Here is a 60948-nt window from a genome sequence, read left to right as displayed (position 1 = left end):
CCCTACAACGGCTCTTTTTTCCCCCCGTCTCACCTCCTTGCTGCTAACTTTGCCCACTGGAACGAGCTGTTGCTGAGCCAATCAGAGGAGGTTTTGTTTGCCGAACTCCGATATGTCCTTCAGCACTTTGGCCCCATTCATCTCACCAAACAATCCCCCTAAGAATTTAACTGGTGGGCAAACACACAGCACATGGGTAATGACGGGGGCACCTTGGCTGTCTGTGTGAATATTTACCCTGTCATCAAAGGAGGGGCATGCATATAAATCTATGCCTGCGCTCCTAAGTTCAGGTTCAGGCTCTGGGAGTGCAGGAGGCGAAGAGAGAAAGACAGCGAGTGAATAGTCCTCAGATCTAACGGCCTACACGATAGAACCTTAAACCTATGGAATAGTGTAGAAAATTAGCTTGCTTTGTAACTCTGCAGGCACGCAGAGGTTGTTTAAAATGTCAGATCCATGAATAAATACATTTGAAAATAAAATGGCACCCGCCCACGTGTCAGGGTTATTTGACAAGAGATTTGTCAAAATGCTGTAGTGCATCCAAAACACCCTGGACTTTTTTTCTCCCCTCAGATCTAAAGGTTTAGTGCCCTCTTCCAGCGATGAAATTGAAACAAAGTTTGGTTTTGAGTTTTGTGGGGGGGGGGGAGAAAAAGAAAAAAAAAGAAAGAGAAAAAAGTTGTGACCTTTTCCACAATATTCTATTTTGTTGTTTAACACCTGATAAACCATCCCTATTCCATTGTTCAACACCTGATAAACTCAATTCGTAAGGGCCAGGAAACAATTCTGCTAAAGAGAGAAGCAAGAAAATAGCTGCAATCAGCCACTAGATTGCAATGTTTTGTCTGCGATTTGGAAGAGTGGAGAGATTCTATCAGGCTAGTTCTTGTGGCTGATATGCTACTGGTAATACGTTCAGCCCAGGTAAACTTACAATGGGATGAATAGACACTCTCAAACTTTTATATATAGCACTCAGGAGCTAGCATGGTCTATTGGAGACAAACAAACCATGCCTCTTCGTTTTTCCCTATGTGAAAAAAAAATCCCATCTCTGCCAATGTTTTTCTTTTCTTTTTTTTCTAACTCAAGCTTGAACAGACTGTAGCTTTATCATTAGGCTACTTTGTGTTAGAGAGACATAAAAACTGTACTACGTAAATTCAGCTAATCAATGAGACATTATTAACAGGGAAATATACATTTCTGAAAGACAAAGAAAGAAATCAAAGTTCAAGGAGGGTGGATTTATATTCATATTTATCACTCTCTCCAGGGACGACCTCAAAAAATGTAAATATATGAGGAGGGCACAGGGAATATTTAATGCATAAAAACAAAATGGCTGCCATTTATCACCATACATGCAAGCTGCACCAAGAGGAGAGAAATGGTACAGATCCTCTCTGCGCACTGAACACCAGAGACCGTTTCTCCCTCAAGATCCGCTGCTGCTGTTGCTGCCTCTTGCTTTGCTCTCCACAGGAACAGTAGCAGTGGTGTGTGTGTGTGTGTGTGTGTGAGTGTTGGGGTGGAGGGGGTCTTTCTCTACCATCATCTCTCAAAACTAGCGTGTGCACACCCCTCTCAGATCAACAAAGCCCTAGTCGCACATTACTGTACACGTCGATTCTACTGCAAAAACAGACTCCTGAAAACCTGTCAGAGACCCTGAAGATACGAGCAGGCTAACATTAAAAAAGGATGACCTTATTATACGTAGGAATGTGGGTTATATTTTTTTTCTGGCATGTAGACAGAGAAAAAGGTGATAATGGCAGGATGATATGTTTTATTTATTCATTTTGCTGATGTCTATTTATTATTCAATAGCTCAGTGTGTTAGCTTCAAATGACATCCTAGGACTACAAGAGGCAAAATGTAAATGCACATCTACTTAGAGAGGAAAGGTGTGAGGAAGAAGGAATTTGTGTGTTAATATTGCAAGTTCATGCTGGGATATAAATAAACATATGGCATATTTACTGAATATAACTAACAAACGAAGACTGAGGAAGTGTAAATGAATTATAATGGGCTTATTCTACAAGATAGTAAAAGTGTGTGAGCAATCTACAGTAAAATGATCCTGTTTTCTTATCTGAGTGATAGACACACCTGCAATCAAATCACGTTTCATTGAAGAAATAATCATTTTTAACACTGTAATTCAGTCTCATGATGTTATTTACACTGTGACCTGTGAAATCAAGACATATCATTTCAACTTTTTTTTGTTTTCTACTTTAATTCTACTAAAATTATATGACCATCCTCGCTACTTGTCAATTGCAGTATTATTGAATCATCATGCCATGGTTTGTGTTCATACACAGTGGTCAGTTTTTTTGTTTTTTTACTCCACTCTTGTACTGCTGAAATCAACCTCTTGCCCATCAATTACAATTAGTTATTAATAAAATCACTGGCCAGGAATTATGGTCGATATTATTCTGAAACTCCTACAGACCTGCTTAGGTGTGCAATCAGTCACACATCTTTCTTTCTTTATCTCTCTCTCTCTCTCTCTCTCACTCACACACACCCACACTCACACCCACACACACAAAGCCCTTTGTACTGTCTTCCACACCAGCACTCCTCCAGGGGCCAATACTGTGCCCAAAGCCCTTTAGAGGGGCAGCAAGCCGTAAAATGACCCCATGCTGTCCCCGCTCGCCTCAGCCCCGCCTGGTTACGCCCGTTTCCCAGGGACCCGCTGAGGGTCCAATGCCCCTAGGCCTCCCTCTCACGCCACACTACCTCCCAGGGCCAAACGTTAACAGGGGCTCCTCACCGCGGACAATGGGAGCTGGGAAACGTGGGAAAGAAATGTCACAAGGCTCTCTGACAACCAAGGTTCGACCCCCTGACCTCCAGGGCTGGTCCCACTGGGCCTCTTTATGTAAACACAGGGTGTCCAAACAAAAGCAAACCCTGTGTTAATCAGATTCATAACCCGTGTGAGGAGATGTAAAGAAGCTAAGGTGTGGAAGACTTAGTTTGGGGCCGGCCACTGCTTTTTCACTGAGCTGGAGAAAATATTTAGAGTATGCAGTTTATTTTCCTCCATTTCTATATATTTTTACATTATTTTCTAAACATTGCGGGTAATGGTTCTGTTTTATTATTTAAATTAATCTTGTTAATCAGTAATATAGACTTAAAATAATCTTTCACAGAGTCATTAATAGGCTGAGGACAATGGCTGGACAAGTGTCTGCTGTTTGAGCTCCCCACTGCCTTGTAAACAGTCCTGGTCATTTAACCCCTGACCTTGCAGCAGTGTCTATTCTCAATCCGTCCACTGCCTCTCTCCATATGGGAGATGCAGGTCAAATGAGGATATGGTCAGCAACGCCACACCCTCCGAGGGGTCGGGGGTGGGGGAGGGAGAGGGGGAGGTCGGTGCCCCACTGGGTGGACACAAGCAAAGTGGTTACCGAGCAATAGCAGGGGAGCAATTCGTTGTGAAGTGGGGGGTTAACAAGGGAATGATTAGCACCAAACAATGCTGGAGCTAACCCCAGACTCCGTGGCTGTATGGCTGGTTTCGTTCACTGTGGTCAGTGTGTGATTGGTGGCAGTCATTCCTACTGATTCCTATTATTTTATCACTTTTTTAAATGTTCAATATTGGACCAATGTTATTGAATATTATGTACTAGTGTACTTGTAGGATACTAGAATTTAATTTTCAGATTGGCCTTAAAAAAGGTGATAGATGATGTCCTGCTCCCCTGCTCCTTGAAAACAAGGGTGTGTTATTTAAGTAAGTTGTTAAATAAAAAAATTATGTAAAAGAAAAAAAATCTTACAAGTGGTTCCTTTCGATGAGTATCATTATCACTTGAGCTCCCTGTAAACTAGGCCTTGTGTTACTTCTTTTTTACGGGTCAGATAATTATAGTGATGGGCAGTGAGGCAGCTGGTCATCCTATTTACAGACAATGGGCCTAACCTGTTTGCTCAAGGTCCTATTGATGACCTCATTGGCACAAGAGCACATGTGTAGGTCAGACCACAGTGGTCACTAGAGGTCAGAGGTCGTGAACCAAACACCACAACCTCATTCCCAGGAGACTCTTGCTGATGGACTCCTGTGCTAGTTAGTGGACATCATTAAGGAGGCTGGATGACTAAAGGATTAATGACCCTACATGATGAGCTGCTAACCTTGCAAACACAGTTATGACCAAAAAGGAAAATAAGTAGCTAAAAAAAAAAAAAAAAAACAGCCAGTAGTGCCGGCAAATTATCAGGGGGTTCAAGCCACAAATGTATGGCAGTTGCATGTGTTAACAACAATTTGCAACAATAGTGTCACACCACTTGTACACGTCCGATGTTGATGACAACAGAAACAACCACTGACCTTGATATACTGTGATGTTGCAGGAGAGGCAAATACATTGAGTTTTAACAGGGAGAAAGAATAAGACCACATTGTAGTCATCAAATTCCCAGTCCAACACCTGCCAACATAAAGGGCCATGATAGAAAGCATTTTAGTTTAAAAAGGGTGGGTGGATGGGGGGGGGCAAAAATATGCACAGCGAGTCATTAACAATGCAGAACTGAGAGTGGGAAACGATAATTAACTCTCTAGATGGGGTCTTTGGAGGGACAGTCTTTGAGGATTGCATTTTCCAGTGTTGAGCTCAAGGTTAACTACTCTGCATGGAAATAAGGGGCCAGAGGTGCGGCATTTCCTGACCATGAGCTACATCCAGGATTAGCATGTTAATATGTGTTTTGTATCCATATGAGCATTTGCATGGTAGTTTTCATCTGAATTAGCACCGGCTCGGTCAGGTTCTATTATTCATCCAAAAGCATCATAACTGCAGCCTCTTGCATAACAGCTTACTCGCTGCCCTTCTCAACCTTATTCCAGCCTCCTTGCAATCCTCTGCCTCCTCCTCTTCATCATCACCATCATCAGCACCACCATGACCACATGCAAACCTCGAACCTGCATGATTGTCCTATTTATATGAGTATAGATGAGATGCTGCATTGTCCCATGTCTCCTTGTAACCCCCATGATCATAACTCTGTCTGCATGGCCTGTGATCATTTATGAGCACTTTACATGAAGATCACTCTCACAAACAACGCCCTTCAGCCAGTAATGAAAGCCAAGCATCAAAAGCTGAAGATCAATGTCAGGTTGAGAGATTTGTGACAAGGCTTGCTTGTATGTAGATGACCCCAAAGGTAAGGAGGATCTCCAAGTGATCTGGGTAGGGAGCGATGTGAGATACTGTAAACTGTAATCCATTATGCTGGGTGACATTTTTCTCTATCAAATCATCAAATAAGAGTACATGAAAAACTTTCTGAGCTGATTCCAGGTTCAAACATCAATACCAAAAAGATGAAATAAAAATAAAGAGATAGCATCATTTATGACCTTAAAACCCAGTTTAATTCAAGGTGCTTTATGCTTTTTTAAGAAAACTGAGCAAACACCACAGATGACCATGAGATGCATAAAGGTCAATAAAATAAAATAATTTCGTCAACTGCTTCAGGAAACTGTATTTACTGTATATGTTAATATATGCTCCAAATTAAAATGAATGTAAACATGCTTTGAACCATATCTTGCTTAAAAATGAATAACATTTCAAAGACTTTTACATTGAGCACGTTGTACTATTATTCATCCGTTTAATTATAATATTATTCAGAGCGAAGATTCAAAACTACCACCCAGAGGAAAATGTTTGTCCAGATTAACATGATTGATAAATGTCTTTGAAGCCAAAGGCAAACAGAAACAAACTGAATCCCCAGACTGGGACACTCAACCAGTGGCTGAGGTCAAGGGTTAAATGATTGAGGTCAGAGAGTGTTGAACCTCTGTCGAGGGACCTCTCAGATCAATGAATGGATGTTGAACATGTGTAGTTGTAGCAGGCCATTGATTAGAGAATGGACAAGTGTCAGAGCACTTGATTGGTCTCTGGTCGGTGCATCCAAGAATAATGCCGCTATCCTATTATGTTAATAAAATAACTATAGGATATTGTTGGAGCTATTTATTTATTGTTATTTAGAATGTTTTGTTAGCGTTTAATTTAGTTAGTATTTAGATTTGATTATTCTCAATTGATTTATTTGACTTCATTATGATTAGGTTTTGCTAGTATTCTGTTAGTTTATTATTTGTTTTGTTTAGTTGGTGTTTTTTATTAGGCCTATTAGGCCTATTAGTTATTAGTTAGTATTAGGGCACTGGTAAGTGACCAGAATGCACCTGGATGGGCTGATGTTTTTTTTTACCAGAGCGGGAGAGGCACTGATGATGGATTTCTTTTCTTCTATGTTGCTTGCTCGTTTTTAATAAACGTCCTTTTTGTTTGAACTGAACATGGAATGTTGATGTTAAGTTTCTGTTGCCTGAGTACACCCTGAGTATTATACCCTGAGTATTATACCCATGCTGCAGCAGGGGTCTTTAGATTTTTTTTATGATTTGAAGAGTTTGATTTGGACCTTCTTTTTTGTTGTTTCGACAAATGGCCACTAATAAAACAAAACAACCAAATGCCATTGACAAGTCACTGTCCGCAAGTGAAAAGCTGTTTTGAACAAGACATGTTTCTGACATGACAACATTGTTCATGACATCATATGAGCCCTTCATAGATACATGTTATGATGTGACAATGCTGTAGATAAGATTTGGTTGGGTTCAGGGTTTTGGTTTTTGCTGGGTAAAAATAAGTTCTGAGACAAGGTTGAGGAAAAAATGTGATTTGCTTCAAAGCTACTTTGTAGGGGACCTTTGTTGTCATGGTTACAATAATTACCAACTGGTTGAGAGTCAGGTATGGTTTAGGTCTGTTTAAAAAAGGAAAAATGTTGAAGAGGGAAACAAATTGTGTTAAAATCCAATTTTTTTCCCCATTCATTCCAACCTCTTGCCCATGAGGACATTTTTGCTCTATATGTGGAGGCTTCATCACTTGAATGTTAACTTACTACTGTATATCATTTTGGGTTGAAACAACAGTAGGTTTTTCTTATGATGACAGTGAGGAAAGGACACAACAGAAAAGGACTTGACATTTAATATAGGGACACCAGTTCCACTTCTTCTGCCTCCTTCAGACTTTGACTGCTGGTGCTGACCTGACACTGCGACCAGACTTGGCCCCGGCTGTGCCCAGGCAGGTACCAGCTCAGATCAGCACCCCACTCTTTGGCTTTGGCTAGAAATTAAAATATGTCTCCCCCTTTGCCTACTTTCATCTACAGCCAACTGTCCAGCCAAGCATACCGTATGCCTCCTCACCCCTGCCTCCTCTTATCCTCATCCTCCTCCTGCCTCTGCTTTCTCTCTCACGCAGGAGACCAAAAGTGACATGCAGGGACAAACCTGAGACCTTAAAAAGAAGAAGAAGAAGACGACGAAGAAGAAAACGGGAGGGGACATTGAAGGGTGGGGATAGTGAGGAAGAAAGGGGGCGAGGAGAAAAAGAGAAACGCACATTGTACTTTTCAAATGGATGGGAAATGATTCGCTGGGATTTGCTGACAATTATACGGTGGGGTTTAATCAATTCGGACCATTCACAGCGTGGAGAGGGCTGATCCTCCAGTACAAAGGAACAGACCGTGGGAGGGCGGTACCTGAGAAAGCGCCGGCCTGGTGTAAGTAACATGAGGCAACACTCCCCTCCCCACACATTGCCCCGCAGCATATGGCCCCTCTCTGAACTTATTAGCTGGCGGATTAAGGCCAATCGCAGAGACCCAAGGGCCTGTGGCTGCCACCATCGCACCCTCCCTCGCTCCCCTTCACCACTAAGAATGAGGCTGATTGACAAGGGACATTGTGTTGGGCACCTAGATCGCCACACCCCTCACTTACCCTGTCATGTGGTGCAGTTTGATGAGGTTATTTGGTAGAGAGAACAGCCATGACCATTAACCTTACAGCTACAGAGCTCACTGTACATACGCTTAAAAAATTACTACCTCGTGTTGCATTGGAACAGCTCCTGTCAAACACGTCTACATCATAATATTTCATAAGATAATTTTACCTTTTTTTCCCCTTGACCACTATGGTAATTCCACCTGCAAATTAGCAAACTGCTCTGCTATCGAGTGGATTAAAAGCACCTGAATGTGAACACACAGATTAGCCCTGTAGATATGAAGTCTAATTAGCATCTCATTGCAACTCGACATGCGAGCTCAACATGAGTGCAGACACGCTGAGAGAAAAGGCTGCATTGGCCAGGGGTTGATTATAGGTCCATTATGCACACAGTACTTAGTGATGGGCTGAGAGTAGGAATTAAGAGCTTGATGGCTATTGCGAGGGGACCTGGGCTGAAGTACAGGGGAGTTTGCAGTCAACAGGGTCTCAGGTCTACAGGAGGCCAAGACTCGGGGAGGCTATACAGTAGTCTCTGGCCTTCCTGAGTATTCATGGAGAGAGATTTGACAAGAGAGGAGCCCCCTATTTAAGCCCTCATTTGATCTGGCAAGCGGCAGGTGATCCTCTGTCTCTTTTTGTGTCAGACCACAGGGGTTTGCCGACCCCTCATGACCTGTCTTACCTGGCGCCCTTCAGGACACCTCATTTAGAGGGGAAGAGTATCCACCCATTGCGGATCTCCACCTGGACACAGGGCTGCAGGGTCAGCACCATACTGAGACAGCAGGGATGCTCAAGGCCTGCTCTGCTAATCCCCTCACATACTAGGAGATGTTGGAGGACCCAAAGGTCAGAGATGGAGCAGAGAAGCCATCTTCCTGGTTCTTTTAGACAGGATTAGAGACCCAGCAGGGGTGGGTCTTCAGGAGCGAGGCCTCACGCTTGGAAATCCACACTTGGAAGATGGCCCGGCTTTGGCCCACCTTACCTCTTGAGACCACACGTGGCCCATGACCTCAGAGAGATAGCGCCAAGCCACAACTTATGCTGACAAGCACAGCGACAGCTAGTCAGAGTTGACAAAATCCAGTATTGCCTAATGTGGGAAACCTCCTCTCTGTTTCATGGTTCTCTTCAAGTGAGTGTTTGTTTGTTTGCTTTTCGAGGAGGAGTTCTCATTAGACGAGAACCGAACAGTTGATCTTTAATGAGAGGGGAAATCCTCTTCCCCTTCCCCCTGCTGGATGGCTCTCTATACCTTATCTTTCACCCTCACCCCCCCTCTACTGCTTGCTTTCATGTGTGTCTCGTCATTCGAGGGCGAGTGACTGCTCCTCAGACTTGTGTCTTTCAGAACCAATGATTAATGCTCTTTGAGGGTGGGGGTGCATGAGGGTGGGGAGGGATATGTGCACGGCGCCTCACTGTCTTTACATAGCAAAAGACCCTGCTTTTTTTCTACACAAACAATGACACCTACAGAGAACGTGATGGTAAGGGAAACATGCAGGCAGCTGGTGCTTCATGGGGCATTCAAATAGTCACTTCTTCTCGGATCTGCAGACAAACCCACCTTGGTCCAATCAACACTTCTGCACTTTGGATCTCACCATTCCTGACACTCTCTCACCTCTGAGAACACCCTAGAAGCCCGGCCTCTCTCTCCACCAGCTTTTCTCACAAAAGAAATTAGCCACAATATGGGCGAGTGAGAAACAAGTATTCCTAACGCATCAAGTGCAAAACAAATATATGGTAAATGAAGTGAACACAGATGGGAGCAAAGACAGTAACTATTTCACAGAACACGCACTTACACGTAACTGCAATTGAATTACATTTAATTTATTTCCTTCACTCTTTCTCTCATTGAATGATAATAAAAATCAGAGGACATGTCAGAATGAGCTTATCAACCATCACCACACTAAATGCCTGTAATGCTCAGCAGCATTTAGCATAAGCTATTAGATAACCATAGTGATAAAACCTAGAATGGCATCAATGCAAGGGCAACTGTTAACATTTCAGATTAGCTGCATGCTGAACTTCGGGGTTCATTTGGTTGCATTTGCTTCCATTATCGACTGAATAAGCAGATCTGGCTGGCAGAGATCCATTTCTCTCCACACACTGTAGCACTCTATCTCTGTCTGAGCCCACTCAAATCACGTTAGCCAGTCAAATCAGGTTAGCTCCTCTTTAGCGTCAAACGTACTTTTAATTCAAAGCATCACTTCATCGACACCAGACGTGTTGGCATGCCAGAGACCCGAGTTGTCAGTGCCTCTGCACTGATCCACATCCACTGGGGTCAGACAGATCAGGATACTGAGCCAGTCTGGTGGAGTGTGTGTGAGGAGGGGGGGGGGGGTTGGACCATATATTTTAGGGTTGGATGAGATGAGTTACTGACAATCTGGCAGTCCTTCACTCTGACATGTGTGTTTGATGGTACACGCAGCCCGTCACAGGCCTCCGTGACCCAGCACTGTCACTGAGGGTTGAGTGCGTGACAACGTGCTGCTGTTTGTGCAGCAGAGGACCACAGTTTGTTGAGGGTGGGTTGGTGTGGGCTAGGACATGTGTGGAGGTTGGAGCTTGGGACAGACGTTGTACAGAAACTGCCAGTCTCTGCAGTTACTGTGGGGCACAGAAATACACTCACTGAAGTGTTTTCCCACTACCATGACGCCAAATTGATTTGCAAATTTCTCCAGAAAACATAAATCTGAAGAATGTAGGCTACACATTAAAGGCCATGTCTCAATATTTTTCTTTCTGCATGCAACAGATGTTTCTCAAAAAGATCATTTAAAAAAAATAGAAAAAGAAAGCATATTCTTGGACAATACAGATGAGGCCCATCAAAAGTGACAGTGCGTTTCCATATGTCAGTCATCATGTGCACTTTCTGATGCCTCTAGCCATTCGTTTCTCACTGATCGCAATTTCACATGAAAAGCAGACTTATAGGCAGAGAGTAACACTGTGCATAACCTATAATAAATCAGTAGGGTGAATGTAGAACACCTGCACTACTGAAATACAGTGTTTCATATTACTCCCAGGGTTTGGTGTTGACATTGTTAGAGTCCATCTGCAAACCATCCCTCTTTGCTGTCCATCCATTTTTATAAGCAAAAAAAAAAAAAAAGGTTCCAGGGAGCAAAGAGATGTATAAGGTGCAAATGAAAGAGAGACAGAGTCTCTGTTAGAAGCTGAATGTTTGAATCTTTACATGAGCCTGAGGCCACACTTGCCACATGTAAGACTAAATAAACCTCTTTTTAAACAGTGATCCCACTATATTGCCACTAAGAAAGACCTCTCATTATGCCAGCTTTGCTTTTTTACACTGAGCCAAACAAAGCCCTGCCCCTAAGACTCCTTGACCAGATATGAAATTAAAAAAAATAAAATCACAGGGCTTAGGCTGAGCTGCAGAGGTTTTACATTGCAAGAATAAAAGCAAAACTCCTTTAGCATCTCAGACCATGTGCTTTTTTAAATTTACCATACTGAAGATATTTGTTACCACATGATTTCTAAATAATCTCACATGACTTTATTGTCTTAGACATTTTACTAGCATTTCCTCCACAATTTCTCTGCTTCTGCAGTGGCATTTTGTTGCACTCCACACACATGGAACAATTACGCTCTTGAAAATAACCAAGACTTGCGGGTTGTTCTGACTCACATGCATGCCAGGAGGTGGAGTCAGGTAGTCTGATTGTCTGAGGCTAATAACAGTAGAGTGGGAGGAAGAGGTGCACAGAGGAGATGTTAAAAAGGCTATAAGGCTTACAGTGGGTGTTGGAGGATGTCTGGGTCTAAACGTGCCTTTTTGCATGAGGGCGCAGTGTAAGTGTAGGCACAGTGTGGTAGCTAACCCTATCCTGATAAATGTGTGGGATGTGAGGACAGTTGCGGAGCCCCAAAGCCAATCTATTCAGGGCCCTCACCATAGCCTGAGGGCCTCCTCAGTGCCTTCCTCTACCTGTCTGTCTCTATTTTCCACTCTCCTGCTACTCAAACACTCCTGGATTGTTTGAATAAAATTGTTTCCCTTATAGTTTTGAGTGGGTGAACTTCTTCTACGGGAAATTCCACATCTTAACTGATAGAAAAAAAAAAACTAAATTATTCTGAATGTTGACAATGACTTGAAATTTTAATAGATAATTAAAGTGTTGGATTATATATTATGTTGCTGTTTACTAAAGCAAAAAATAGGATTCTTCTTAAAACCTTGTCAATAATTACCAAGAAATTATTTATAATATTTCTCCAAGTCATTATTAGCATTATTTTTGTTGACACGTCCATCATTAAAAGTGTCTCATATTCAGCCAAATGCACAATGCCCTCATCTATTGGAACTGTGAATTAGCTGCTTCGTTACAGCACAGTACAGTAAAGGGAAGTGTCACGACAATCACTCCGCGGCAACACAGTAATAACTGTGCTGTGCATCAACAAATAGACATTACAAAGTGTGTGAAATATAGATGACACAAACACTTTGTAAATGTAATTTTTGCATTTGAACTGATAAGTGGTGTAATATACAGAGCTGGAATCAAATAAAGATTTGGCGTGAGGAAGAAGAGAGTGATGCAGGATGAGTGCGTGATGGAGCCAAGCAGCAGTCAGAATAAGGTGGTTTTGATCAGGAGTTTCTCTGGGATAATTGTCAGGATCTGCTGTTTGGAAGATGACTGACAAAAGGAAAAATATGACAGTGGAATTTGTTGAGGAAACATGAAAATGTGTCAAACATCCGTCAAACAAAGAAATGCAATATTTATGGATTCTTGAAGAACCTCTCTTTCTCTCTCTCTCTCTCTTTCCCTCTCCCTACACACACACATGCAGACACACACATTCACGCATATTGTTAAAGTCTTCTCAGCGTCTTCTCCACAAATCATTTCCCATGTTGTCATGCGTCTCCCTAACGTTCTCTCATAAAGGGATTAACATGCAAAAAAGGCTGTTTACATAACAATGACAAGAGTGTTTAAAAATCCACACTTCAAAACATGATTATGATAAGCATGTGCAGGTCTTAACAGAGCTCCAGCACACGGGAGAGGATTTTTTTTTATTCTTCTACTACTTGTAAATGGTTTTGATGATTGAAGGACTACAGGTACAGTACAACACACTGACCGCTTCACATAATGTTCAGGGTTTAAAAACAGAAAATTGAAGGAAAACTGCAGCAATGCACTTCATAAGGTGCTTTTTAATTTTTTTCTATTTGGACCTTGATTTTTTTTTTCTTTTCAGTATATTGAGAGTGTACAAAAGATCCTGACAAAAGGGATGGTAAAAACAAGAAAATGAAATACAATTTACACTTAAGCACTGTATCAATTCAAAAGGTGACTTTGATATTTATTATTAAATGTATATTAAAATCATGCATTTGTGCTTATTTTATGTTTGACCAAAGACGTTTTATGATGCCTGCTTAGTAAACTGTTGACATAAAACACCAGTACTGCCACACATGATAAACAGACAAGACTGTAAGCCTGATAGCTTATAGTATTACAGAAAGAAAGAAAGAAAGAAAGAAAGAAAGAAAGAAAGAAAGAAAGAAAGAAAGAAAGAAAGAAAGAAAGAAAGAAAGAAAGTTGTTTGTTTTTTTCAAGAGAGCCTGTTGATTAATTAGAGCTGAAGTCTGGAGAACTCCGGGTATCCCTCACCTCTCTTTCTGACACACACACACACACACACACACACACACACACACACACACACACACACACACACACACACACACACACACCTACTAAGAAAACAAAACCCCACTAATCATTTGAAGCCTGTGCTTTGTAGGTGGGGCCCAGTCATTATCAGGCCTCAGCAGTGTGGGTTTTTGTTGGTTTTAGCTTTGCATCCTCAATCAATCGCTAACAGGAAGAGCTTTAATCAGGGTTTTAATGCAGCTGTACAAGAGGTGGGCCGGCCCTTTGTCTGGGTCTGAAAGGCTGATCGGAGGGGAGTCCTCTCGCGTTTCTTTACATTCACCTGCTGGGCCCTATTGGGTCTCTTTCTGAAAGAAAAGGACAAGGGAAATGAATAAAGAACACAGGCAAAGTGTGGGTCCGCTCAACCAGCCTATGGGTTAATCAAGGAGCTACTTGTCATCTCCACAGAGTCTCACAGTTCTGGTGGTTAAGCTGTCCCCTTCTCTTTCCCATGCCAATTCAGACACACTGAGGAGCTGGGCCGGGACGAACAACAGTGCGACATAACACAACCATGAGCTAATGATATGCTACTTTGAAATGAATGTATGAAGCAGGAGGGGAGGGTGCTGGGAAAGGAGAAAGACAGAGAGGAGAAACTTTATGAATCGCTGGGAAACACAATTTTGAGATTTGGAGTATGGGAAAAAGAATGAAATGAAATCTACAACAGATTCAAAAATATTGTACTGTGGGATAATGTGTTTTTCAGAAAGTTATTTTGTTAAAAAGAAACACTGTTACATACACACACCCACAATAGGCCTATTCAAACTGCACACACACACACACACACACATAGGAAGATATATATGTATACGCAATCTACGCATGTTTTTCTTTTTTGTTATATGGAATTTTTTAGACACTTTACTATTTCACACTCCAGCTATGCACATAAACACATTTGTGGAAAAACACTTCAAACTTCTCCCTCAGAGATTTAACACATGCGCAACTTGCAAAGGTGATGTAAGTTCAGATCTCACCAGGACCCCAAATGGTCGAAAAAAAGAAACAAAAAGCAGTTTTATCAATAATTTGTTATTTGCAGAGGTGCAGTGGGGCAACATCTGCTCAGTTTCAAAACCTGGTAAATGATGCTCTTACCCCATCTAGTGAAGAGAGAGAGGAATTCACACAAGTGACTGAATCTGTGTGTGTGTGTGCGTGCGTGCGTGTGTGCGTGCGTGTGTACAGTATGTTTATGTGCATGCACATAGCATGTGGTTGTGGGTGTTTAAAAGAACCTGTAAAAGACTTTAAAAGAGGAAACAAAGGCATTAATATAATTCAAAATGTGATGCAAGCGTTGGAAACTATTTAGAGGTGAAAGCAACCATTTCTTTAAAAAAAAAAGACAAAAGGTACTTCACTGCTAATATATTTGCTTCCCTTAAATATTCTTCATACAAAGAGAGTATTATTAAAGAGATATCATGGCAAACTCTATTGCAGATTACAAAAACACACGTGGAAAAAAAATGGTATTGGTGTTGTTTTTTGCTGCTGCTGTTGGTGGTGATTTCAGCAATATTCAATGATTAATCACATTTTGGAACAGCAATAAATGCTATTTGATAGAAATCAAATTTGTATTTCAAAAATATGGTAAATACAGTTCCAATTATGAAGACAACATCAGGGAAAAAAAATATAACGAAAAAAATCTTAACTGTACATGCACCTTATAATAATAATCATCATCAATTACATTTGTTTATATATTTGTATGTGTTCTATAGCCATTGACGTGTTGAAATCAGCTGTAACTGAGCAAAGGTCCCAATCAACATTTTGTATCAACATGCTTCTATGTTTTCTGTAAAAGAAAAAAGAAGAAGTTCAACCTAACGTTTATGACATTTCCAGGATAAAAAAGTGTGCAATTTGTGGAGCACAGAGAGTGCTTTGGAATTATGCATGTACTTTAAACGTCAGATTTGTCAGAGACAATGTAGACTGGTGACTAATGGCTGATCCACCTGACAGGGCTTTTTGTCGGAGTCCACAGGAAGTCCACAGGAAGCCTTCAGTGCTCTCCAGCAGAGACTGATGCACTTATAAGAATGCTCTCTAACAAAAGGGATGGCGGCAATTAGGAAAACAAAAGAGGGGAGGATGCCAGTGATTATAGCAGGAGCACTTCAACAGCCAACACCCAGCTTTCACACTGTCAATTAGAGAAGCCACGAAGAGCATCAGAAAACACCCCTTCTGCTGGTTAATATTTGAGAAATTTGTTTTGGTAAAAGGTCTTTCATTACAGTTAGAGAAAATATGAAGAAAAATATTATTCATTTAAAATAGGTGTGTTTGTATGTGATTATTGTACCAAGCTGAATGTTATGTTTATATATAAAAACAAAACATGGGGGGAAAAAAGTATTTTGACATTTTTTACTTTGTCTGTTATTATATCTGTCTGTCATTATCTTTGATTTTATTTCATGGAATAGACGAGGCATGCAAACTGTGAACCTGTCTGAGTAGAAAATTGCAAATGAACATCGTGTTAAATTCATAATGACTGTGTTTAGACTCGCTTAAGCATGCTCAATTAACAAAATCCAAAATGAGAAAAATTCACTGTATGCACGTGTTTAATTCTATTCACTGTAATTTTTACAAGCTTCGTTTTTAAAGCCTGTTTTGGCTGATTTGTAGCATTTAAGTGTTGATTTTGACAAGCACTCATCGCAGAAGGTCAGCAATTCACCTGTAAGTCGGGAAATTACCCTGCCTAATTTTTGCTGTCCTTCAGGTGCAGCCTGACAGCCTTCTTTGCATTTTAATGCAGGCAACCCGATTATTAAATCTTAGAGGGCTTTTTTTTTGTTTGAAATAAATGGTTTGGGTTGCTGGGCAACCTGACATGATCAAACATGGTTCCCCCCTCCCCCATTCTGACGCTCATAATTCCTCATTTATATTCAGGCATCTAGTTCTTAATTAGATTAAGATGCATAACACCCCACTGTGAGCAAATTCAGACTGATGTACAAATCTCTCTCTCTCTCACACACACACACACACACACACACACACACACACACATGATATCCAGCTTTGCTTTAATGCACATACCCATTTAAAATTGTGGTTGATTTTGGCAGGTGTCTCATTTCTAAATGAATTAATATGTATGTAAAATAATTGCAATAAATAACTACAAAATTTTTGAAGAAGCATCTAATTTAAAGGTCGGCTTAATTTAAAACATAATATTTTGTATAGTCCACTGTGACACTGAAGTCAATTTTAATATCATAATTTTACTTGCAAACAGAACTTTACCCTATAACTCAGACTGCAATTATACAAATATCCTAGAAATAAATGTAGCATTTATTTTGAAAGGGAAAAAATAATTTACCACAAAATTGCACAACACAATATTCAGCCCAAATGGTGGGGCACATTCATGTTCATATATACAAACACATCCAAGTTCTTTGGAAGAAAAAAAGAGTGTTCAAGTGCCAACAGTCGGGGCATACATTACTCTACATGCAGCCATCCCATGCTATTTAGAAAGGTAAAGGCAAAGCACGTTGATATAAAGGGTCATTTGGAGGACTTGTTGGAGCTTTGTACTGTGAAGGATGGGGTTTTCACCAGAATGGCTGCACTTTAACACAATTCAATCCATCCCTCCCTACATTTCATTCATAGCTCAGACACTCAGAATGATGGAGCACACTGTGCATTTTTTCGCTTTCCAAGTGATTCAAATCTTGGCAACTATTTACAAATGAGCATGAATTACTTTGTTTTCTAAATAAAACACTTACAAAAAATCAGAAGTGTTTTTGCTCTGTTGGCATTTAACTTCAAGGTAAAGTTAAAATGGGTCATCAAATTTCCTGCAATTCTCACTGGTCTGACTGTGGAGGAAGAAGCTGTATGCATATAGCAAACCAAGGACAGTTGGATTTGCCATAAAGAGCATGCCATTTTTGCTCTCCCTAGAGCTATGGCTTTGATTGAATCCTGAAATGAGTTGAAATGTCACAAATCCCTACCAATATGCTAGAAATGAAAATTGGCCTTGGGGTTTTAAGGTTCCCATTAAGGGTGTGCTTAACACATTCTGTTAAGTGTGGCTGGAGTGCATCAAAAAATACAACATAATTACGTGTCTCTATGCACTCAAGCAAAATGTCCTTAAAATTCCTCAATGCTGAAGTGCAAGAGAGCACAGGATCAGGCCTTGACATGACTGAAGCGAGAGAACAGCCAAGAGGTAGCGGGGTCCAAATTAAACCTGGCAATATTTGAGCAAAACGGGAGCAATTATCATGTCAGACTCAGTCCTGTATTCGCCTGCACAATGTTTGTGATATGAACCTAAAGCAGAATTTTCTCAATAAAAAACAAATCTGAAATCACATTCAGATTGGAGCAACAAAGCAGTCTGCAAAACTGGCTTTCATCAGCAAATTCATTCGTATATCATAGTATATTTGGCTACTTGTATGTCGAATTATAGTATATGACACCTTCTGCAGTGTGTTGTTTTATTATAAATAATAAACTCTGCCTCGACGTCGACATCTCCTTTCAGACTGGTAATGCCTGCCTCGCTCTGAATGCGCTGATTTGATACAACGGTCCTCCCTCCTCTCCATCCCTCATCTCTCAGGTAGCTGTATTTTCAGGAAACAGGAAAATGATTCTGCTTGCTGCTTACTATTCACGTCACGTAAAGTGGGTCTGTGTTCCTCATTTAGTTCTGTACTGTACAGCTGGGGAGCTGTCCGGCACGCGGCGGCAGTATGCAAATGAGCCCGGATTTGAATGGAGATGGAGGTAGACACAAAGCTCAATTAGGGACAGAGAGAAAAAAAGAGAGAGAGAGGGAGGGAGAGAGAGAAGAGAGAGAAGCAGTGGGGTTGCGTTGAGTGTCTGGAGGGGCGGGGGGAGGGGAACGAATTACCCTGGGCTGCTTAATGCCAACCTGAGGAAACCAATGTACAGACACATTGAAACACAAAGCCACACACAGATGTGGATGCACTTAAATAGCCAGACAGATTTCTGAGTTCTCTGGGCAGGCAGCTGATCTCTGGGGGGGCTCAGACAGCTCAGTCCTTCAGTGCATTATGGTCACACGCCAGTCAGAGTGAGAACACACCACAACATCCAGATCAAAGACGTCATCAAAACAAAAAGGGCATAATGCGCACTTCCTCTTTAGTTTCAAGTCGAAACACAGACTCTCCAGTGGAGCAAAAAATAAAACATAAAATGAGGTGGGGGTATGGGGCGGCCATTTTGTTCTTGGGTGTTAGTCGATGCCCAGCAGCAGCACATATCACCTGACCCAGCGCCTGCATGAGTGTCCTTGGAGGAGTCTTTGACATCAGCACTGCCACCCCTGGTTGCCACAGCAACCACAGCAGTAGTGAGGGGGGGGACGGGCATAAGAGGGGATGGGGCATTTGTGCAGGATGAAGGGCAAAATAATTAATATGCACATACAGGGAGTTTGAATGAGGATTTAATTGTATTTGTTGGTGTGTGAAGCTGAAATGGATTGAACGCTGCAGCAAAAACGAGGAATATCAGAGAGGGGGGAAAAGAGATTAAGCGAGCTCATTGGTCAGAGACATCATTTGCATGGTTGTCAAGGTTATTTCCAAATTCCTTTCTTTCATACAAGAAAGTAACTTCATAGATGAGACGGTGGGGAGGTGGGCCACGGGGTGGGGATTATCCTCCTCCAGCTTCTCCTTCTCCTCCTCTGCATTATCATCATCATGAATAGTTTACAAAGCTGTGTACAGCCAAGGTGATGCTTCACACAGCATAAATCTGTCGGTCAACGGTGGAATTTTAGCTGACTTTGTGCGCAGGGACTGCAGTCGCTTCACTGTGCCGGGAAAGGTTTTAATATTATGCAGCTGAAATACAACAGACAGGAGTGAAAACCAACTCAAGGAGGATGAGACTAACTTGATCAGGGAGGCTCAAAGACTCAAAGACCATTCAGCTGTTCTGGTGATGCCACGAATTCACCTCGGTCTGATTTCCCATAAAACACCTCCTGTCAGATTATATAGGCACAATCTTTACTCACAGTGACACACATGCCTGACCCAACAATTTGTCCCTCTCTTCCAAAACTCTGTCAGTCACACACACACACACACACACACACACACACACACACACACACACACACACACACACACACACACACACAAAAGCTAATATACAGAAAAAGAGAGTTTTACTTGCTGCCAGTGTCAGCAATCACTTCATCTGCACAGCCAAAAAATACCAATAGAGTATTCATATCCATGTAAACAGAAATATATTCCTATATATTTTTTGCTGAATTATGCAAAATAGCAGAGGGAAATATGTTTGGTTAGACTGACAACACAGACGTAGCCTACATGCGGTCCAGTCACGCACGTGCACGCACGCATTACAAGCCCTATCAGCGCGCGCACATACAGTAAACGTTGCCATGGTCTCATCAATAATGCATCGGCACTTCATGTTTATGCAATTTACAGGGCAAGACCGAGCGATGGATACTGTAGATGTATCCTAAACCCGGCGCGCGCTGAACGTATAGCGTTACACAAGCCTATCACAGACACAGCTCACACGTTAAAGTTCACATCTTTTCCGCCTGTAGAGAAAAAAGATTAAGATAATAAAACAGTCTCCAGCACATACCTGTTAAAGCATTATTTCTTTGATTCTGGTTTATGCAGGCTTGAAGGGCTTCATGATAACACCGCACTAAGGAAATAAAACTGTAGCTGTGGTGATATGCAAATTAACGGCTCCCGCCGAATGCACGGGCATTTATTATTCATAAATTACTCATGTTTATGCAAATTACGGTATACGGAAACACTGGTGGGGGGTTGAGTGGCTCCCTCTAAACACACTGTGTGATTCAATTTCTGTTCTACTCTTCCATCTAAAATGATCCAAATCCAAGCATTTGACCCACATGGCCATATACCTACTTAGTTATTCTCAAATTTCATCCAGGTAGTCAGGTTGTGGGTGGAAAATAAAAACAAGTGGCGAGAAACCAGACACAGGGGAAATCCTGAAACCTATAGGAGTCCATGGGTGCTTATGCTATAGGCCTATATGGACAAATCTTGGCAGGATATTCCATCATCCTATCTATTCTCTATTTTATTTATGCTTATCTATTTATCTCTTCTAAGTCTCTCCGGACATCATTGTGGTCAGTGGTGCAAAAGAGAAACATTATAATATCACTTGACCTTTAATAATATTTCCTTACAATTAGGCTATAACGTGCAAATGTGAATATTTATTTGTCACAGGAAAGGGTAAGACTTTTCACAATATAAACGGAAGTTGAGTTTTTGAGGCACTGAGAGAGAGAGAGAGAGAGAGAGAGAGAGAGAGAGAGAGAGAGAGAGGCACATTTCCTTTGCGCATTGTGGGCCTGTATTACGGTAGTCATCAAAAGGGGACGGCGCTGACGTAAAAGAGCGGCGACGCACCCCAACTTTTGCTAATTTAAGCTTGCATTGAAAAACCATTACATTTACCGATGTAAGTGACTAACATATAATCGGTCGCATTAAGTTTAAGTTTGTGTTGATGTCTTTGTAAGTCTGTCGCACTGTGAGCAGTAAACCAGGTCTTATTTCCCAGTAACTGTTCGTGTTTGTCCACCTTGTATTGGACAGTTTCCTTCGACCATGTTCCACAACAGCTCACAGAGAAAATACTGGATTTTTAAAAGTGAGGACGAAGTGGAGCACATGAGATACAAGGCCAATCAGAAATTCCGTAACAAGATACTGGAAAGCGGTAAAGTAAGTAGCAAATATAACAATAAACAAACCAGGGGTAACAACACAGGCCAGTGTGTGACAGTTTGCTTCACCTCCTGTCTGTCTGTCCTCAGCCTGGAGTCAGTGAGTCCATGTTCCTGGAGCGTCATGAGGAAGACGTTTTATTTCGACACTATGAGAGGAGGATGCTGGATTTCTGCAACGCCTTTAAGCCCGTGATGCCCAAGTCTGTTGTGGTATGTGGCTTTGGTTCATCTTCATTACATCAGTAAGACCTGAGTGCCTAAGCTAAGCACGATGTGTGAACCATGTGTGTCTCACCATTGCAGGGTACAGCGATCATGTACTTCAGAAGATTCTACGTGAACAACTCCGTTATGGAGTATCACCCCCGTATTATCATGTGAGTACAACAAAAGAAAAGAAGTGGGTGGAGTATTAAATGCTGTAGTGTTTTGGTGTTTATTCCCAACTGGAGCAGCTTCATTTGGGAAGAATACTCTTCACTCTTGATGCAAATAGACCAGTGTTAGACTGAGAACCAGGATGTTAGGAGTAGTGTTTAAAATATGTTGTACACAGGCTTATTTCTGTGTCACCATCTTGTTTCAGGCTCACGTGTGCGTACCTGTCCTGCAAGGTGGATGAGTTCAACGTGTCCTGCACACAGTTTGTAGGTAATCTACTGCAGGAGAGCCCGGCTGGACAGGAACGGGTTCTGGAGCAAATCCTGGAGTACGAACTGTTGCTGATCCAACAGCTCAATTTCCACCTGGTGGTTCACAACCCTTACAGACCCATGGAGGGCCTACTCATCGACCTCAAGGTGGGTGGACTGGACTCCTACGTTATCTCTGAACAAATATGCTCTGGCTGTACTAATCATGAGCGCACTGAGAAGTTCTGGTTAAAAGTCCTGTCTCGGTGGGATTATTAAAGCCTTTTACCTAAATGTCAACCCGTCTAGACTAGATACCCCACGCTGGAGAACCCAGAGTCACTGAGGAAGAGTGCTGATGACTTTCTGACACAAGCCACCATGACAGACGCAGGGCTGCTGTTCCCGCCCTCTCAGATCGCACTGACAGCTGTTCTGAACAGCGCCTCCAGAGCCGGCCTCAGCATGGAGAGGTGGGTCATTTGTGCTCAGGTGAACATTTAACAGTGATCGAGAGGATTTTGAAAAACTGTTCATCCTGTCTATTACAATCAAGGAATTTAGTCAGAATTTAAAGCCTCCATCAAGTCAGTTAAATGGTATTCATTAAAATTAATTTTGTGCAAACAGGCAAACTTCATATACAATGAGCTGCTAAAGGACAAATTAGACCTTAAATGCTATTACATGCATACATTATTTTTTTTATTATGTGTGGTATATGTGATAGATATTAGGTAACAATATTTGATTTGTTTAAGTGTCAGTGACATTTTAAAGTAAAAATGTCAGATGAAAGAGTTAGATATTGACTGTTTCTTTAATTCATTTATAATGTGTAAAATGATCTCCTCTGTTTCCTAGCTACCTGAATGGATGCTTGGGACTGAGAGAGGATAAAGAGACTCTCTCAAAGATGTACGACTCAATGAGACGTGAGTAAACTGCACTTTCCATTTGACACCACACGATGGTGATATTGAGCGCGGGACCACATTTCACTACCGTCTGGTGCACAGTTCAAGTCTTTAAAGAAATGTTTTTCCCTGTACATCCAGGAATGAAATCACTCCTGAAGAAGTATGAACTTCCCAAACCGGAGGAGGTCAATATTTACAAACAACGGTTGGAGAGGATTCACGCTGAATTTGCCACTTCGAGCAAGTAAGGAGAAGTGACCCGCTCTTGTTTATTTTACCAGCAGCATAAGATATTTAGTAATAGAGAATGCACAGTAGTATATTGTATTAAAAGTCAGATTCTGTTACTTTATTCTGAAGCACAGAAATCTTAAGAACACTTCAAACTTTAAACAAATGTTCACCGTCAGTCCATTATGTACCTCTAATATTAAGATGCAGTTGGAGTGGAGTCATTTTAGGTATATTTTAAGTTCCAGTGTGATATACCAGTTTTATTTTTTGACATTCGTATTTATTGAATTACTCTACCCCACACCCAAGTGAACAACTCAGAAGTTTCCACTGTAGTAACAGCTTTATTGTAGCCAGGTAGTCGTATCTAAGATGCAAAAGGTTCAAGGTACAGTATCAGGTAGAAAAATAAAAAGGAACAGATCATCAATCAGCTGTATGAAATACAGAAAGGAAATACAACAGCACGCCACATTCCTACCTACATCATCCATACCATGAAGCACAGCTGATATTGGTATCGCCGATGAGGAGACTTTTTTTCGGCTCGTTCGTCATCGCGCATCCGTCGCCAGTTTTGTCTGTTACACTTGGTGAGGTCGGTGAGGTCCGTGGTATCTTAAGTGCAGCTACAGTAAACAGTCTGGTAAACTCTTGAGCTATGACAGGCACAGATTTCAGACGTCGCAGCTGCTTGAATTATCAGGAGGCACCGCGAGGCCAACCCTTACGAACTCGAAGTTGATCGATCTGTGCGTGGCATGACTTCCCGGGATGAATCTATATGAAAACGGTCGGTGCGGAGGTGTACTGACTGAAGACACCACCCGTTGACGGCGGGAGCGCAGGAGAGACTGCAAAAATCGCTTGAAAGCTTTTCGTTCACATCCCCAAGGCAGAGAGGGAGTTCAGGTTGATGTTCGTTAGAGCAGCATATATGTAGGCCCACACACTATAGCAGGATCCATTCGAGGTTAACACATGCACAGGAAAAGGTTACAGGTATCTCCTACAAAACTCGTAGACTATCCCTCGGTTCTGTTCAGCTATGTCGTAACACAAACATCTTTTACTTTTATACAAGCCTAAGTATATATCAACAAACAAAGCAGCGTATAAAAAAAAACAAGTGGTTCCAGTGCTGCGTGGGAGTTAATACACAAAGATGGTGGAAAATGGTCTGAAGGAAGAGCTCGTCATAAACTCGGGCGATGTGGGCGAAGGGATGGCGTGAAGAGAGAGAGAGTTAAGGCTTGTGTCGTCTTGGAGAGAGGTGCTATGTTTAAATTCCCTGATGACGGCAGAAAAAGCTACTTCGATGCTTTGGATCGCCGCCACTCTGACGTCCCCACGGGTTTTATCCAAGGAAAGCGGCGGCGACTGATCAGAGTACCCCCCCGTTTGTCCGGCTCCATGTCAGTTACCAACTAGCTCTGGTCAAACCTCTGAGGGAGTGGCAGGCATACCAGGATAAAGAAGCTCAAACTTCTCTGTAGTGAGCTGTATCTCAGGTCCATCTTCATTAAAAAAAAAAAAATCTTGTACGTGACAAGGCTTCTTGTCAAAGTTTAATTAGTTCAACACACTGTTGGTGTCTGAAGAATTTTGGAAAGGGCTTTGGAAGGACAGTATTCAGATATGCAGCAAGTGGTTTCCCATGGAGAGCAGCCATATTGCGTTTGGAACTGCCAGGAATCTAGGCCACATGCTAATAAATACAAACTGACTTTAGTCTTCGGTCGTGCATCTCATGGGGTGAGGCCTCACTTTGGCTGGCTGGCTGTGTGGTCTCACTACCACACTTTGATTCTCAGGTGGAAATCCCATTAAACTCACATTACCTGGATGGCAGCAGCCAGTGACATGATGGTGCACTCTGTCCTGTAAGATAAAGTGAAGTGGTTTGTGAAAGGCACACGTTAAGGAATCAGTCAGTTTAGGCGTCTAAAACAATCAGCCGGTATGTAACTATTCCAACATGGTGTATACTAGTCTAAATGAAGTCACAGCAATTTAAAATGAAGACACACGGGCAACTACGACTAGTAATGGAGATCATGAAGATGTAGTGAACACCAGATGTCTGGGTGTTGATAATGGACTCTTTACATAAACACTGAGGATATGGATCACCAACAGCCACGGCGTGCAAATACAACTTGTGGTTCACAGATCTCTCTCTCCAAAATTAGTTCAACACTCAACTTATAATAAAAATTTGTATTGCAGTAAACGAAAGAGAGGATATGAAGACGACGGTCATGTAGCAAAAGAGGCTCGTTTGGCAGAAGAGGTAAGAGTTGTAGCTACATGCCAATGTTCAGAAGAACTTTGATTGACCCCGAAGTTTTTGTTGGATTCCCTCTCAAAATCATCTCAACATTTGTTTCCTTTCAGGAATGGACAGATGAAGACCTGCTATGAGCTCTACACAGATGTGGAGTCAAATGGTTTTAAGTTATAACACTTATCATTTCCAGTATTTAACTGTCGATGACCAAAACAATTGGTGTGTGACTAACAGTGTGTTTCCAGGTGTGCATGTCATATTTACTTTTCTACATGACGCTACATGGCCACTTTTGGTTTTACCTTTGCTCTGCAGCGAGAATAAAGATATTTTTCTACATATTGCTGTCATGTGTCTGTGGGTTAAAGGCAGAACGGTAAAATATTCCTAAGTAACAAAGCCACATGATGCTATGTGCATACCGGTACATTTCTCCAATGAAAGACTCCATAATCTACTTTACAAAAACTGTTTAATAAGTGCATGCATGTCTGATACATTCTGTACTATTCCAAAATTTTTACTGCTGTAAACACTTTCATTTTACTTGGTTTCTCTGATTATGTGTCTTGTCTGGCATTCAGAAATTTCAAAAAAGACTGAACCAAATAATCAAAAAATAGCTGATACAATCGGAGAAAAAAAAAAATTCAGCTCTCTTATATACTCATGATTCCAGCAAGAGAATTTATTCTTAATATAAAATAACCATACTTTTCTGAAAGACTTTGTTCCAATCTAGAAACCAAAGAAAGGAGAGAAAAAAGAAACAAATAGACAGATATGCTCGTTTCAGCACTTTGTGGATATTGTCACAACCTTAAAATAAATCAGTCACTAATTACAGTATAAAAAGCATTATCGCTCATAATCCAGTTACCATAAAAGGGGCACAGAGACAACTAGCTTCTTGTCAGTTTCCTCATATTGAGCCAGAGGGGTGGGGTACACTTTGGCAACCTGTGCTATCAAAACACATAGTGGGTACAAAGACACCTCTTTTGAAATCTTCATATTTGGCCCTCGTGATGAAGGGAATGAAATGTACCCAAGTCAGAATTATGAACACAGTTTATGAGGAGAAAATAATTTTTCTGTGCATACAGCTGTCAGTCGCTGGCGCAAGTTTTTTTTTTTCTTTTTCTTTTCGTTTTAAATACTGCATCAGTTGTACTCAGCCGCTGTTGTTGCATAGCTCTCTTGTGAACAGGACAAGATGGCAGGTGGGTTGGGATGGGCGGGACAATCAGAGGAGGACATGATGGAGGGTGGAGGTGGAGGGGTTGCCATGGTGATGAGGGTAGAGCATGCTAGGTCTCCTCTGTGCTGCACTCCGGTGGAGGAGACTTGACGGAAGGATGGGAAGATGGGAGGAGTGCAGTACTACCTGTTGCTGTTGGACATGGCATACTGAGCCTGCTTCTGCTGGAGGAGCTCTGTGATGGCCAGCAGCTTTTTCAACACATGCTGCAGGGAGGAAAAGAGGAATTAGATCATTCTCCTGAAACGGCCTGGCGTAAATCATCCTGTGTGTGTTCGGCGCCGATATCACGGCTCTCTGACCTGCTGCGCTCCCCTCTCGTTGCTCAGTGTCCGGAGCTCGTCTGAGTGTGTGGCACAGACCTCGTGCAGCGCTGCCAGGTCCCGAGACAGGTCTGTCCTAAAGTGCTCTGTGGCTTCAGGGAGGTCGGGGACATTCTGGTAACACAGACACATTACTCTTGTAAGTTTGTGAGACAGTCTGGGTCTGCATTTGAGCTGCAGCAAGCAATAACTTTTATGTTGTTTATGATCTGTTATCAACAAAATGTGTGAAAATTAAAAAAAAAAAAGAAAGAAAAAGTCATATCATCATAATTTCCCAAAGGCCAATATGACATTCAAATTGCTCGCTTGATTTGATAGTTGATGAGAAATTCAATATTCTCTCTCCACATGTATCAGAAGATGGAATGTTACTGAAACAATCAATTATCAAAGTGGTTGTAACTCATTTTCTGTCAATGTGACTCACCCCTAACTCATCCAGAAACATGATCATCCTATGTTTGTTGTTTTTGATGAAAGGGTTCACACCCTCCATGTAAGGTTCCTGTTTGAAAACAAAAAGACAGCTGTGAAGCACCGACAATTTTCAAACAGCGCTTTATTGACACGTCCACCATGAACATCAATATTTCTACTAAATGCTACTATTTCAAGCAAGGAATTCATACCTTAGCGCCAAATTCAACCAGGTTGGCCAGGTTTTGGACAGACTTGGCCACCAGTGTGAGGGTCCTGCCTGCTGTTGAGGATGGAGGATCTAACATAGGTGGCAGCACAAAGCACACATTGTAACATGTCACACAGCTGAAAAGTGCATGCAACAACTTCCTGTTTGCTGATACCCACCAGCTATGATGTTGAACATTCTGGGGTTGAGGATGGCAGGACAGATCAGTCTTAAAAAGACAAAGCCACTGGAAGAAAAATGGATACAGTTAGGACAGCATCAGAAAAAAAAACAATGCATCACATGCCAAAATAAAAGATAAACAAAGATATGCCGATTATGTTTTCATTTTCAGGTTTGTTTACCTTACAACTCTGGTCCGCATGGTGTTGTTGGTGGGCCATTTCTGCTGTACAGACTTCTGCAGGCAGCCGTAGATGAACCTCAGTGTCCTGGTTGGGTCATCGTAGAAAGAGACAGTGATGCAGTGATGTCTCTTGCACTTAAGATTTGCAATTCTGTTTAATTTACTAATGGAAATGATTCAGCAAGGACAAGGCTGCATGTGGGTATATATGCTTACGGTGGTAGGATCTCAGCAGCCATGAAGATCTTCTCCACCAGCTCATGCAGAATGGTGAGGAGATTAGTCAGGTTCAGGTTCACATCCTCGTTCTTTTCCAGTTTTGAAGGGTTCAACTAAAAACAGAGAGTTGGAAAATATGTATGAAGATGATGATATGGTCAAAATACTCACTTGCCTAATAATTGTGCACACAGTGTATAGTTGTGAGCCATTACATAAGAGACACTTAATTTCATGAATTACTATTATTGCACAGTACCAGAAAAGATTCAGTCCATCACATGTTGCTTGTAATGTTGATAAATACGTTCATGGATCAGCCATCAGTAAATGAATTTGTTGAATTCGTTTTTAATAAATTCATAATTACACAACAGACACTTGTGTAACTCAACGTATACACTATGAAACATTCATCTCAGTGGGTGAATGAAGTCCATAAGATCTACAATGTTTTAAAATATTCATTGAGGTATTAAGGCTCAAAGCTCAGCCTTGAGACAGCCTGTTGAGGCTGTTACACTTTTATACATTTCTTTGCAACTACACAGCAACCTTGTGGAGCGGCTGCTCCGATATCACATAAATGTCATGTTCTTAACCTTGCACCACAGATAAATGGTGGGAGGGGGTTGGATTTGAAAGACTTACAATGTAGTGAGAGTGTGAGAGAGAAAGCCTTTGTAGGTCTTTACCTCACAGGACTGTTTGCTCTCCATGATCTTGAGGATGGTGTCTTTGAGAGCGTGGTGGACGAAGGGTGTGGCTGTGGCCTTCATGTATTGCTCCATCAGGGTGCTGGCCAGTGTGGTCGCTCTGAACAACGTCGTGGCCTCATCTGGTGACAGCACACAAGAAGGGGAAGTATTTAAAAATGCACAGGCACATGGTTGTACAGATTCCTGAGCAGACCAATGAACATATCAAACAACTAATTGGGCTCGGAAAAATACTGCAGACTGAGGCATTGTTGTGTTGTCAGGTCAGATATTCCCTCATTGTTAGATATACCCCTTCACAGAAGTGTGTGATTACCTTCCATGTTAATCTCTCTGTCATTGAGTGTCCTGAGTAGCGGGGCTTCAGCCTTCTCATGTCTGAAGATCCGCAAGAGGAGGCTTGCCAGTAATGTGCGATCCTGACCACACACATGGGCCAGACCGTAGATGACATGGAACTCTTTCTGCAAAATCATCTGCAGAGGACACACAGCAATAATGAAGTTATTGTCATTTTAAATAAACAACAGGACAGAACGCTCACTGGACATTGCGATTTAAAACCCCTTTTCGGTGAATGAGACCTCTTTGAACTCGCTGTACTCCTCTTCGGGCATGATCTTTTCCATGGAGTAGCGGGCGCGTACACGCAAGGACCCCGGTTCGATGCCCTTCAGAGGCACATGGGAGCTGAGAGGGAACCACTCATCAATCATCTGGCCCTTTTGCAGACGGTTCAGCTGGCAGCGCATGAACACTGAGAGCGAGAGAGATTGAGATGTGAGGAAAGAGAGAAGGTCGGAGATATGTGAGTTTTAAAATGAAAAAAAGGGAGATGAATTTGAGGCTTACAGAAATGTTACAGATGTACTTACAGATGTCACTTTCTTTGCTCTTTTTTGTTTTGTTGCTCAGGCTGATTTCAAATCTGTTGATTTCACTCGACAAGTCACTGAAACGACAATATATACATTTTATAATTATGTAAACAAGCAGATCAAAATATTATCATTTGCAAACAAGATAGAAAGATGGGAATGTGAGGAGGACAAGCACTTGTGCAACAGACTCACTCAAAGATGAACTCCTCAGTGAAGACGGGGTTCTGCCCCTCCCTAGGGTGCGTCTTGGCCACCTGGACGCTGTTTAGGTAGATGTTACAATAAGGACTGGCAAAATACTTCACCGGCAGCTTGTGGGCCTCCTCCACATACAGCACTAGGCTGCTCACCTGGCAGAAAACAAGGGTTTAGAACATGAAACATGTGCAGGGAAAGTTGGGAAATTCAATTTCAGGAGCAGCCTCTAACCTAAATCATTAATTCTTTACTTTGTCAGTTCATCGAAACAGCTGAAATCCACTTCTTCTCAGAGTTTTGAAAAATAAGACACACACAGCCTTTGCCTTTACAGATTATTTTAGCAGACAGATGCAGATGAAATAAGTATTTTAAGACAAAATTCATGTAATTGTCTACATAACTGGTCTAAAATTACAGAGGTGAAATGGCCTAGCAAGGAGGTTTAAAAAGATTACTTTCACTCATTTGGTAGACATAAAACCAAGGCTAACAATTTATGTGAGAACGGTGTTATTATTGCTCTAACAAGACTGACTTGTCTTACAATTGCAGTAAATATGTGTCATGTCAGTTATGATAAAAGTAATTTTGTGTTTGTTTGTTTGTTTGTTTGTTTAAAAAAAAAAAAAAAATCGTTCACTTTCTGATGAATGTACCAAGCTGTTTCAGACTTGAACGTGAAGTGGTTCTAATCAACTGGTCATCTGTCGCTGTTAAGTTTGAGTGTAAATCAGTTTTTCACTTCACATTTTGATTTTACAATTATTTGACAATGGTGGCACTACAGTGCTAAATTGTATTTTACTGGCTTGTTGGATTTGAACATCCTTTCTTTCCACATGAGCACACACGGGCTGAGGGTCTATTTACCTGTCTGAGCCTCTTGTTGGATGTGGGCTGAGTGGTTTTCCTTAGGTTACTGCAGAAAGTTTGAAGGCATTTCATCCAATCCTGTAACATCAGAACACTGTGAGTGCATTTACAAGACACAGCTGACATGGGCTTTGTCTTTGCACAAAGTCACAACACACAACACACAACCAGCTATTTATTAAAATAAGAGTGTTAGGTCACAGTTTGGGTCTGTTTAGGTGCAGAACATGCAGTTTTAGTGCATATTTATTTAGTCCAAAAATAAATACATTTTTGCATGCATGTGCTTCTACCCTGTTTAATGAGACATTTATCAGTGATAGAGTGGTGCTGACTATTCTATTACCTGTGCCTGCTCTGGGGCCTCCCCAGCAAAGTAGAATATGTACTGTTCCTCACTAAAGTGCTGGACAACAATCTGGAAACAGTTTGGCCTGGAAAAAAGAAGTAAAACAGCAGATTTTGAATGACTTTGTACAGTATGACACCTCATTAAAATCATTCTCTTGTGGCCTCTGCACAACTGCGGATTTGGAGCTGAATGAAAGCACTTTGCTGCCAACTTTACTAAATTAGACTAAGAACAAATATTCTGTCATCTCACCTGCCAAACAGACTGTCATGCACTCCATACACGGAGCACACACTTAGGTCGATCAGCCCTTTTGGTTTGGTGGCTCTCTTCTCACTCTCAAAGTAGATGAGCTGGGCGTCGTTACCTTCCAGGATAAAATAAAGGTTCTTCCACCGTTTACCTTTACCTGAGGGTGAGATGGACCAGAGCAAAGTTAATCATAATGGTAACTGAAAGCAAAGACAACATACTATTATTTATCCTATTACAAGGGGGAATTGCAAAGTTTTTATTCGAGAGAGACGTTACATGTACCTTTGTTGAACAGGAGGTAGCCTTTCTTCACAATGTTTTTGTAGAACGCATCTTTTGTTTTCCGTCTGATAGTGTTATAAATTTCTCTCCCATCCACTGTGTCAGTAAGTACTTGTTCCTGGTGCTACAAATAATAAATCACATAACCACAAAGGCAAAATCAAGATTACAATGCATTTCTTTTTTTTTCTATACACAAACACTATATACAAATTCACATTGTAAAATATTATCCCCTTCAGAGAAAAATACAGAATCACATAGGCTCAGTAACACTACCGTACAAGTGGGCCTACCTGCACTGAAACGGGATCTTTCAGGTTGTAGCCTTCGACAATCTGTTCCTTCTTGTAATGGTCGATGATGTCATCAACGCTGCCAAAGAGACAGGGGGCAGACGAGATGCAGCATGTCATTAACAGCAAGTCAAAAAACGCAAAACCATGCTGGCTACAACTTGAAATGCTCCTCAGTTTAGCATAGATATTTTTTTCCTTATGTTATTGTTTTTGTATGAGAATGGGCACAAGGCCACACATACCTGTTGTAGTACCTCCCCCCCATCATGTACTGATTGTTGGGTGTGGGGGAGATCTTAAACCTTTGGATGTTTTCATTGGTGCGAAAAAAGAGGGAGTAGTCTCCAGGTGTGTTGTCTGACGGCCGTACAAGAAAACTGCACACCTGACCAACTACATGAAACAAGAGAGAGCGGAAGAATCGAGCGAGGGAATGGTTTTAATTCATGCCGGGCAGGATGTTGTGTCTTTGAATTTGAAATCTTTTCTGACAAGAAAAACATGTCACAAGTGGCTAATTACTTTAGCTTAACAAAAGGCAAATAGGAATGGTACCTGTCATCAGCAGGTTGTAGGCCTCTTGCTTGGTGATTTTTCCATGATACCAGCTGTCAGAGATCCATAAAAGGCAACAGAGGAAAGAGTGACAGACAAGTGAATTAGCTCAGTCAACAAAATGCAGATGTTCAGGAGTGTTAACAATAATCACCTCTCAACACTGAAATTATCTTTTAATAAACTTCTACTAAAGACATTCATTAGAGTAAACTATATAACTGTTAAGTGTCTGCAAATGAATCACTACCATACATGTCAAATGTGCTCTGTCATGTTTGATATATAGTTCACAGGTGCTAAAGGAAAAAAAATGTGGCCATAATTCAACTTCTTAGAGAGCCCTGGGCATTTGGCAGGCTCACGTTTTATTTGTTTTTTTCCCCATTACCTAGAGTCACTGCATCAAAGTTGAACATTTGCCAACGCTGAAGGACATGATAAGTGGAGAGACGATGACTCAAGTTATGCCCTGCCCTGTCATGCCATTCTGCTTGTTTTAAGTAAAAAAATTATATCTCGAGGACAAAGAAAACAGTAGTGAGCATAAAGGTGAAATGACTAACTAGGTGTACGCTATCCTGAAACCATATAGTGTAAATAAAGGAAGTACCGAGCTGCTGCCTCATAGGGAATTATAACTCATTTTTATGTATGAAAATGGAGTTCAGTGCAATACAACTTACATTTTTCCCTCATGTGGATCTTCCTCCCGCCCCTGAAAAATATCATAAACAGAAGTCTGTCAAGACACCACCTCTAATGGACCAACGACTGCAGGTTTTCTGTCATCTATATGCTCTGTATTCATGCATTACATCACACTTGCTTCTATGCTGATGCCGCCTAGGTGTAATAACGTTTTAGTCACTTCACATCGGGTTGTTTTTATCCACACTACATTGAGTTTGCAGATGCCACTATCAATTTTGTCATCCCTGATGGTTTTCTTTGACGGGATGATAAACATCTTCTATTAAATTTGATATAGCTGTTCCAGAGTGATGTACTCACCACATCCTCCACCAGATCCTCCACAATGAGACCCTGCTCCTCTGTGCGAACATTGGTCACCCACATCCAGCCATCTTCCAGTTCATTGTGAACAATAAACATGTCCCCTTTAAGGAAGCTAAAGAGACATGAAGCCAAAATTGACATTAAGAGAAAACATTGTGATTTGTTGTGCAAATTGGTTAAAAAGCCTAAAAACCATGCAAGTAAATACACTGCAAACTGCACTGTGTATAGATTGTCCAAAATCTAATTACTCAATGTCCATTGTAATACCAATTCATTGCCAGCAGGTGTCCCCCCTGAATCATGACATTTGAGGAAACTACTACATACAGCTGCTCAGTTAAGCCTGTGGCTCACTAGTAGACTCAGGGATGAACTTGACTTCAGACAGATGTTTATCAGATTCAGGAAATCGGGAAAAGCTGGGATCATCAGTCAGTGTGCCTACTGCTGCTTAATAAGAAAATTGTTAGATGATGTACTATCTGGACTGCTGTGGCCTGTGATAGCCACACTGGGCACCTCTGTTATATAAATACAGCCAAATGAAACATTTGTAAGCCAGAGAGATATTCAGTGTCATCATTTTATGAGAACACAGCAGCAACTGGATATAAAACTCACCTTATCTCATCAGTATCTGGCACTTTGGTGTATGGAAGTATGGCCCTGACTCTTCTCCTGTCTTCTACAGGCTGTGAAAACAAGCAAACAAAGAATATAAAATCTCATTCTTAGTCTTGACCTTCCAAAACCACATTGATGTTAAATGATCCCTCAATTTTCTCCCAAAATCAAGTATTCTACTACAAGTCCCTCTGGGACATACTGCACTCGGCTGAAAAAGGTAACAAGCATTAGCTGAATCTCTGCCTTAAACATTTCTGACTACTGCCTGAAGGTAAAAGAAGAAGGGGGTAAGGAGGACATGAAAAATACTCCCTTGGAGACTGAGCAAGTGGCTGAATAAAAGAATCAAGACTGACTTCAAGTTAACTCAAAAAGATTTATTCTACCAATCTGTCAGCCCTCGAACATTAAATCAGGTTAACATAATTGTCCTGGACACAATGTCAGAAGACTGGTTTAGTATATTTAAAATTGTTCAAATTCACATTTGTAAGATCTTTCAGAATGTTCTTTCTTTTACATATTCCCAAGCTACATTTTGAAACAGCTTGTGAATATAAAGAAAGCTTTCAGCTCAAATCTAACACTCTTAACCTACTGGGAACACCTAATGACAATCAGACCTGATGTATTTATTTTTGAGAAACAATGAAGACGAGGGAAAAAACAAATACTGAGTGATGTCATGTCACAAACGTAAGTACTGCAAATGTTCAAATATGCTGGAAATGACCCATAAAAGAAAAGAAAATCTACTGTAAGCATCAAAGCTTGCAGTCAGTCTCACCTCTGGGGGCGCCACTGGTGATAGCAGTTTCTCTCCTTTTAGCAGGCAAGACACATAGCTGTAATAACCGATCAGGTCTGACAGAGAAGAGAACCGCCGCCCTCCAATGTAATAGTCCCCACACATGGCGATTATCCTGTTGAGAGACACAATATTGATAAAACGGAAGCACAGATATTTTTATGAAGACTGCACCTTGATGGCAACAGATAATGTTCAACTTTCATTTCTTTTGGCAGTAAAATGAGCAAACTGGACAGTGTCAGCTTTGGTTTTCAGTGTATCTACACTGCAGATGAAACACAGCGGATATTAAACTAATTTTTTTTTTTAAATCTCTCCAAAGATGAACGCAGGCAGTGAGAGAAAGAAAGAGAGAGAGGTGGAGGCTGTCCTGTTGAATCCAGCTCTCTCACAACCATAATATTTGTAATTTGTGGTTCATATAAAAAAACTGAAAATCACTAGAGTGAATGATTATAATCGTATGAGAAGGTACTGTATTGAACCATATCCCATTTCAGAGCTACTAATCCTAATTCTCCGCTCGTCAGTTGATTGTGGGTTTATATCAAGCTCACTATGCTATTACTCATTCGCTACAAGCACAATCAAAGGACGTCAGCCTTTTCAAGTGCAGGTGTCACACAATTAACCTTACATTCATAATTCCCGTACAGAAAGGATCCCTTGTTCCCACAATAATGACATCATGAGTGCGCACTAAACCAGTGTGAGTTAAGGAGATGATGTCATCCATTTTAGATTGTAAAAATGCATTTCAGGAGAAAATCTAAGCGACTATGCCTGGGCATAGTCACTTTGTAAGGTGTACAGCTACAGTAGGACTGACATCTCAAACATGCATTAAAGCAGTAGAGGGAAATACTATAAAGATGCACAGATTCCAGTTTACCCAAGGGTACGTCAAAAACAAAACTAGGTTTAGAAGGAGAAGAATGAGGGGTATACTACTTCAAAGTGACTTCAGTCTGTTTAAGTATTCAATGGTTTTCTTCACATGCTCTGCTAATATCTTTAAGCACCTACAGTTAGTATTAAATACACACCAGGGAGTGCTGAAACTTCTGACTGATCTCCTACACCAGTGGATACTACAGTACACTTAATTATATTGCATCTTCATGTCAGCCTGTCTAGAATAAAGTATGTTTTTTTTTAAGCAGAGTGCCACATTGTTTAACCTTGCTGTGATACAACTTATTCTCACCTTTTCTGTGTGAGCCGCAAGGTTAATGTGTCTTCATGCTCAATATAACATATCAACTGAGTGGGAGGACAGATTGTAACACCTAATCTGTCTTCTTTTATTGACTTTACCGTTGTAAATTACACCATAGTATTGCTGCTCGACTTGTGTGCTGCCCTCTTTCTTTTACTTCAAGTCCACCCACTCACACTGCACAGAAGATTAAGTCACATACATAAACAGACACAGGATAATGGGTTTCAGGAGACATTTAAGTGAACAAGTTGACATGCATTATGAAAAACATATCTGTCTGTTTGAATTACCATGATACACATAGGCTGAAGCAGCCTGCAATGGCACGGCAGGGCAGCTGTAACCACCCTTCAAACGTGAAAATGTTCACCTCAGTATCAGCTCATCTCTGTGGTTGCCCTTTGTTTGTGGCTTTCTGCCCTTTTGGTTCGCAGGTAATGAATAACTTCTGTAATTCCCCTATCCTTATCTTCTAATTGAAGGAGGTGTGCTGTCTGCTTATTGTGAGATGGCATCTCACATCTTATGTTCTACTTTACCAACAAATAGGTGAAGTCTGTCAAGATCAGACATGAAACAGTCCACACTACTCTGATTTCTTTTGGGTGTAGGCTGTTAGTAATCCAATGTTACGGGTTAGCTGGCTCTGTGGAGCTTTTCTAAGTCATACGGTGACTACAAATGAGACTTCAAGGACCCCCTTGTTTCTTGTACTTCCCCTGTTTAGGACCATTTTGGTACCCTAGCAAATTGTGGCAGCAAATAAAGCAGCAGTTAAAAACAATTACACATTGTTTAGGTCACATAAAGTCTTTTCAGAGAATAGACCTCTGAAAGTAGGCAATTAAAAAGATGCTACCTACTTTGTGACTCACTTAAGCATTGAGTTATTTCTGCTTTATGCATGTACTCTGTCATACCTGAAGTGGTTGACCACATTGGTCATGCTGAGGAAAGACAGGACAAAGGAACCGGGCCGGCGGTCACTCTCCCTGATGAGGTAGCTGCCAGGGGTCCGGGCCTGGCGCAGCCGCTCCTCAGCAATGGTTCGGTCTAGCTTGCCATGGTACCACCTGAGACACACAGACAAAGAGGAAATAATGAGGGGGGGAAGATGGATGGAGCATTGAACAACCCTGTAGACACAAATAACATGTAGTCATGAAATGTTTTTTGTTTTTTTGGTGTTGTGATAAGTCAAGCTATATAAAGAATAAACGTAGTGCTGGGAAAAATGTTGAAAAAAAAAAGGAAAAACAGAAGAATTGTTACAGCACAACCAGCAACACTTTGAAGATATGTGTCCTTTAATCAAATGTCTTTGTAATGATGCACACAACACAATGCTTTTGTCAAGTTTGTTTTTTTTTTAAGAAAAGTGCATGAAACCATTAAACCAAAATAGCAAGATAATATATATATATATATATATATATATATATATAAAAAATATCTTCACTATAACAAATGATTGTCGAATCAAAACTTGATAGCTTAATATAACAAGAAAAAACACTGTTATCAATTTACCCAATGTCTTTGAATGTCTCACAGACTTCCAACGTGTGGGAAGTATGTAAATAAGTATATATGTGTTAAGAGTTGATATATACTAAAACAAACAGAAAGGGGAAAGCACCAATAACGGCACAAATCCTGAATTTATTTTTGACTTAACAGTTTTCAACACACCATTAAGGTCTTGCTTCTTTCTGAATTAAACAGAAGCCTTAAAAACAACACTGGTTAAAATTTCAGCAGGTAAGGCTGAACGTGACAGGGCTCGCCAGCTGGAGTAAAAAATTAACATGCTTTTCCAAATTTAGGCCACTGGTGCCTCTCAGAATAAAGGGCAGCGACTGGAAAAACATCCAGCGGTGAGAAGATGAATGAGGTCCTGCAGTAGCTTTTTTCACAAGAGATCTTAAGAGCTCCCATCTGGTTTTGGTGTGTCAAGATTACTTCTTATAGAGAAAAACTTGATCAAGTCTGCTTTCACAGAGAAAGCTGGAGAAGGCCAGCTGAAGAGGACAGAGAGAGTTAAGTGTCCGCAAGAGGGCTTCGGGGGGATTTGGCTGATAAGCGAATTGAAGAGAGTGATGGAGAGCAGTTGTAGAGTGAAGCCAAGCAGTCCTTAAGAGACTGAGGAAGCTGGGGGAAATAATACTGAGGGGGAATGGAACAGTGGGAACGATGGATGACTGCTGAAAGAGGAGAGGGAACGCTGGGCACGCCATCCTGCATGGGATTTTAGTCTTTTATGCACTCCCAACATAAATACACTGCCCATTAAACCATGTATACAGTATAATGCCATTAAAAGACAACTGGGACACAAACACCTTCTGTAAGAAATGCCCTGGGTGTTAGAGCCAATTTTACTTAAAAGGTATAGTTGGGGATCGTATCTGTGGCATTGCTTGAAATCCTCTACCAAGTAATTTAATGCTTTTTCACAAAAATGTAAAAAGTGGAATGAACAAGCCTGGAAAACACCATCCAATCATGTTGAACACAACATTCTCAATGATTGGATCTTGATGTGTCAGTCAGGCTGCCATTTCTGTCTCTCCCTCCCTCCTCTGCACGTACCACACTAATCGTGTGCGCGATCAGAGTCTGCAATGTGTTACGACCGCGGAAAAGACAAAGCCAGTGTACCACACTGCAGTCTGGTTAGTGGCAATGTAGCTCTAAGCTGGATGCTGGATGGATGGTTTATTGTGATGTCAGGTGTTTTCTTTCACGTGAATGAGCCATGAGAAAAAGCTGGAGGACCTTTAGCGATGCTGCGCAGTGTAGGGTCGCGAAGGCAAAACTTTGCGGTGCGACCCAATGTAATCCAAATGTGAGCTACGCGGCTTTCCGCGGTACCATCACGTGTAGCGAGGCTTCACCTTGATGTGAACCCAGCCTGTGCTCTGGTGGCGTGGCTTCAGAGCAAAATCTGAGGGTGTCAAGCTTACAGGGAAATAGGTAAGACAACATGACATGGACCATGAATGACAGAAAAAAGCTGTCTGTAAGAAACTTAATCTCAACCACAGGTGAACAATGACTAGAAGCATTCATTTCGATTTTATCAATCACGCATCTTTAATGTGATCAAGGGATGATCAATAAGGGCATCCCTAGTACTGGTACCAAATATGAGAGGTATGTGTGGTTAATTATTTGCCCTGTACTATGCATCTAAACAGCCATACATTCACACCTGTTTATTATCTATAACTAATACTCATAAAACATGTTGGCTGGAATTGGCTTTTAATCATAATATCAATCAAAAACAGGTGAATAATTAAGTTACTGAATATTTCCTTCATACCTGAGATTAATTATGGCCCAGGCATCAGGAATGTATCCGAGTTTATCTTCCAAACTGTACATGAACTTGAGCAAATAGAGCTGATTGGAAGTGAATGTGTCATCCGGCTCCCCCAGTGAACTCTGGAGGCCTGTTATGGCACGCTTCAAATTTAGCAAGGAAACAGTGTCAGAGGCTTTACTGTATAAAAACAGGCACATGGATCAACAACAATCAGCATCAAATAATATGCACAAGAAACTGCAGTTTATAGTGTAGCCTATATAAGCAACTGCATGCTTTTATTATAAGGCCTATGGTTCATATCTATTACGCAGGATATGTTGCTATAGAAGTTTATAGGAGTTCAGATGAACAAAGCTGAAAATATTAAGTGCAATCCTTTGAATTTGATTGTTGAGAGTAAAATGTAAGAGTATGAAAATAAAATATAACATACCATTTACCATACAACAAAACATTCATGTTTAAAGTACACTGTTTCTGTATCAACTGTGGCAATGCGATGTAATTTATTTATGTATTGATATAGCAGTTTGCTCTACAACTCTGTAAGCTTTCTCCTCCTAACGAAAACGCTGTCAACTTTATTGGATGGTTTTAGCATTAGGTCTTAAAAGTATCATCAAAAAATGTTAAGATACACAGTTTCTTAAATTTCATTTTATCATCTTTACTTTTTGGTTGAAATTCTCAGTTGAAAATTGTTTGATCGTAGACATGAAAGTATTCCCTGTAATATCGCCGTTGGCTGAATGTTACCTCTGATGTATGATTGGCAGGTAATTAATTAAGCAGATACACCTGACAGAATGGAGACTTGCTGACCTTCAGAGGAAAGTTGGAGTGATATTAATGCCGTCAAAGGTTTTTCCATGTGTAGATGAAAAGAGACATTTGTTCACATTATGCATTAACAACACTCAACTTGCTTTGTATTTCACAACATGGGGGAGTTTAAATGTTAATGTTTTGCAGAGCTCACTGACAGGTGGATTTTCATATTAATTGTTAAATGGCAGTGTCGATATATCTGTCGCCATATTTTACCATTATCGCTCTGGTTTGGGGACACATTTACCAATAAACAACTCCTTGGCATTATTTAAAGTCTCAACCCCACTTCTAATCAATTTTTCTAATACAAAGAGGGAAATGCAGATCTTGTTATTCACTTCATTGGTTGAGTCAAACACGTGCAGAAAGTGCATTTAAACCAGTCTTGTTTTCAGGGTTCATTTTAATCCAGGATTGATCATCAGCATTCAGCACAAACTGTCTTCTGGGCTGTGTTGTGTGAGGCTGAATTTTCAGTCTAGGTCACATAAATACAGTTTATGGATGTGGTATTCCTGACTTACTTCACAGTCACAGAAGCATAATATTACTTCTCTCATTACCATAGCAAGCTTGGCCATGTGAGGTTGTTGCTGAACAGTACCTTGAGGGCATCTGTGTTACTTCAAGTCATTGATTTGAATTAGTAAACATCTAGCAGATACACCCTGAACATCATGATGTCCTGAACCGCATTAAAGTCAGAATGCACTGTGGTGTTTTACCAAGTAACTGACTTCAGATGCTTTGCACTGCACACCACAACTTTCTATAGATATGGGGGAAAAGCCATTGAAATCATGTTTCCTGAAACGTTGTGTAGGAGTTATGATATTCAGTTATTATCATAACAATTCACTTCCCATAATCACGTGTGATGTGATTGGGTTAACCTGACAGAAAGGGTGCTATGATTAAAAACAGAAGCCATGACAGTGGTAACAGGATACAGTTCTCCTATCAGCTTGAGGAATGCTCTGTCATGTCTGTGCATGAACAGCGAGCAGCGCAGTGACGTCCTGCAACTCTCCTACTGACGCGCAGCCCAGGATAAGGCATTTAACTCTCTGCATACAGTTCCCTCATGGTCCTCTCTGAGACAGGCTAACTAATACAAACCATTACAAAGTAGGCTAATAGTTGTGGCAACTCACACGCATCGCAAATATCTATGCCTAAAATTGTCATCGAGTGACGAATACCCCTTCAGCCGCAGTGCCACACCAACTTGTGTTTCGAAAGTGCTGAGGTGCATGAGTAGGGGGAGTTACCCACAGTGTCCTCCATCGCCACATCCTGAACCTTATTTTCACACGTTACCAATTTAGTCACTTCAACATGAGACAAGGGGAAAACACAACCCTTTCAGCTGTTCCTGTGACAGCAATAGAATATATTACAATATGACCTCCTGGGAAAGATATGAGTACTGCTCCAACAAAGTAGCTGAGTGTAAGACTTAACACAGGTACACACCGGATATCTTACATTTATTCTAGTCGTATACTTTTTAATATACTGTCTGTTTTTGCTCTATTTTAAAAATCCAATGGAATATGGAGTGACTACAGTAAGGAAATATGTGAGCGCATATCACGCATGTATGCAACTGACGTTTTAATTAAACAGGCAACAGCTGCTGCACATGTTTTTATACGGCAACATAAATAAACTCAAGGATAAAAAAGCATACAGAGCTTACATTGTTTGGGACATTAATGTGCACTTAGCTCATTATTAGGGTATTCTGAGGACACCCATAACAGCACTAGGACACTATAACCTCCCAACAGGAGGATTTAGGCAGGTACCAATAAAAGCCTTGGCAAGAACATTGATACACGGATCTGATTGAGAAAAGAAACCCATCTCAACCCCTCTCTCTACATCCTGCAGGGAAAATGAAGAGTATTATACATATGCTAAAGAATTGACAACCTCCAATTTTGAAAAGTCTTTGGAAAAAACTTGTGCTCAAAATTAGGACACTGCATACTCTACTGACCTAAATCATTCAAGCATAACTATTTTTAAAAAGTAATGAAACCCAGACTATTTGGTCAGATTTAACCATTTATAACCCCCCTCAATGGATTGGTGAGAGAGTTCTCCATTATCCATTCTCTAAAACATTGTAATGTGCTGATATTGAAATTCACTTTTGACAAATTCAGGTCACCATAGATTCTGTGTTTTCATGTCACCACATCCGAGAGAAATCTGACAAACATCTTGCTGTGACTTGAGCGAGTTGGACTTTGTCTCTCTGTCAGTCTGTCCATCTCTCATTAAGGTATTTTCTGAGCTCTCTTTCTCTCTCTCTCTCTCCAGCTTATGTCTCTCTTATTCGTCTTCTTCTGTTTGGATGGATGTGGCTCTACTCAAACATCTCCATGGACGTCAGCCCTCATCAGTATCAAAATGTAATGAAACGTTCCATTACTGTACATTAGCAATGCGCCTCAGTGGAGCTGTCAGCTGTCCATATGGGTTACAGAGTACATGTTTTCGACACACAAATGTGCATTACATTTGTGTGTAGAAAACATGTACTCAGTAAACATCTAACATCTTAAACAGAGTCAGTGTTTTCATTCGGTGTCTTGACATTACATATCACTACATAGCTACACATGTAGTATGACTTTCCAGATTTCCTTGTGCAAGGTCTGTGAAATAATAGTAAGATAAAACTGGCAAAACTGGTATATTCAGTTTACACATTTCCATACAAAAAAAAATCAAGGAAATGGAATATCTATGACGAGTTTCCTGTAAAGTCAGATGATCAATCAGCATGTCAATCAATCGGCTGAAAGATCCCACAGTAGAAAGTCACTTAGTGCATAATGTTAAATAAATATACTGCACATATACTGTAGATACACACACCATTTTACCTTTTTAACAAGCCATATTTTAAGATCTACCATGAACTTAGTTCTTAAACAAAAATATCAGCCGAGCGTTAGGGAGGCAAGGTACAAGTTGCAGGGTGATTTGATGCCCCACTTACGCCGAGTTCGCCCTCTGCTGCATCTCCCTCCAGTGTCCCGTGGTCTCACAATGTGCACCTACTCCACTGATGCTGCTGCTGGCCAGACAAAAACTGTAAGCTCCAATGTGGAAAGCAGAGCAAAGGCAGCTCTAAATCCATACAAGGCATGATGATGTGACCCTGCTGTCTCCCTGGTACAGTCATCTCCCGTGACTAGGGTCAACAAGCAATATCCACTGAAGTAAGATGATCGGGAAGACACGGAGATGCGGACTGTTACCCCACATGCATTTAGATGTGCTAACTAATTTGAGGAAAATTGGATGATCATGTCTGATTCTGTCATCCTGTTCTGAAGAATTACACAAGTGGATCTTTCGGAGAGCGAGGCGGGCAGTAGCTTTGTAGTCTTTGCTCCCACTTCATCCTCCACTGACTTTCTCCTGCTCTTACTCTGCTTTTTCCCTCACTCATAAAGCCACGCATCGTGAGCATGCTGCCTATTGGTTTTTGAAGCAGCGGGGCAGCAGGGGTAGGGAGTGGCATCTCTGCACACACATGGACATTTATGTGCTACCCCTGAACACACACACACACACACGCATTAGTGGAAACAAACCACCGACCTCAATGACCTGGATTGGCCTTAGTTTGAAGTTTACATACACCTGGGTTCAATCACGATTCAAGATCAAAACACAGTTAAATTAAGACTGTTCGCCCTGAAAATGTCAGAGTGGTTTCGACCTCACATCAGACATTCTTTCAGCAAATGAACGAATGCCTCAGCTCTTAATGTAAACTGTTTGGGTTTATGCACTAACCAACTGACCAAACAACTATTATGCAAATTGTGATCCCTTAACCATTCACTTATATTTGCATGCTCAAGTTTCCACAGTGGAAAGAAAGTAGGTGGAGAGCTGTGGAGGACTGTCAGCAGCTGTGAAATGGTTTTGTTTTGCTTTACACAGTAGTGAACTGCCACAGCTTGTTACTCTCAGTCAGGGTAAGAGAGTGACAGCACACCGGGGCAGACCGAAACCATACAGATGGCAGAAATGTGGAGGGGCCATCCATGCATCTTCAGCCTTCGCTCAGCCTGAATGCTAACCAACCACCATCATTTTAATGCGCAGCCAGGCACACAGGGACCAAAGCCCACATCTCGGCTTTCCTGCTGTGAATCAGCCTCCCTGAAATAACATCATTACATCAGTGATAATAGGCTTCACTGTCATCTTCCCATACAATATTCCTCCTGAGATTTAATTTCTGCAAGCAGGGGTGTCCAGTTAAGAACATTCTCTTCCCACCGAATTAAAACCACCATTCCTTGTCTAGCTGAATAACTTAAACAAATATAAACAAATAGGACATAGGGAATAGGACAGAATTTCTATGATTCTTTCCCACAGATCTAGAACTGATCAGGAGGGAAATTCACACACACATTTACAGCAGTGACCAAAGTGGTCAGCTAATATTTGCACTGGTGCAGCATGCAAGACAACTAGTTGGAAGTTCTGCATCAGACCGACCAGCTTCTGCACCGGACACACACTTTCGCCTTCACTTTTCTTATTCTCTCTCTTACATGGCTATGAGCCCCCTCTGGTGTAGCAGCATCTCTCTTCCATTCACTTGAATAGGAGAGTGTGTCCAAGTATAAATCACAGCAGGGGAGCCTGCTAAGAAAAACAAACAAACGCGTCTGCAACACATAAAGACAAAAAGAAGTCCTGTCCCAGTGCACTGAGAAAGGAGGATGAAAAAGACTGGATAAATGTAGTTTTCATTAGGGGTGCAACGGTTCACAAAATACACAATTCGGTTCATATCACAGTTTTCGGTTCAGTTCGGTAGACGTTGATCGTTAGGAAAATCAAATGTGTCTTGTATATTCAGGTTACAACTGAAAGAATGAGGCAGTCTGACATTGATACATCATTGTGACAGTCTTTTAGGTTAAAAGTAGGTGATATTCTGGCACTGCAAGAGAGGAGACATTGCTAGTTCCAACATGCATTTAATTTATTAGGCAGAGAAGTTATCTTTAACAAATGCAATTAGTTATTCACTGAAATATATAACCTACATTTATCAATTGTGGTATTTACAGAAATTATATCTTACTTTATAAAGTCTGTTGTACAGTCTCTCATACAGGTTGTGCTGGAGCGCTAATAAACGCTAAATGCGCTGAATTGCTAATTGATTGCGATCGTCACTAACCCCCCCACCCTGTCCTATACAGCACACCTATACAATGTTGCTGGCACATCTTCAGCTTCTGCTCTAGAGTGTACACGCTTTGCCTCGTTGGTAAATGACAAAAAGGAGTAGCGCCTGCCTATGAACCGAACACGACACACATGAACGGGAGACAGTTGAACCGAACAGTTTTCATAAACCGTTCCATCCCTAGTTTTCATCACTGCATATGGTTTTGTTACTTGTTGTGCGAAATGATCATGCCAGCAGAGTCACGGTATGTTGTCTAATTGCTGTGTCACAACCACAATTTGTTCTTGCTGTTGAACAAATACTGATAAAAGCATTCTTAAATACTGCTGGTCTTGTTTACACTGGTAGTTACTAATAAGTACATTGGTGACTGTGATCTGCTGCCAGATCTGCATTATTATCTATATCTGCTACCAACTGTATCAACACAGATGTCAACAGATGAATGTTTTTTTTTTTTTTACAAGATCCATACATTATTTTCTGTGAAAGGGATGCAAATGTAAAAAAAAAAAAAAACAGGCCTGACTAGCAAAGCTCAGAAAAGTGACAAATAAATAGTAAATCAGATCTGCCTGTAATTTGAATGTGCTCTTTCCTGGCCCATGCCCTGGAAGTTCACAAACAGCATCCGCCCATCCAAATTGAAAAATGAATTTCATGCTCTGCATCATTCAATCATGTGAGAAGTCATTCAAACTCAACAATCCTGGGTATTGTCAAAAACAAATGAAATGCTTCTGAGGATCCTGTTAATGCCACAATGAGTGGCTTAGAAGTCTTGAAAACAGGATGTAGGAGAGAAAAGGCAGGGCAGTGTGGGTATTGGAAGGGCATGACAGGACATTACGTAACACATTGAAAATGCATGGAAACCATAGGCTTCCCCTTATCAATGCACAACACGGATCTTACACTAATAAATATGGGACTGGTATTTCAACTACTGGGTGAGGTAAAGCAATGGCATGCCATGTGCAACCTTTGGGACAAGGTGCAAATATGGTTTAAAGCAGGCTCCAGTAGCCTGTATCTTACCAGCATTGAATATTGCAGTAATTTCAAAATGTCCAACAGGAAATTAGAGGCTTAATACTAATTGCTGGGCTCACCAGTCATCAAAACGGTGTAATGACTGATCCAATCCCATTAATAAAACCCTGCTTTGTTATAAAAGTGCTGTAACATTTTGGCTACAGGGAACGGCCTCCGTCAGGGAATAACCTAGTTAAGCTATGTGACATGATCCCTGTGCCATTTCAGAATCCCATTGTCTCTGCAACCCTACACAAAGGGCAATTAGGTAGCGTGGGTGCTCAATTAACACAGCAGTTACAGAGTTGTTTCCACAGCCAACTGCTAAATCTGGTAAACTCATTCACAAAGCCACTGATCTTCAAATCCAACTTTTCATTCCCCTCTCTCCTTCCTCCCACCACCAGGGAAACCCTTTATGACTTAAAATCCTCTATAATCTTCGTGGAAACTCAAACTCAACGACTCGTTTCCCAACAAGCTGTTTGTTTAAGCTCAGGCACCGGGCCTGAGGCTTCCAAAGGCAGCAGGAACGTGCACTGTGGAGGCCACCTGGTATCTTTGCTCTTGGCTCTTCGTTAAGCTATCATCAGTGTGAAATTCTTATCGCAGCGCTGCAACCATTGTTTATGAATGGCACACTGGCGTACAGAGGTGTGAATGAATGCGACTGCTGTTTGTGTCTCTCTCACTCACGTAGATATTTTAACTCGGTGCAGCAGAGTGCACACACAGTCACTTTCAGTAGTATGTACGTTTTCCACCATCACTTTTCCAATATGCACTCTGCAGGCTGCAAATATAACTCAAAGAAATACAAGATCAGCCTGTTTACAGAAGGCATACACAGCTAGCTAACACAGCCTAGGGGGCAGGGTGAGACTCAGAATCACTCAGGGTAGTGTGGGTAGTCAGCTGTGAATGTAACACTCCTGGCTGCCAATAGTAGATTTGCCACTGGCAAATGCTATTATAGGCACTGTGGGGGGAAAAAAAAGCCCAAAAACAAATGCATGTCTTGTGTTACACATAGACAGGATGTTCATATAAATAACAAGATACAAGATGAGCTGACTGTCTGCCATAAAATATGGTCGTCGCCATCAGGTTCACTACATAGCTGCAGGCTAAAACTTCAGCTTTGCAACAAAACATCCACTAGATGACACATAACGCTGTCAATCACAGTGGGTCAGTGACACATTCTGGGTGAGTGACATATCCTTGCTTGACTGAGTCATGATTACAAGGCAGAGTAGCACCTTATAACTTCTGTGGTAAAGAATCAACCACTGCCGGACGAGAAGATGAATGAAAACTGTGGGCTGATATCATTGGAGAGCTTGTGTCTGGCCTTACATATTACCGACGGCAGCCGGTGTTCACTCAATGAACACACAAATACATTCAGCATTTGACCTCAATCTTTTTTTACATTGTGTCTAATTATACCACAATATTAAATGTTAGTGTCCTTCCTTCCACATGTCTGCTTTGCATTTTCATAAGGTAATCAACACTGTCACACACTTCGCAATACTATTAGGAAATTGCAGACTAATAATAGCCAGACACTTTTCAGAAATGTGCAAGCAATTCACTAAAACCACAAACCCAATATAGGGGAATATAGCTTTTTGCATGTTCCTTGCACAACTTGATTGAGTAAGGCATCTCAGAGTAGGCCTGAGTGAGTCAGTAGATTCATTCTGATTCTCACTAGCGTGTTAAGTTATGTGTGTTAGTGAATGTGGTAGATACACATTTGAGTACAAGTCATTCATTGTGAAATAAGCAAGACCAAAGAAAATCAATGCCATTCATGCACAAGTGACAACTGTTCCACTGCCTCACTGGCAACCCTGCAAGTTGATAAACTGGAATGCAACTGCAAACCCATGAACAAGTGCATATTTGCTTGACCAAACGATAACCTCCATACTAATACTATATGTAATAACTCGGATTTGAGAGCAGCTGATTCCATCTATGGTTGTTCATTACCAATCCCGGCAAGAATGGTGAAATGCTGGCATTCCCCTTCCTCTGTAATCTGACAGGGAGATATAAAGTGGCTCCTAAAAATAAGAGCTGAATCCACACTCCAGGCCCAGTCACTTCCATATCTCACACTATGAGGGCCAGAAATGACAAAGCTCAGCAGTTCTCTAATGAGACTGTAACAAATGGGAGAGCTGTATTTAGGTTATTGCAACACCAGCACACACACACACACAGGTTTAGACATGTGCGTATGTGCATGCCTGATAAATTCATAAAAGAAATACCTATAGTTAGAGATGCAATCCTAATATAACGCTCAGGGTGCATTTTTCATGCTGCAATAAAAAGGGTTCACAAATACCCTCATTCAGGCTTCAATAACAGGGTGATTCAAGTGACATTGTACTAATCACACATAAGCTATGAACAAACTGATTAGGTCTGCTCTAGATTACAAATGTAAAGGGCAAATAAAATTAAGTATCTTATAAATAAAGGATAGGCTATACTAACAGAGTTGACAGGAGATCTGTGCATCCCTAAATATCCCTAATCCCTAGATATCAGGTCTATGCATACAGGTGCTTCATCTCGGCTCAAGCTGAACTCCATACAGTTGTGGGGAATTGTGGTTCAAGCCAATGATACAGGTATAACACAGATGGTTCTTGATACTTTGAGAAAGACACAGATAAAAAAAACTGCTGCTTACCTAGGACACACGTGCTGACCTCAGCCAGACTTAAATAGGCCTTTGTCATCTGCATTTCTTCAGACCATATCACATTAACTACTTCCTCTTACCATCTCTGTTACGTCGTCCCTTGTCTCTGAAACTGATCTGCCATTATTAATGAAAAAATTGCATCATTGACTATCATCAACATCTGATTACGACATGATTCATCAAATAAAGTATTTGTGTTTATTATACTTATTAATTATTTGGCTGGTGCTTTCACTTATTTAAATACAGCTTCTCCAGTAGATTAAAATGCTCCTATTAACTTTCATATTTTATTGATGATTGTTGACCACATGATTTAGAAGAAAAGCTTCAAACTGACATCCACACAGGAATGCATCAGTTATTATTGGACATTATATAGATTAACACTGTCCTGCTAACAGTTAGTTCAATCTAACTTCGCTCAATCTCAACATGCACATTCTTCAACTGATTAACTAAGTAACTATGGTTCCAACAAAAAGTACAATAAGTTTGTAAATGAAAAAACACATAGGCTACTTAAATATAGTTTTAAACTTGGATTACTTAATGGCCACAACTGTTCAATTGTTGGATTTTAAAAAGCCACAGTCCATGGAGCATCTGACTGTGAGCTGTAATTCATAACTGATTCTAGTTATGAGGAGCACAAGTTACTGTGTGACCTGAACAAGTCAACATGAAGCCAAAGGAAGGAAGTGAACCCAGCAGAGAGCACAGGATGCTTGAAAATGTTGACTTCTAGGTATCAATGAACAACACCTAAGTTTCAACAACAGTGGTACACTTACTGGTTGGTGGGAGGTGCGGAGAGGGGGAACACCACCTCTTCTTCCTCATATTCCTGTCCATCCTGCATGTCGCTTTCATCCATAGTGCCGCCGAGCCCCCCACTGCTCGGAGGGGGAGGAGGGGGTGGTGGCAGTGGGGGGAAGGCGGCAGTGGGCCCGTCCGGACCGGTTGATGTTGTTGTGTGTTGACTAGTTGGACCCTCCAATGTGGGAGAGCAGCACATGCCGCCCACGGTCCCTGAGCTTGTTCCTTGAAAAACTGAATGTCCACCTCCTGCTCCGCCACTCCCTGTTGCGGACAGCACTGATCCGGTCACATCCCCGCCAGACGTGAGCGAGATCACGCTCATGTCGGGAAGTGAGTCCGGCGATGTGTTCGAGTGCTGGCGGAGGGTCGGCGCGGCTCCTTGTCCCAAATCGGGGACTCGCATTCTGCTCTTGGGATAGGGGTAGGGGAAAGGGGCCGTCTCCGGGCCTCCGCCTGCTGCCACCCCTGTCCCTGTCGCGACCGAGCCCGTATCCTCACTGCTGACCTCCGCAGCCATCATGTTAGGAAAATACGTAGAGGGGAAAAAGTCCAGAAGGGAACCTGCCCTTCCCCTCTGTTCTTACAATACTCCTTCAGTGTTTGGGCTCCGGGGAAACAACACCAAAAGTTTTCTCAAAACGCGTTTAGCCAGCCAGCTAACGTTAGCCACCGAGCTAACTTAGCTTACTTAGCTGCACTAGCGGGCGTTAGCTTTACCTCGCATTCGCTCGCTGCAGGATAGCCACGCTAACGCTAGCGGGATGGCTAGCAGCTTGAGACACTTGATGAGTTCTCGCTCGCTATGTCTTCATTGTTTCCTGAGTTTAAAGTTCATGCAGAAACACTATGTGGAAACTTACATTTAAACAGTTTCAAAGAGAATATCAATTCACCGGTATTTCCTGTTTTGTTTTTTTGTTGTTCGGACTTGAACCTCGGCACCAGACAGACCACTTGTCGGGGAGTGTTGTTTTATTGTCACTGTTGTGTGTGTAATCCCCGTCTTTTTTCCAGTGTTGTTGTTTTCTTTCCTTCTGAGTTTCCAGCCGTATCGAGCACAGTCCACAAACGACCCAGCCTTATTTCCTGAATCCCCGGAGCGCTGTGTTATCCCGTGCGAACTATCATGTTGTAAACCAAAGTATATATTTTTTCTTGCGTATACAAGCTGAGTTCGCCTCTTTTTCTGGGTTTCAGAGCTGGTGGCTTGCCCGCTGCTGCGCTGCTCTTTCTCCCCTCCCTCTCCCACTCCTCTCCAGTCACTGAGCAGACACAGCCAAGTGAACACAGAGCGCAGTAGTAGCACCGACTCAATCCATGACATCTTCGATCAGTGCTCCGAGGAAGGGGGCTTGTATCGTGTGCTAATTGATTTTAGGATGAATTAAAGATGATAGTTTCCCCATTGCTGAATGTACAGTCCCCCTATTGTTTTTGTTTTTTATGAGAGTAGGTGCAACTGGTAGACATGCAGCATAGTCTTTCATACAAGCATCACATAGATCTTTGTGCAAACCAGATTTCTGCATAATCTGTTTGCACTATTTGCATATCCATGTATTCTCCTATATTCAGTAAATTGGGAAGCCGTTGGTTGTTTTTGAAACTGCCAACCATGAACAAGTCACCTTTATGCATATGGTAGCCTACACCCTGAAAAGAATACAGGAGCTGAAAAAAGCTGATTAGCCTATTGGATTACATAATTTGCACTCTTTCTTTCTGACCACAGCCTGATTTACTTCCCATCCTGCTGCAAACCAAGGATTGTCTTGCATGTGGTATTCGTAAAGTTTGCTGGTCTGCTGGATCGACATCACACAGTCTTCCCAGCCTAATGTTCATTCATTGCTTCTGCTTCTGACTGAATGAAATATGCATATGGTCCAGTAGGCCTAGGAGTTGTTAATTAACGCTGACACTCTCCCGAAGACAGAATATAACTCTGGCTTTGTGACAGAAAGTCTGTCTGTTAATTCTAGCTACATTGAGTAGGCTATTTAATTTGAATTTATCTTATTGGCCACTGCATCCTGTTTCATAGACTGGCACAGATACTCAATATGATACTACAGTCAGAAAATATTAAAACGATGCAGGCTCTTGTTTGGTATGTTTAAGGTCTTTAACTTGCTTTGGGAGAACATGTGGGGCTGTTCTCATTTGCATACATAGTTGCCTAATTTTAGGCCAGTGTAACAGGACAATGATGCCAAACATGCAGACAAGGCAAGCGAGAAAGTTTTTTTTATAGTCAAATGCTTGACTAGCCAACTATGCTGTACAGGCCTGGCAGACCATCACCAGGGAGGATAACAAATGTCTGCTAATGTCTGTTGTTGGTAGACTTGGTTTTCAGAGACGACAAAACATGCTCAGAGGAACAACTGTGCTCCAGTTTCCAGCTAATATCACATAAACATATGTTCATTTTTACTTGGCCTGCACATGAGCCATATGAGGGGCATTTATAAGCCAAATTAAGATGTTAGCAGCAGGACAAGTGGCATCTTAGAGGTTTTCGCATTTTGTTTTAAAGATTTTTGTTGTTCATTTTGCCATATTTCCTTTTTGCACAGTTTGATGACAGCATCTGAAAAAAAAAAAAATTGCACATCTGCCTCCTTAAAAGAAAATGAAAAGGGCACAAGATTGAAAAGTAAGAGAGCATGTTGACCAAGGGGTACATCAGCCAATTGAGCACATATAAATCACACTGGTGGCATCTATAGATCACACTGAAATTGCCCCTTTTATGTAAAATCTGATGGGTCAGCTTTACTGTAAATACCCCCTGAAATATTTCATGCTGGGAAGTTGATGTGTAAGCCCTGGTAAGTCAGCCACAGGCTAACCTTGACCTGATAGAGCTGATATGGTGTTGAGCAGCTAGAGCAGTGGGCCACTGTTGTTATCTGCCTACCATCTCCAGTCACTACCCTCGGGGCAGCTGCCATCACCATTCGTCCTCCACACTGATCCGTCTCAGAGCAACTGGCACTGTAAAAAAAAAAAAAAAAAAAAGAGTGTCTGGATGTCTCGTCATTGCTTAGAGTTTTACTTTCTCTCTACTGTAAAGTCCGTTTAAGAAGTGAGATAGATAGATAGATAGATAGATAGATAGATAGATAGATAGATAGATAGATAGATAGATAGATAGATAGATAGATAGATAGATAGATAGATAGATAGATAGATAGATAGATAGATAGATAGATAGATGACATCTGCTGTCACTCCCCCTGTGTTTATCCAACGATTTTCAGTGTTCTCTGATCTAATGTGAGTGACAACGCATCAGTGCCCTCTCTTTCACTCTCACTGTTTCCTGAGTGCTCCTGTCATGACGAATGGCTCCTGACCTGCATGGATGGACCTGGGTGTGAAAATAACGTGGTGCCACTCGGAAGGAGGCACACCTTGCAATCCTGTGGGTCACTTAGGGAGCTGATGTCTATGTTCGCCGCTAAAGTACAGGCTTCCCTTAAGTCCTGTGACACAGAAGATCGGTGAACTGTGAAATCTGTGCACTGACACTGACTTGACATACAAGTGTAAGAGCCGCTCCGCATGAACCACCCAAAGACACAGTTATAAACACAAACATGAACCACACGCTTTGGTCATGAACTGAAGCATGCTCATTAAGCGTGTGTAGGCTACTCTAGTGTATGTGGACTCTTGAAATGACACAACAACAGCCTGAGGTGTTTTTTTTTTTTGTTAAATAAGAAATGATTCCCCCTTTGTGTGCTGTATGGTCATGCTATAGGTTTCATTGCTGTTAGGTCCAATAGTCTCAAGTCCTCATTTGGCCTTATTATGGGGGTGTAATCTGGAGGACTGGGATCATCCTCTGTTTCTATGTGGCAGTGTGACTGTGTGCTGTGGATCCTCTCAGATAGAGTCTAATGAGATTGCAGGCAGGATGTGGCTAATCGTCTTTCTCAGGCAGACAGCAGCTACGAAAGCGCCGGTCTTTCTTCTGAGGTGCAGGAGCTCTGCCATGTTTGACATCACCCGCTGTGACTCCGTACATGTGTGCGACAGTGTATGAAAAAGGCGATTTCATAGGTTAAATTAAAGTACAGAAATTCCAGCCACTGGAATCCCATTCATGTGTGTGCGTGTGAGTGCGTATTCGCTGATTTCGTCTGCACGCTTCCATGTCTTTGTCTTCATCTCTGTATCTCTGCATGTGTGTCATGGGGGGGTGGGTGTCTCTGACAGATTGCTGAGGGGAGGAGGACTGTGTGAAGGAGAGCGACAGGCCAGCCTGGCTGTTCTGCTCTGTTTCACTATAACTGCATTGTCAGATATGAGGATGGGCACTGATTTGAGTATCATGGGAGCCTGACTGCATGGGTGTCAACTGAGGGCTCTCATCCATATTCATTGTCATACTATCATAACATTTTATTGCCCTCAAAGACAGCACACGGGAAGCTCGCAATCATATGCCTTTGAACACAATGATGTTTTTTCTTCTTCTTTTTTGTGTGCTTACTGACATGTTTCTTGTGAGCAGAATCATATCTTATAATAGGTCCCTTGGTACGAGGCTGTGTGGATCACCCTCCACTGCTAAATATGAATGAATTATCTACTTAAATTAGTCATTGGTTTGTGTCAGAGTAAATTGAGGTAACAAGATATTTTTTTCTGTCCCCATTGCCATTTTTGGTAGAATGAAGTGGGCAGACTGCCTCAGAAACCAAGGTTTCGGTCGTCTTATGTGTGTTGAGGAAGGTAAAAGTCATATTATAAGCTTTAACACATCAGTGAGTGTGACAAACCATAAACACATGTAGACTTCCTTTCACAGTATCTCTTTCTGTCAACTCCCCTCACATAAAGACCACACACATACGTGCACTTACCCCCGCACACTCAATCACACTTACACTTTCTTCAGTGCACTCATAACTGGTGGTCTTATATAAGTGCTAAGGTGATGAGTGTCTGAGGTGAAGTACACACATTAGTAAACTCACTGTATGATCAAGTCCGAGTTCCTGGATCAAGCGCCACAGACCCACTTCTCTTCTTTCAACTCAATCAGAGGATACTCGTGGGCACATCGGGACATGGGTGAATAATTCACCAGATTAACATAAAAGTTTAAAATAGGGCGTGAGTGACACATGGATGGATAGCGTGAGCGATGGTCCTTCAGGGTAAGGGGGCCTAGATTTGCAACATTACTTTCATGGGATTTATGAAACCCTCCCGTGCCATGTCCAATGTTAACCAGATGCTTAAAGTTTAATCTCATATGTGAATTACCCATGTGGATTTCAAGATGTGACATGAAACTTTCAGTAGTCATCTGAAAAGATAACTCCAGTGAGCGTGTTTCTGAGAATATGTCTCTATCGTGCCAGGATGTAGTGTTTGCTCTTTATACACACACATACATTAGCTCAAATCTATTTTGTGTATTATGTAAAGCTGCATGGGATGAGTTAAGTGATCACATACAAGACACGACACTGATTATAAGTTATGTTTATTTCATATTTTTCTATAGTTTATTCATATGATTTAAGTTTCATATCATCTGTGCACCAGTATAATGTTGGCTTCAACTTTATGTGGCTAGTGTGACTTTTGTCAGCTTTGACCAAGCTTCATGTTATAGGCTTTGAATTAAAGATACTTATTTGCTGTTACATTCCGTCCTGTCGGTTTAGTATACAACAAATCTACAGTTCTTCCTGTGCACAAGATGGGTATTATGCTGCAGGAGGCAGCGCATCCGTCTGTTGCAGAACAGATTTGTGTATGTATGAGGTGACATTTCATTGAGTCTTGTGGTGTATGTAAAACAGAGTGTAAAGGGGAGACAGAGGTATGAGGCCTGCTGCATATTTGTGTCTGTGTGTGTGCAGCACAGCCTGTTTGTCTTGTAATATTCTAAACCTAATTGGGGCCGAATGCGACTTCCGTTGGCGTTGCCTCAATGTGTGCAATATGTGCAGGCCCAGCCTCAGTGTGTCAGTGAGCTACTAATGGGCTGAGCAGACTATGGCACAATCTCCTGCTCTACACCTCCCGCAGTTCCCAAAGGGAGTTAAAGAAAGCAGATGGGGAGGTGTGTCCCTTTATTAGTGGATATCTGCAGGTTGTGTGATGGTGTTGTTGTGTGCCGCATGCACGTGACTAATGCTATTACTTAATTACACTGAAGGTTTACTGAAAAGGGACTATCTGTATTCAGAGATAGAGTTTTTTTTCTATTTATTGGTTAAGTGTTTTCTGCAGCAATAGACTCCAAAAACCTTTGGAGAAAAGGTCTTTTCTTTTTGTTTTCATTTGGTTTCTTCACTCTCACTCAAGGAGGCAGCCAGAGACAGTCTGACCAGAAAAGCTCTCTAACTTTCACTGTGGTGTTAGAGAGCTGTTTTTCACTTTCTTTTTTCAGAGGGCAAGCGGGGGAGTTTGCAGCTGCCACTCGACTGCACATATGGGCAGAGTGGTGGTGAGATTGGGGGGGGGGGGGGGGGGGGGGTGGGGGGGTGGACAGAGACCACATGGCCCTCTCAGTCACTCTTTTAAGAGAAGAAGCTATCTTCAACTTCTCAATTTATGATATGAGGACTACATTGACAAAGAGGACTGCACAAGAGTAGAGCTTGCAATGTGATAAAACACCACATTTGACTGCTGTGGGAATATGTATGTAAATCAAAATCAGTGAATTTGCATTGCACTTATTACAGCAACATCAGCTGTGATGTCTACATTTGCCCTTATGATTTGTAAGCCTTCTGATAAAGTCAACATAACATGTCGCTTGACGGCCGTGCTGTTGCATCAGGCTTTGGTGTTAATGATTGGGTGAAACATTTCATTTTCTTGCAAAAAAAATTATTAACACCCCTGTGCAGATCCGGAACAGAGGTGCAACAGAGAGTTGTGTGCTGTCTTTCTCACACTCACTCATACACAGATATTAACAGACATCCAAAGACATGTTTTGCTTGTTTTTCAAAAGAGTTGTGTAGATGTTTTTTTCAGAGCACTGAAGTCGAGGATATACAGTATAATCTATTGCATCCCCTCTGCGAACTCAACCACATACTTTGTCTGGTATCTTAATGTGGTTATATTTGAGGAGAGAAAAAAACAAATATGAAAGCAAATATTAAATGTTTTGGAACATCCTCTGAAATTCATTAATGCAATTGGAATTCATTTTTTAATTATTGGAAAGCCTTTATCAATCCGTGGTATTAAAATTCCTCATGTAAATGTGCTGGCATGTCATTGTTGCACTACTTTGATTAAATATGCTGCAACATGGTTGGGAATATAGACATTGATTCAGGAGCGATTGAAACAGTCACGTAAATGTACAGCTTGTGTGATGCCTGCCTCTAAAAGATGCTTGTCCAGATGGGCTCTGCAGGGAATTAAGAGCACTCAAGCACAAGTAGGATGACAACTGATACTCCACAGACAGACTACTATTACAACTAATGGACTGCATCAATAAGAGGAGAAACATTCAGCTTGAGGTTGAAAAAAAAGAAGATTTTACTGATTCAAGTTAATAAGTCTAATTTACTTGGCTCCCATTCAGCTATATAATGCCCACAATTTCCCATTTTATATGACAAGCTAATTTCACTTGTTCTGCAGGATCAATATTTGCAGAAAGAATTGCTGTGAATATAAAAGGGAGAAAGTGAAGGATGAAGACCTTCCACTATATGAAAATGCACTGTGTGGCTCGGAGCCCATGTTTGAGGTTGATGATCAGATGATATCACCCTGGCACCAATGAGCTGGGTGGTTCCTTTTCCCGTCTGGGGTTGCCATGAGAGACGGACAGCAGCTCCTTGGGGGCCAGTGAGAGGGGTTGTCATTAGAGGCACTTCCTGTAAAAAGTTACTTACAAATATCAGACTCATAAAAAACACAAGCGTGAGTGTGAACGTGTGAATATGTCTGTATGTGTGTGTGTGTGAGAGAGAGAAAGAGAGACATAGAAGCATTGTCTTATCCTGCAAATAGCCATTGTATTTGAGATATTATATGCACAAGCTCATACTAATCCACATCCAGGGTTAATCCTGAGACAAATGGAAGCATTTAGCCTGATTATAAACATGCAACATGCATACAATGCATGATCTCTTACTGATATGCATGTGCAGAAAGTCACCATCTGTCAAAATTCAGCATTCTTGTCTGTGGCCTTTATACACATTAGTAACATTTTATCACTTCACTAAAACAGAAATGGTATTGCCTGAGTCTTTTATTGCCCACAGCTATGGTGTATTGGTTTGCTGCATCAGGTGATGAGTCACAGTCTAAATGAGGTTATCCCATCCATCCGGACGTGCAGACATGCTGACACCAGGAGCTAGTCGCTGCCCAGCCTATTTGAGCAACAGCTGAGACATCACACACCCCACTAACTGTCCACTGAATGCATGACATCATCCTCACTCCTGTATTTTATATGCATCAGTAAGGGATTAATGTCTCTCTGGCAAAATTAAGACTGCTGTTGCTCCGTTGGCTATTTCCCTCCTCTCGGTTGCTGTCATTACAGCCTCCTCAGAGAATTTCTGTCAGCTGCTGTTTTCTGCTCTTGTCTCTGTCTTTCCCTCTGTTACATCTTCATTCTCCTGCTTCAGCACAATTGTCTTTTCTTCCACTTTCTCATCTCCCTCTGCGTGTCTCTTCCTCCCTGCCTCACCTCTCTCCCAGCCCCTTAGGCTGCGGCGACATGTGTGTTGCAATCTGCAGCCCTAGTGCTTTGCTGTCTCCTCGGGCCTCCCCGTCACCCCTGTACCCTCCCCTTGTGCTTTTAGGCCCTTCTGTTTAATTCATGAGCTTCCTGTGGCTCCTGTCATGTCTCATCGGGGCCACATGAAGGCACAGTGTAAATAATAGAGCATCCCCAAAGACGTGTTCAATGCTGGCTGTCACAGCAGCGCGCCATGTGCGTCCATGGCGAGGACAGAACAACAGTCTGTGTTTCTGTGCCTCTATAACACATATGTCATGCTCACAACATTATTTTTTACACATATGGTGCAGTTACAGTAGAGGCATGCTGGCATTGGTAAGCACATTCTGTGTTTATGTGCCACTTTTCAATCCAAAGACATTTTTTACTGTTCACATCATAGACTACATGACTTGAATATAGTACTACTAATTCTCATTGAATAACACTTACTTTTATTACACTCACACTGAAATTGTTTTATTTCACTGTGCCTTATATTACATTTCTCATAAAAACAAACAGAGCTTAATTTATCAAACAAGCATAACATTCTCCCGCTGCTGGGAATCTTTACCATTGATCACCTCTGGCTGTTTTATTGGCATTATTCACAGCAGAGGTGGTTCGAAGGAACATCCCATCAGCTCTCTTCTGTGGGATCCCTCCTTAAACCCCCCAACAGGATGTGCCTGCAGATCAATATTGACAAAATGAGAAATCAGGGCAGTGTTGAGGAGGCAAGGCCCAGCAGGGACATCTTCAGAAGCAGGTCTTTACGATGATCTGCTTGTTAAACATAACTAAGCAATTCCTCAAACACAAGAAGATCCTTTTGTCTGACTCAAATATCTCCCTTTAGGATATTTGTTCTGCGTACATCAATATAGAATGGATCAGTGCGCAGGACTGAGCTTTCAATAGGATAATAAAAGCTCCAGGAGCCGAATATAGTGCCCTTGTAATTTGCCTTCTCTTCTTTGCAATAGCATCATTCGCCCTGCAGGATTTCTCCATAATCAATTTTCTGGGCATAAGGCATTTTTATGACTTACCATAAATTGGACAAACAAGCCCAGTAATGTAAAGGGGGCTCAATAATGTGATATACAGATATAAAGAGTCAGCTGTGGAATAAAAATAAACTGAATCCACATTGAATCCAAGCTGACCACAGCTTTTTTCTCTCTGTGGTGGGGCAAAGTAAAATCTTTTGACAACCACTTTTCATATCTGCAGGGGGTGAGTGTTGGATGTAGATGTAGACAACTGTGTGTGTGTGTGTGTGTGTGTGTGTGTGTGTGTGTGTGTGTGTGTGTGTGTGTGTGTGTGTGTGTGTGTGTGTGTGTGTGTGCGCGCACGCGCAGGAATAGCTGTTTATTTTTACTATCTCACACATACACTGTGCGTAGAGTATGACACAATCTTATTCAATTACTGTAATTCAGTGACAGTTTTGTAAACACACATCTCAACACTGACTAAATATGAGTACATATCGTGTTTGTATGCATATGTATGCATAATATAGATCTCCATATGTGTCATGTATAGAGTGAGACACATGTAAATGTCATGGTGGTCTGATCAAATCAGCACAGGAAATTCTCTAAGGGGCTAATAGCCCGGCGGCTCACTGTGTCCTTATTGATCTGTGCTATGTTCAGCAAATCCGTTATTTAGGCCGACTGTGTTTTACAATCACCTGTGTAACCCCCGCT

General features: G+C 41.5%; 2 protein-coding genes across 2 annotated transcripts; one reads left to right on the top strand and one right to left on the bottom strand.

Annotated features, from left to right (window-relative positions):
- The first annotated feature begins 21137 nt into the window (after nt 1-21137).
- On the top strand, nt 21138-26337 carry ccnh (cyclin H). The gene is made up of 9 exons (XM_085787041.1): nt 21138-21501; nt 21594-21716; nt 21810-21883; nt 22093-22306; nt 22448-22611; nt 23003-23073; nt 23197-23302; nt 25522-25585; nt 25690-26337. The coding sequence occupies exons 1-9, from the start codon at nt 21385-21387 to the stop codon at nt 25714-25716; spliced, it is 960 nt and encodes a 319-aa protein (XP_085643167.1). The 5' UTR covers nt 21138-21384; the 3' UTR covers nt 25717-26337.
- On the bottom strand, nt 26038-51759 carry rasa1a (RAS p21 protein activator (GTPase activating protein) 1a). The gene is made up of 25 exons (XM_085787040.1): nt 50454-51759; nt 37404-37556; nt 35238-35373; nt 34445-34515; nt 33815-33932; nt 33487-33518; nt 32801-32853; nt 32488-32638; nt 32243-32321; nt 31947-32070; nt 31662-31818; nt 31404-31491; nt 31055-31135; nt 30176-30333; nt 29978-30054; nt 29687-29859; nt 29419-29578; nt 29079-29221; nt 28381-28496; nt 28163-28249; nt 27977-28044; nt 27799-27887; nt 27597-27674; nt 27146-27280; nt 26038-27049 (listed from the first exon to the last, which is right to left on the bottom strand). The coding sequence occupies exons 1-25, from the start codon at nt 50999-51001 to the stop codon at nt 26966-26968; spliced, it is 3159 nt and encodes a 1052-aa protein (XP_085643166.1). The 5' UTR covers nt 51002-51759; the 3' UTR covers nt 26038-26965.
- Between the last annotated feature and the right edge of the window lie 9189 nt (nt 51760-60948).

Source organism: Trachurus japonicus, chromosome 9, assembly GCF_045865225.1.
Source record: "Trachurus japonicus isolate A0001 chromosome 9, Traja_1.0".
Classification (NCBI taxonomy): Eukaryota; Metazoa; Chordata; class Actinopteri; order Carangiformes; family Carangidae; genus Trachurus; species Trachurus japonicus.
This window is presented reverse-complemented; position numbering and strand designations above follow the sequence as displayed.

Excerpts from the sequence above, each read along its gene's own strand:
- ccnh (XM_085787041.1), top strand. The coding sequence starts at position 21,385 with ATGTTCCACAACAGCTCACAGAGAAAATACTGGATTTTTAAAAGTGAG. Across the intron at positions 21,502-21,593 it reads AGATACTGGAAAGCGGTAAA|CCTGGAGTCAGTGAGTCCAT; the intron begins GTAAGTAGCAAA and ends GTCTGTCCTCAG. Across the intron at positions 23,074-23,196 it reads GATGTACGACTCAATGAGAC|GAATGAAATCACTCCTGAAG; the intron begins GTGAGTAAACTG and ends CTGTACATCCAG.
- rasa1a (XM_085787040.1), bottom strand. The coding sequence starts at position 51,001 with ATGATGGCTGCGGAGGTCAGCAGTGAGGATACGGGCTCGGTCGCGACA. Across the intron at positions 28,250-28,380 it reads GCTGCTGAGATCCTACCACC|GACACTGAGGTTCATCTACG; the intron begins GTAAGCATATAT and ends TGACCCAACCAG. Across the intron at positions 28,045-28,162 it reads ATGCGGACCAGAGTTGTAAG|TGGCTTTGTCTTTTTAAGAC; the intron begins GTAAACAAACCT and ends TTTTTCTTCCAG.